We start from the raw sequence: 72,089 nt of genomic DNA, 5'->3' as shown, positions 1-72,089 counted from the left end.
TTGTATTCTCTCCCAAATCTGCAAGAAAAGCTAATTCAAAATAAGGCGGATATGGTTTTTATGCAACGGTGACCATAGTGTTGTAAATGGATAAGAGTTTATGCAACAACAGATATAATGGGGCATACCAATATTTGACCAAGTGCGCTGCTCCATCCAAAGTAGCAAGATGCGTGTTAAAATCATCATAGTTCTATATTGCTCTTTTCTCTACAACCAGAAAAATGGAAATGAAGCAAATACATGTTAGAGTGAGAGTTTTATATGTAAGATCTGAAAAAATTGACAATTCTACTGACCTTACGTTAAACAGTAGAGAAATAGCGGGCACATATTCATTGATTGAAAAAATGAAAAGGGGTGCCAGAAACACTTTTTATGATTCTTGACCTACTGAGGTACCACATTTATCGGTTACCATGGTTCTTCTACCATTCTTCTCTCTGCAATCGCAAAGGACATGCATATGCACACAAGCAGCATCCCCTCCCCCCTAATTTAGGACAACATCCTTTCACTTCTTTTTGTAGCAGCCTTGTGATTTACATATTTACTTGCACATCTTTGGAGTGAAGAGTGCCATTAACCCCTTCACCAAATACATGTACTTCATATATGCTTAGCCAGACATGTTATTTAATAATTAAGAGTTATTTATATGCATAAGCACCTGATAAACATTGCTGCCTTATCAAGCAGCGTTGTTAAGATTGGCACCTTACATCAAGAAAAATGGGTTTCTTAGCACATGGATTTGGCATTTAACTTTCTAAACTTGTGATTGATTTACTTGCTAGGATGAAGTGTAGGCTATTGAAGGAACAAATGCTCAAAATAGTCTTTTTTTTGGCAACTGAAAGCTGAAGATGTCAAAGCACTTGTATTGGACATGCAAGCAAGATTGCTTCTGGATATGCTAGGCAAGGGAATAGAGTCTGCCTGATAAATCCATCATCTCTGCTATCTACGATTGCTTGATGAGGAATTTATGATGGGTGGATAGTGCCCCGCTTACATATGAAAAATGGATTTATTTATTTGCTCAGAGTTCGTTTGTACATGCACATTTTTTATATTTGGTACTTTCCAAAGGACAATAAGAAAGGGCACCACCTGCTAGTCTTGTCGTTGCCGGAGCAATCGCCGAGAACGGCGTGTGCTTTCGGCTCGTCAAGGTGGAGGAGAGTGGTGCGGTGGAGAGCCGATGCGGTTGGTGCCGCTGGAGATAGCTCGATGCTGGCATGCGCCATGAACAAAGCTGGCTCCTCCTCCCCCGCCTGTGCGACGTGGACCTGGCCACGTCTTGGCTGTTGGCACTCGTTGGCCCAGTGACCAAGCTTGCCGCAGTTGTGGCAGGCGTCGTCCTTTGCCGGCGGCGCCTCTGCCGGCATCACCTTGCGCCTTGGCATGGCCATCCTTCCATGCTTTGCGTGGCCTGCCGCTCTTGCGGCCGCCTGTCGAGGAAGAAGGCTCCCCCTTCTTCCTGTCACCGTGGCCAGTGTCCCACTGCTCCCGAGTGAGGAGCATCTTCCCGCCGGTGGTTATGGGCCCTAACGAAGACTGTGGCTCGTCGGTGTCGACGACCTTGAGGTGACCTATCGCCTCCTCGATCGTTATGGTGGAGAGGTCCAGCAGGGACTCGAGCGAGCCATCTGCTTGTACTTCTCGGGGACGCAACGAAAGAGCTTCTCGACAGCTCTCTCCTCGTCGTAGGTGTCATCGCCCAACTGCACCATCTTCTGCAGCAGAGTGTTAAGACGGAGAGCAAAATCATCAACGTCCTCACCTGGCTTGAAGGCTAGGTTCTCCCACTCCTTGCGAAATGCCTGCAGTGTGGACTTGCGAGCACGGTCGATGCCGATGCGTGCCGCGGCGATGGCGTCCCAAGCCTCCTTGGCAGTCTGCTTGTGGGAGAGCGAGAACTGCATCTCGGTCGGGACTGCGGCGATGAGGGCGTCTACCGCCCGTCGATCCTCATGATGGTCGACGTCGCCGTCGTGGACTGGCACCTAGAGCCTGATCTTCATGATCGCGGCCCACTCGACGTAGTTGGTTTTGGTGAGGGTAGGCCACCCAACACCGGGACCAACATCCCTGACCACCGTCCGGACCCCGTAGAGGCCGTGGTCTTGGTCATCCCAGCCGCCACCGCCGTGCGCGCCTCCTCTGGGAGCGCCATCCCGAGGTGCGTGGGCATGCTCGGCTGCCCACTGCGCTGCCCGCTGCGCTGCCTGTGGCGTCGCTGCATCGACGCTGCCATCAGCAGAAACAGAGCTGTTGGCGCTGCCGCGCAGCACCTCGACCTCCGCCGCCGCCGCATGTGCTGCCTCCGCTGCTTCTGCTGCTTCTACCTCCGCTCTGGCTGCTGCCAGCCTCGACGCCCTTGCTGTGGCCGCCGCGGCTACCGCGGCCACTCGTTCACGCTCCTCTGCCGCGGCGCGGTCGGCCTCCTGCCGACGCCGCGTGCTGGAGGTAGCCGTGTGCTGAGAGTGGCCGTCGGACATGCCTCGCTGTTGCTGGGGTGCTGAGCGCTGCTTCCAACGAGCTGCTGCTCGACAACCCGGACGGAGGGAAGTAACCAGGGGCAGTTGAGGCTGCTACTAGTTGGGGCTGCTCCCTTCCCTGTGAAGGGGAGGAGCAGGAGATGTTCAGGCTGCAAGACAACCTGGCTCTCATACCACTTGTTAGTATCTCTAGCCTCACTTTCATGAAGAAGAGGATGACACTAGAAGAGTTGGGGCAATTTTCGTTGGTTTATTTCTCACACATCTCACACAATGCCAGGCCAAACTGAGGGCACGGGGCTACAGATTTATAGCTGCTAGCCAGCCAGAACATGCTAGTCTAAAGATGCTAACTGCCAGTCCTTATGCTAGTCTAAAGATGCTAACTGCCAGTCCTTGATGCCTCTAAAAAGCAGTCAAAGATCAGGGATGCTATCCTATCCTAACCACCTGTCCTTTACAAAGGACCATGTGTGTGCTGCAGCAGCTCCATAAAGACCAGAATACAATGACTTATTCATCATCTGTGACTTAATAATTTTGGTTCTCTGCTAAGTATATATGTGAATTTGAATTTCCTAGTAATTAGCAATGGATATGCTCTGCTGACCATCTTTGCAGTTTTCCATGTTGGTGAAGTAAATGCCCTAATGATGATATCTTAGCAAAGCTATGGATTTATCTCCAAATGAAGCTTCTTTGTCATAGTTACTCTGATAGGGCGGCATTTACGGTTCTGTTTTGTTGCATAGGTGTAGTTATACGGTATTACCAACCTGCACATTCAGATATTTGTGCACATCATGGCAGCTGCAATTTGCGTATTCTTTGGAGCTTGCTGCCATCTTCTATTTTTTTATGTTCTCCGTTGTTCTGTGACTTCATAATTTTGGTTCTCTGCTAAGCATATATGTGACTTTGAATCCTAGTAATTAGCAATGGATATGCTCTGCTGACCATCTTTGCAGTTTTCCATGTTGGTGAAGTAAATGCCCTAATGATGATATCTTAGCAAAGCTATGGATTTATCTCCAAATGAAGCTTCTTTGTCATAGTTACTCTGATAGGGCATTTACGGTTCTGTTTTGTTGCATAGGTGTAGTTGTACGGTATTACCAACCTACACATCAGATATTTGTGCACATCATGGCAGCTGCAATTTGCGTATTCTTTGGAGCTTGCTGTATCTTCTATTTTTTTATGTTCTCCATTGTTCTGTGACTTAATGATTTTGGTTCTCTGCTAATTATTTTACGAATTCTTCGATTTATTTCTTGGTTTCGTTCCTTACATAAATTGCTGAATTTCTTGAAAAGCTTGACATATATGATAGATAGCACATTTCTGGGTCACATGTCGTCCTTTTAATTAACTTATATATTTAGTCATCCCAAAGCAGACCGTGTTTGGTGTTTTGGATCTTGTTTACTTTTTGGTGACGTCTCTTCCCTGGTCAACTTATGTCCATGCAGAAAATCATTAAACAAAATTGTGCCTGCGAATTCTAGGAATTATCCTCCCAAATTGTCCCCTCAATTCTTTATTTCCTCGTTTAATTGTGTTATTGAGCCCCTCTCTACTTTGAACTTTTTATTTGAATGTTCACTTTAGCCGAACATGGTTGCTATTGGTACTACAACCTGTAATGGTGGTTGTGTGTAGATCGACTTTGGAAGTGTTATATGTGACAGATGCTTAGATGAATCTATTAATGGTGTTAGTAAGTAATAAATCATTTGAAAAAAAATAATTAGAATTTAGACTAATCTACTTAAATACCTTGTCATTCATAAATTAGTAAAGTTGAGTACATGTCAATCCAGGACCTGCATTCTTCCCATTTTTTTGTTTCAAGTTCTAAATGTTCAAGGAAAAAAGAACTGTGTACTTTGTATCAAATTTGTCAAGTTTCCTAATTGTCCATAATAGTAGTCCTGTAAAGTGATGTTGAAGTATGGATTTTTTTTTTGCATCTTCTGCTTTAATGTGCTATTTACTCAACTGATTCTCTTTTCAATTGTTGCCAGTCAAGCTGAATGCAAACCGTGTTGTCATTGGCACACTTCGAGGATTTGATCAGTTCATGAATTTGGTCGTGGATAACACTGTGGAGGTCAATGGAGATGAAAGGAACGACATATGGATGGTGGTGAGTAATTCTTCTTGTACTTGTTCTCTTATATGATCAGACGATAGTGCCTACTGTCAATCAGGCCATACCCAATTCAAATGTTCCCAGCTAAATTATTGGCAACTAAAATACTTTGTCAACTTCTTCTCATCTGTTCCAATTATATGACTTGATCTTATACTGTAAAAACTTCTGCAGGTTCTGAGAGGAAATAGTGTTGTGATATTTCCGCATACCTACTTCTGGTTTAGCATCTGAGCTTATGTGTTAAGTCAAAACTGATGTGTGTGCAATCGGGCATATTGTATCCTACTATGTTAATGTGTGAAATTTAGCACATTTGTATAGTTTTGGACCGTCTTCTGATACTTGATCAAAGTTAATATCGCTGAGGCTCCATGTTATTCTGGTACTATATATGAACTGTCACTAAAGCTTAACGTCAGTGTGCAGTTGTGCGATCAGATCTCTGTCTTATTGCAAGAATTTGCACGGACTACTCTTTTTGAAACTCTATTAGCATCACAAGGGTAACATTCGTGTAGGCTGAGCTCACAATGATGTCTAGATTTTTCAACTTTTAGCTTGTCACGCAATCTACTTCATGTGCATATTCAACTGGATCAGCGCCTCTGAATGCGTTCTGATCTTGGCCACCAAATTTCCATTAAGGGTATGTTTGGTTTATGCCGAGGTGCCCTAGCCAAATTTTTTTTTGGTGATGTCCTCCTTGCCCCATGAATTGTGGGGACAAGTGGCTACATGACTAGCAGGTCTAAGTGGGAGAAAGCTGAGAAGAAACTCATCGACAAAGGGATCATTCCAAAGACATCGGGGTGGACCGGACGGGCGTTCTATGAGGTTGGGGGACAGTTGAACCCATAAACAGGGCTCTGTATTTATACAAATGAACATATCGTAAAACCTTATAAAACCCTTAAAGGTGCACATCAAGAGGTATACTAGGGGAAGTTACATCTTGAAAGAGAGAACGATGACTAACACTCGGGACAAACACGAGGCACATCAGGCTCCCTTTAGTGGAAGTATGGGTTTATCAAGGAAAGGAAGAGATTCCTGACATAAGCCATCATAGGAGAAAGGCAAGGGATACAGACCGTATGCAGCAGAAAGAAGAAACATTAAGATGACAGCAGGATGGTACTTAGCCAGCAAGGTACCGGCCTATCTCAGCTGCAACATGAAGATCTTGCATTCGATGCTATCGATCCACAATCTCAACGGGAAAGCAGTGTGGCATTCCACCGAGCTCCCGACTGATGAGGCCAACACTGCCTAGAAAAGTGAACTAGAGTAGGTAGCGAGACATTTTCATGCTAAAAATTGTTAACCATCCAAACACATCAACTTTTTGGTAATAGTTGAAAGGACACGGATGTCGCCTAGAGGGGGGGGGGTGAATAGGCGATTTAAAACTTTTACGAGATGGGCTTAACAAATGCGGAATAAAACTAGCGTTTACTTTGTCAAGCCCAAAGCCTATATACTATGGTTCACCTATGTGCACCAACAACTTATTCTAAGCAAGAGTTCACCTATGTGCACCAACAACTTATGCTAAGCAATACAAGCAAGTATGTGATAGCAAGATATATATAACTTCAAGCACGATGGCTATCACAAGGTAAAGTGCATAAGTAAAGAGCTCGGGTATAGAGATAACCGAGGCACGCGGGAGACGATGATTTATCCCGGAGTTCACACTCTTGCGAGTGCTAATCTCCGGTGGAGAGGTGCGGTTGCTTAGTGCTCCCGAACGCCACAAGAGGCTCACCTTGAGGTGTGGTTGCTCGATGCACACCAACGCCACAAAGGCCTCACCCCAAGATGCGGTACTCACACCACACACCGAACGCCACGAAGGCGCCTCACCTAAATCTCCGGTGACCCTCGCCACAAAGGCCTAGGTCACGGTTCCACTAAGGGATTTCCTTCGAGGCGGAAACCGGGCCTTACACAAAGATTGGGGCACACATCCACAACTTAATTGGAGGCTCCCAACAAACCGCCACAAAGGCCTAGAGTCCGTCTAGGGTTCCAAGAACCCAAGAGTAACAACCTTCTTGCTTTCACCACCACGAATCACCGTGGAGAACTCAAACCGATGCACCAAATGCAATGGCAAGAACACCACAAAGATGCTCAAGTCCTTCTCTCTCAAATTCCAACAAAGCTACAAAAGCTATTGGGGGAATAAGAGAGGAAGAACAAAGGAATTCACAAAGAACACCAAGATCAAGATCTAGAGAGTTCCACTCACAAAGAGATGGATTTGATTGGTAGAAATGTAGATCTAGATCTCCTCTCTCTTTTCCCTCAAATGGGGGCAAGAATCATGGAGGGATTGAGAGATGGAGCAAGCTTCTCTAGTTCAACAATGGAGGGGAGAGAGAGTGAGAGAAGCACAGCCCAAGGAGGAAGAAGGGGGGTATTTATACCCCCCAAGAAAATCGAGCCGTTTGGGCAAAAACAGGGCCGGATATTCCGGCCCAAGTTGGGGCCGGATTATCCGGGGGCCGGATAATCCGGCCTCAGGGACAAAACCTGGACAAAATCCGGCCAAAAATCCGGCCCCTATCCAGAGCTGCTTTTCTTCCGGTCCTTAGACGATTTCGGGGGGGCCGGATATTTCCGAAATATCCGGCCCGGATAATCCGGCCCGGATATTTCCAAAATATCCGGCCTAAGAAAACTGCAGAAACACCAAAACTAAAACGGGCATAACTTTTGCATCCGGACTCCGATTTCGATGATCTTGGGCTCGTTGAAATCACAACAATGAGCTCTACAACAATATGCATAGAAACATCATAGTCCAGCAAAGGAGGATAGAAACAAATGAAGAAAGGTTTGACCTATCTCAAAAAGACATACCGGTAAAACCTCCAATCTTGAAAATGCAACAAGTTGCCCATGGAAAAACCATTCTCAATGAACTAGAGCTTGTCATGAGAATAAGCACAAGCTCTAAAACATCACATGGATAAGATCCAAATAAAACCAAGAAAGATGATGAACCAAACTCGAAAACGCAACAAGTGATCTATGCGAAATCCGTTTTCGATGAACTAGAAGCTTGTCATGAGAATAAGCACAAGCTCTAAAACATCACATGGATAAGGTCCAAATAACAACCAAGAAAGATGATGCAAGGATGCAAAGGTTTGAGCTCTCTCCGAACGATACGATCGAGTTACTCACTCGAGAGCCCTCTTGATAGTACGGCAACTAAACTATAAACCGGTCTCCAACTACACTATGAGACCGGTGAGAAACAAACCCTATCAAGAGCAAACCTTATACTTGCGCATTCCACTTGAGCTCGATGACGACGATCTTGACCTCAACAAGATGGAACGCCTTTCTTGCTTGTGCTTGCTTGACGAAGTCTTGTGGATTGCTCCCCCATAATCCACCATGGGAGAGCTTCTTCTTCGGCGCATCTTCACATAACCATGACCACCATGTGGATTGCTCCCCCATAATCCACCATGGGAGAACTTCTTCTTCGGCGCATCTTCACATATCCATGATCACCATATGGATGGCAAGACTCAAGCAAAGGATCTCTTCGAGATGGCTCATCTTGAACTTGCACTTCATTTCTTCATTCTTCATCATGTTGATGTCTTGAAGTAACTTGAGGGCTCACTTCATCTTCATCTTCAAGACATACTTGACACTTGATATCCTTCATCAATTTCTTCTTATTGCAACCTTGAAGCCAACATATGGTTCAAGAATTGCCTATGGACAACTCCTACAAATATAACTCAATGCAAACATTAGTCCATAGGGATTGTCATTAATTACCAAAACCACACATGGGGGCTCCATGCACTTTCAATCTCCCCCATTTTGGTAATTGATGACAATCTCTTTGAGAGGGTTTATATAAGGAATTGAAGTAACAAATAAGTTGAATATATAGAGCAAACTCCCCCATAATATATGCATGTGTGAATGATCTTGACTTTCATTGCATATATTGGCATTCAAAGCCTAGTGGAGTTTCCTCTAAATATTCAACTATGCAAAGCAACAAGATGCAATGCAATAAAAGCACATGCTTAAGCACAAAGCAAAGACATAACCAAATTCCCTTAAACCCTCCAAACTTCTCCCCCATTGGCACCAATTGCCGAAATGGGTGAAAAATTTAGAAGGCCAATATAGTGAGAGTTCCTCCATAGCGTGTGCATTTCTCATAATTTGAGTGGAATCAAATGCTCATATCCAATGACGAATATTCGGAAGGAATCACACTATAGATAGGATCAAAGATTGCAAAAAGATAACAAAGTCAAGAAGCTTCAACAAATGAAGCAAGCAACCAAATGAACCACAAGGAAGATACCCAAAAGAAAGATAGATATTATGATAAGATCAAGAAGATTGCTCTAAATAATATGAGGAAGCTCCCCAAGGTTTGTGCACAAAACTAGACAATTTCCATTAGAGTATAAAGTGCACAAACATGGAATCATCACTCCCATAATATCATTCAAAAATAAAAGATACCAAGTGAATCAAACTCTAATGATCGCCACAAGATAGTGCTCTAAATCAAATGAGGAAGCTCCCCAAGGTACATGCATAAATTAAAATGTTGTATTTGAATACAATATGCATAACATGGAATCCTCACTCCCTTATTACCATTTAAAACACAAACATTTGCAATAGATCATAGATAGAACAATAAGCTTAACACTTGCAACAAACAAATAGTTGAGCAACAAGTAAGAGGCACCATAATAAAAAAGGCTCAACCAAGAGGATATGTGAAAGGCATGATAAAGCATATTATAAGACTATTACAAGGATGAGCAAAAAGCATCATCATAGTCTTCAATGAATTATATTGCTTGGCATGACCAATCAACATGCAATAAATAAAAAAGATATCAAAAGGAGATGTATCATCTCTTATGTGTATAAGTTTCTCTAAGTGGGCAATATCACAAAGATATTTATCCACAAAGAAACATGCACACACAAAATAGATACGCAAGAAAAATAGTATGATATTCAAGACGAAGTCATGCAATATACCAATAAGAATTTTGCTTAATAGCATGGCCAAAGGCTCAATTTTATCTTATTGTACATTCATGAACTTCAACCACAAACAACTAAAATACATCACAAATATCAACAAGGGATAGAAGATAGTTGGGATGCATTTGAGAAAGGCAACAAGTATCACAAACGGGGATACCAAAAGAAGTAACTAAATTTGCACTTTCATCTATATTGCACATGTGAGAGCCTTGAGGAATTGATATGCAACAAAATTGCTAGATAGGCATAGTTGGGATGGATGAATCATGAGCATGATTTAAAATACTTCCCAACACATGCACTCATCTCAAATTACTCACATTCACAATAAAGAGGTTTCATTAAGACTTTTGCAAGAAGCACAACATTTGCAAATCAAGAGATTCATGCCAAGATGCAACCATAAGGTTGGATACAAGAAAAGTATGCATGAGAAGATACTTGTTACCAAGATAGCATTGGTGTGGATGTAGTAGATATGTGTTCGTTGATCATCCTAGCTTGCCTCACGTTACCATTGAGTCACCACTTCTTTCCAAGAGTGAGACAAGCATTCAATGCATATCCATTGTACCTAACACAAAGGTAAGTACAAAATGGTCCCCAAACTAATTGGGTCCGAAGTAGTTAGACACACTACAACATATAGGACAAACTCCACAATTCTATGTGCATATAGATATGAAATTGAATTTCATGCACATCTTAGCCAAATTAGGATTTGATGGAGTTTACCCTATATATTGGATCAAAGAAAGTGACACATGCCATAAGATATACATATATTAAATATGCATGCACAATACTTTCAAGAACCAAAGGAAGATACAATTTGGACAAAACACCAAATAAACCAAGAGACAATGGTTGTCCAAATTATATCAAAGAATCAAATCAACACAAGATTGACTCCAAAGACTTATCTCATTATAAGAAGCTAATTAAACCTAAGCACAAAGGAATGAGATAACCAACTCCCAAGAGAGCAAGGTTCCAACAAATAAACCAAACCCTCGACACTTTTTATGATGGCACACAAGTACCAAAAGAAAATTTATGACTCCCAAAACCAAATTTTTGATAAAGATCAAGAGAAGTTTATATAACAAATATAGGAGAGCTCCCCAAGATTAGTGCATTATCTAGGATTTAGAATATGGATACAAAATGCACACAACTAGGATCATCACACTACCTATATCTACAAAAAAAGCTAAGAAAGTTTGAATAGAAAAAAGAACACATGGGAGTCAAAGCACAACAAATTCATGGCAATAAATAAGGCAATTTAAACACAAGAGCCAATGTAGATATGATCAATAAATATCTACCTCATAATTGATTACCAATTGTCCTAGGACAAGAGGTATTAGGAAATATTTCCCGGTGGTAGTTTGTAAGTATACATAAGATCATATTTACAACGAACAAAGCATATGGTAAAAGATAAGAGTTAACCATCATGCAAAGAAAGTTTCTTGATAGCTTCATTTAGTCATACCAACATGCAAGGCAATTAATAGTATTCATACCAACATGCAAAGCAATTAATAGTATTCATACCAACATGCAAAGCAATTAATAGTATTCATACCAACATGCAAAGCAATTAATAGTATGACTTGAAGCACATGGTTTTCCAAAAATGTATTGAGGGACACGTTGTGAAAAACCATGCCAAGAAAAACTTACACAAATAAGATCCACAAAGATATTAGCAATGAAGCCATTTAAGCAAATTGGAGCTTGTTTGAGCAAACATGCCACATAGGAGAGATAATCTACAATATCAATTCTATGTGACACAACCTCAAATGTTCACATTTCCTAGGCTTGTAATATGCACAAAGCTTATTACTCCCCCATAATGTGATAAGGAATTTATTTTCACAAGAGGCAAATAAGATCCAACTAGAGATATTAATGAACATTAGAATTTGAATTTCTCATGAAGATGACATACCACATAGAGACTAGATAATCTTGCAATATCAATTCTAAGTGATATTCCTCATGTACACACATTGTTAGGATTGTGAAATTCCTAAAGGCATATCACTCCCCCAAAATGTTATAGTCCAATAATCTCTCATAAGAGCCATATAAGATACAACAAGATGCAAAGAGGCTCCAACACAAGCACAAATACATGGTGTGCAACCTAACATACATAGACTTGATTTCTCAAGAAAAACAAGTAGGATGCACAACATATACAAACACATGTTAGGAACAAAACTAACACATGCAAAGGGGCGAGTAACTTTCAATATAAATGAGTTGAGCACATGTTACCGCAAGGAGGAACATTGGGTGTATGATAGAAGTAAGATAACCAAAAGACTTGGCTTGAGATAGTATAAATGATGAAGATCCCTTAATTCTTCATGATGTAGCCAAGTCTCCAATGCCCTCCAACAAGCACATATTGATCAAGTTTTGGATTGTTGGTCCCCAACTAAGTTGGGTCCTAAGAGGTTAGTCACAATAGGCTTGGCAACCCAAATGGTTCTTTTCTTGACACCACTTTGAGCACCAACATATTTGGCAAACACATTGCCACCCTCATCCTTACGAAGAGAATAAACATCATCAATGGAGATAGAGTTGGATGAGGTACCAATAGTGCAAAAAGAGGAGATGTGGCCCTTCTCACGGCATATGTAGCAAGTTCTTTTCCTCTCCTTCTTCTCACTAGATTTCTCCACAATGGGAATATTGGCTTGATTCTTCTTGGGAAGTGGAATTTCTTCAACTTGAGGTTGAATATGAGTTTGAGCTTGAGGCCGATTCCCTTTTTGCTTCTTCTTCAAAGGGCAAGATCTAACATGGTGCCCTTCAATTTTGCACTTGAAGCAAACAATCTTGGCCGGGTCTTTGACTTGTACTTGGCCCTTCTTCTTCTTGTTGTTGTTGTTGTTGGACTTGTTCTTGTTGTTGGATTTGAATCCAAGTCCACTCTTGTCATTGGGGGATTGTTGCACACTTAACATCGTGTCAAGTTTGCATTTCCCTTCATGACTCTTTACCAAGTCATTCTTCAAAGAAGTGACTTGAGCCTTGAGCTCTTTGATTTCCTCTACATGGTTAGTAACAACACAAGTACTAGAGGAAGTAGAACCTTCATTGTTAGAGCAAGAAGGCAAGGAAGATAATTCATCACAAGATTTAGCAATATTATGAGTGGATGAATTACTAGGACTAGCACATGGCAATATAACATTTTGAGTAGTAGTGCTAGTACCCACATGAGGCTCACAAGGTGTTGCCTTAGATATGATAGCCTCATGAGCTAACTTTAGCCTATCATGAGAGGCTAGAAGATCCTCATGGGAGCTAGCAAGCTTTCCATGATTTTCTTCCAATTTCCCATAATTGCTAGTTAGCAAATCAAGTTGAGCCCTTAGCTCAACATTCTCCTTCAAGATAGATGCTTCACAAGAAGTAGAGTTAGTAGCACAAGCATCATCACAAGACATATCAAGAAGAGAGGGTAACATAGCATGCTCTTTTAAATATGAAGCTTGTAGTTGCTCATATGACTTGGTGAGGATAGAGTGTTCGCTCTCCAAGGCCTTGTGGGCCTTGTCTAGATCATCTAGATCCTTAACAAGTTTATCATGACCAACACCAACTTTGGACTTTTCATTTTTAAGCAATTTTAATTTAGCTTTAGCATGGTCTCTTTCTTTAGTGAGTTTAGCAAATATTTCATTTTGAGACACCTCAAGGGTTTCAAGTTGCTCCTCTAGAGAGGCTACGGTATCTTGTTCTTCTTCAAGATCATTCTTTAAGGATGCTAAATCATTGGCATACTCTCGTTCAAGAGCACCCTTTTTATCAATGGTGTTCTCATGCATCCAAATAAGTTTTTGGCTCTCAATAGCGGTAGTCAAGATTTCAAAGAAGTGAGTGCTAGCAATTTTATTTTTGCAAATAACCTTGAATACGCTCTCACCCTTATCACGTAGAGAGACAACCCAATCCTCTTCTTCATATTCATCCTCATCCTTATCACCACGAGACATATTAGGTTCCATGGTAGGAGGTACCGTGGAACCCTTGGCCATAAGGCATATATGAGGACCGTGAGATAAAGATGAGGAGTTACTTGAGGCTCCTTTCAAGATCTTGTCTTGACTAATAGAATCCTTGGTTTCCTCTACATTGTTAGACACACAACAACTAGAGGAAATAGAATCATTTTTATCATGGCCACAAGACAAATCAAGCATATCATTATGAGATTTATTCAAGCAACTTACACATGATATGCAAGGACTATCAACACAAGCATGTAAATCATTTCTAGTGCTAGATGTGTTTAAGTCCAAAGATGAAGCATTGCAATGAGATAGAGATGAAGAATCATCAATAGTAAGCTCAATATCAACATTGCAATTTTCATCACCACTCACCATATCATTACCTTGTGTCTTACCACACTTTGTTGAAGTGGATGAAGATGAGAACTCATCACGGCCGGAAGTGGAAGCAATACAATCATCCTCAATAATATTGGACACATCATATTTATCTTGAATCTTTGTCCATAACTCATGAGCGCTCCAAAAGGCAAGTATGGAAAAAGACCTACATCTCTCAAAGCATTCATAAGAACATAAGAAGCTTGAGAATTGAGATATAAATTTTTCTCATCCTCTAATGATAGATTTTGTGAATCCATAGGAGGAGAAAAACCTATATCTACAATTTTCTCCATATGAGGGTCAATGTCCCGAAAATGACTAAGCATGCAAATTTTCCAAACATCATAATTTGTACCATCTAATATAAGAGTGTTATCGTGCACTAATCCTCTAGCCGACATCTTTACTCTCAAGGCGGTGAAGCCTAAGAATGAGAGACCTTGCTCTGATACCAATTGAAAGGACACGGATGTCGCCTAGAGGGGGGGTGAATAGGCGATTTAAAACTTTTACGAGATGGGCTTAACAAATGCGGAATAAAACTAGCGTTTACTTTGTCAAGCCCAAAGCCTATATACTATGGTTCACCTATGTGCACCAACAACTTATTCTAAGCAAGAGTTCACCTATGTGCACCAACAACTTATGCTAAGCAATACAAGCAAGTATGTGATAGCAAGATATATATAACTTCAAGCACGATGGCTATCACAAGGTAAAGTGCATAAGTAAAGAGCTCGGGTATAGAGATAACCGAGGCACGCGGGAGACGATGATTTATCCCGGAGTTCACACTCTTGCGAGTGCTAATCTCCGGTGGAGAGGTGCGGTTGCTTAGTGCTCCCGAACGCCACAAGAGGCTCACCTTGAGGTGTGGTTGCTCGATGCACACCAACGCCACAAAGGCCTCACCCCAAGATGCGGTACTCACACCACACACCGAACGCCACGAAGGCGCCTCACCTAAATCTCCGGTGACCCTCGCCACAAAGGCCTAGGTCACGGTTCCACTAAGGGATTTCCTTCGAGGCGGAAACCGGGCCTTACACAAAGATTGGGGCACACATCCACAACTTAATTGGAGGCTCCCAACAAACCGCCACAAAGGCCTAGAGTCCGTCTAGGGTTCCAAGAACCCAAGAGTAACAACCTTCTTGCTTTCACCACCACGAATCACCGTGGAGAACTCAAACCGATGCACCAAATGCAATGGCAAGAACACCACAAAGATGCTCAAGTCCTTCTCTCTCAAATTCCAACAAAGCTACAAAAGCTATTGGGGGAATAAGAGAGGAAGAACAAAGGAATTCACAAAGAACACCAAGATCAAGATCTAGAGAGTTCCACTCACAAAGAGATGGATTTGATTGGTAGAAATGTAGATCTAGATCTCCTCTCTCTTTTCCCTCAAATGGGGGCAAGAATCATGGAGGGATTGAGAGATGGAGCAAGCTTCTCTAGTTCAACAATGGAGGGGAGAGAGAGTGAGAGAAGCACCGCCCAAGGAGGAAGAAGGGGGTATTTATACCCCCAAGAAAATCGAGCCGTTTGGGCAAAAACGGGGCCGGATATTCGGCCCAAGTTGGGCCGGATTATCCGGGGGCCGGATAATCCGGCCTCAGGGACAAAACCTGGACAAAATCCGGCCAAAAATCCGGCCCCTATCCAGAGCTGCTTTTCTTCCGGTCCTTAGACGATTTCGGGGGGGCCGGATATTTCCGAAATATCCGGCCCGGATAATCCGGCCCGGATATTTCCAAAATATCCGGCCTAAGAAAACTGCAGAAACACCAAAACTAAAACGGGCATAACTTTTGCATCCGGACTCCGATTTCGATGATCTTGGGCTCGTTGAAATCACAACAATGAGCTCTACAACAATATGCATAGAAACATCATAGTCCAGCAAAGGAGGATAGAAACAAATGAAGAAAGGTTTGACCTATCTCAAAAAGACATACCGGTAAAACCTCCAATCTTGAAAATGCAACAAGTTGCCCATGGAAAAACCATTCTCAATGAACTAGAGCTTGTCATGAGAATAAGCACAAGCTCTAAAACATCACATGGATAAGATCCAAATAAAACCAAGAAAGATGATGAACCAAACTCGAAAACGCAACAAGTGATCTATGCGAAATCCGTTTTCGATGAACTAGAGCTTGTCATGAGAATAAGCACAAGCTCTAAAACATCACATGGATAAGGTCCAAATAACAACCAAGAAAGATGATGCAAGGATGCAAAGGTTTGAGCTCTCTCCGAACGATACGATCGAGTTACTCACTCGAGAGCCCTCTTGATAGTACGGCAACTAAACTATAAACCGGTCTCCAACTACACTATGAGACCGGTGAGAAACAAACCCTATCAAGAGCAAACCTTATACTTGCGCATTCCACTTGAGCTCGATGACGACGATCTTGACCTCAACAAGATGGAACGCCTTTCTTGCTTGTGCTTGCTTGACGAAGTCTTGTGGATTGCTCCCCCATAATCCACCATGGGAGAGCTTCTTCTTCGGCGCATCTTCACATAACCATGACCACCATGTGGATTGCTCCCCCATAATCCACCATGGGAGAACTTCTTCTTCGGCGCATCTTCACATATCCATGATCACCATATGGATGGCAAGACTCAAGCAAAGGATCTCTTCGAGATGGCTCATCTTGAACTTGCACTTCATTTCTTCATTCTTCATCATGTTGATGTCTTGAAGTAACTTGAGGGCTCACTTCATCTTCATCTTCAAGACATACTTGACACTTGATATCCTTCATCAATTTCTTCTTATTGCAACCTTGAAGCCAACATATGGTTCAAGAATTGCCTATGGACAACTCCTACAAATATAACTCAATGCAAACATTAGTCCATAGGGATTGTCATTAATTACCAAAACCACACATGGGGGCTCCATGCACTTTCAATAGTACCCAATAAACTAGGTGACGCCCCGCGCGTTGCGGCGGGAAATCATGTTAATAACAGTTGTTTACTCCACAAATGGCCCTATAAAATAGCCAACAAAACAATAAACTTAATTGTTCTTATTAATGGGCACTGTGTAAGAAATATGTTTTATCGAGAAAGTCAAAAAGGAGACTCCGCGGTCATGTACCTTATCTTCCATCGGCCTGTAAACATGGACTGAATAAGGTCCATCTACGGTGTTGAAAAGTTAGTTGATTGAGCTTGAATTATCTAACGATGATCTTAGCCGAAGGACCATACACCACTATTATTTTTGTAGTACCACGATGTTCTCATAGACCCAGGTACATATAAATTACAAAGAAAATTATCTGCGAAAGTTAAACAAAATAGCCGGTAAAGCACATTAACTATTTGATCTTTCTTAGTGCAGATAAAGCAGAGAGAAGAGAAATTTTGTGGAAAACTATATAGTTGACCAACTCCAAGACCTTAATATATAGTTCTACATTAGTAACATTTAAGACGCCTGTGAAAATTTCTTACCCAAGAAATCCGAATGTTCAGTTTGTGCAGGCTGGCAGCCTCATAGCTTGGTTCAGTTATAGATAGATTTTTTCATCCATGCAAACCCAATAGATAGACTTTTGATACCTAAATTGGGGATACTTAACTTAAGTGTGTTCGATACAACCAAACATCCGGACAGCTCCACAAAAAAGCTTCAGACTGGTAGTATCTAATTTTTCATCCATGCTCAATAGATAGATTGATACCAAAATTGGAGAGACTTAACTGTGTTCGATACAACCAAACTTCCGGACATGCTCCACAAAAAGCTTCAGAACTTGGTAGTATAAAAGAGAATAAAAGAGAATGAACAAAAGCCTGGTGATCCTACCTTGGTAGTAGGAATAAAGTAAATAGACAACATGGCAACAAATGACTATCTTTTAATCCTTTATGTCGAATTGTTCTCGGTCTTCAACTGCGTATAATAGAGGATCTGCATCAGGAATAGGGCTTTTGGTTTCTTCAGATTCACAGTAACACATTTGATTAAATTTTACAGTAAAGAGCATCACATATAAAGTTCAAATCATAAGATGAGCATGTGATCAACTTCTTCTTCGCCTAGCAGCATACAATTGTAGGATTCAAGAGATAGCCTCCGCCAGGCTCCACAACTGAACCGATAGAACTCCCATCTGCAAGGAAAAAACGTAAAACAACAACATTATCCATCGGAAACAATCAAACATGTAGGCTCCATCCACCAAATCAAGATACTTGTTGGTCAGAACAAAAGAAGTATTACCACTTCCCACGCTAGTGGAGCCGGAGACGTCTAGAAAGGCTAGAGAAAATTAATCTGCAAGAGAAGAAAGTCCAGACAAAATCAATCTGCATTCTGCAAGAGAACAAAGTCCAGACAAAATAAATCTGAAAGAGAAGTAGCATCGACGGCATGTGAACTGAGGTGGAGAAGGTGCAGAAGAGGGAGGCGATGTCTCTCAAGGAGCACCACAGCAACGGGGTTGCAGCCTGATGAACGCTGGTCGCGTGGAAGCCCAATCGTGTAGGCCGGACGATGCATATGATGCGTACTTCAAACAGGCACATCAATGCAATCCAGCCATAGGTGTGTTGGTATATACATATGCAGATGGTATGCCTGTTCGCTGATGCCATTACTGTCTAGAATGTAGAGAGGATGGCTCATGGCTGGACATGCATCATGGTATGTCTTGGAGCAAGAAACGATGGCTGCACAATGGCTAATGAAGATTGAGCAGTCATATATATAGAGAGGGGTAGAAGAATTCGAGAGCAAAGAGATTAGCAGAGAATGGAACACCGGGTAGAGGAATGGACCTAGCAGAGAATGGAACACCAGGTAGAGGAATGAGCGAGGCTATTATTAATTGTTCAGTTTTTAAAATCAATGGTGGGAGTGTTTCAGTTTCCAATACATCAATGCTTAGCGTAAGTGGAGAAGATGAAGTGTGAAGAGAAGAAGTCGCTGGAGACCAGGGTCCATAGGCAAACACTTGAGGCAAAAAAAAAAAAACATCAATTGATAGGCCACTCGGGAAGAAAACGTGGATGGGTAAATGACATGGACCAATTAGAGGCTTGCTGACGTGTATAGCCTGCATGTAGAGAGAAATAGTGTAGTGGGGGTCTCCTATTTAGAGATAGAAGATTTGTAAGCCATAGTTTGCTCACAATCCAAACATACCTGAACTTGATAGTTCCCTGTACTTGGGTACATATAAGTCTTGTGCCAAACTTTGACCATGATCTTGAGCAACAAAATATCTGTTATAAGCCACAAATATGTACCATTGGAATCTTTCAAATACGAATGCTCCGGTATGTTTTTTGTGTCAAATAAATCATATTTTATTAGTTAACTCAAAGTTGGACTAAAAAATTGAGGGAGTGACATGATTCGGAAGATGGCACATGTGTTTGGGTAGTTTAAGTGTGACTTTTTTTTGGGTTTTGACATTTCGTTTGATTTTGATGTTGCATACGTTGTACAACTCTGTTTATCCCATAGTTTTGCGATTTTTGTTACCTACTTAGGTTGTACACAAGTAGTGCATCTTAATATGTTTTGTTGCAAATCTTGTAATTCAGAATTCTGAAATTTTTGACACACCTAAATGTTCATGCATGTGTGCTCATCGAAAATTTCAACAACAATAACATCAAAACTTTTTTCGCAAGCAAGTTGAGGTAGCTTCATGGAAAATTTGATTGAAAAGATTTTTTATGGACTGCACAAAAATAGGGCGTTTCAAACATTATTTTAGAGCACTATTTTTTGCTACTTTTACACGAGCACACCTTGTACTCTTTCATAAAACTTTGCAACCATGTGAACCTGTTTCGGTCTCGATACTCGCTATTTGGTGGCAGGGCACTCCACGGTCTGAAGCGAGAGGGCAGGTGGCCCTTTCGGCTGCAACTTGGTGGATCTAGGGTGACAATGTCCGGCAGTATGAGATAGAGTTGTAGTTTCGCCTTTTGTTTGTTTTCTTAGGTGCGTCGTGGAGGGTGTAGCTTCACTTGTTTTTTAAAAATCTTTGATCTGTTTTATAAGAGGATTTTCTCATCGATTATACTGTATCAGTTTGATAAAGCGAAATGAAAACATGTTTTGAGCAAAGAAATCTCACTGCAATCCTCGGATGGGACGGATCAGCCCACACGGCGGGGCGCGGGCCGGCCTAAACGTTTTGACCTAAAACCCTACAGCGGCGAGCCCGGGCCGGGCTAAACATTTCGAGCTAAACCCCGATGACCCGATCCACCTCCAATCTATATAGTAGTCCCATTCGCTCTCCGGCGTTTCCCATCGAATTCTAGGGTTTATCCTCTCCCGCCGCCTCCGACGCCGGCGTATACCTCGGTTCTCCGGCATGGCTCAGCAGATCAGCAAGAAGCGGAAGGTACGAGCCGGACCCCTCTCTTCTTTTGATCCCCAGTTCGATTTCCATGGCATGTTGAGTTGACGCGCCGTTGCTCGCTCGCAGTTCGTCGCGGATGGCGTTTTCCTGGCGGAGCTGAACGAGATGCTGACCCGCGAGCTCGGGGAGGACGGCTTCGCCGGCGTCGAGATCCGGGTCACCCCCATGCGCACCGAGATCATCATCCGCGCCACCCGCACGCAGAACGTCCTCGGTACGTGCATTTCTGGATGCCCATTCCGATAAGATCAGCAATTATCCCCTGTTTCTAGTTTTTGTTTGCCGAATGTCAGATTTTACTGATTTGTGGTTGTGGCGTTCAGGCGAGAAGGGTCGGAGGATCCGGGAGCTGACGTCGGTGGTGCAGAAGCGCTTCAACTTTCCCGACGGCAGCGTGGAGCTCTACGCCGAGAAGGTCATGAACCGCGGCCTCTGCGCCGTCGCGCAGGCCGAGTCCCTCCGCTACAAGCTCCTCGGTGGCCTCGCTGTCCGAAGGTTGTTCTCGAACCCACTGGCACCGAAACTAATGTTATTGCGTAGCATAGTACCATGTCATCTTCACAACAGGCTTGGCACATTGCCCGCCAGGCCTGTGTTCGATGGTGACATAAATCAATCCCCACCCTCTATTGCATTTTTGTAGGCAGTGGGATTAGCTATTGTTCCATTGCTTACTGCTTTGGAGGGAATATGACCCCATATTGCTTCAGATGCGGTTCTTGTGCTGTTGTTAGCTATACTGTTATGTCATCTATAAAGCAAATAGGTTCACCTTATGCCAACTTTGTGTCGGATGATGACTAGATTACCTGTGCCAACCAGACTTCATTTGTTGCAAGCTTTGTCTATAGGCTTCTAATGTGTTCATAACTGGTTGGCCTCATTATCTGCATTTGCTTTCACACTGTCTTTTTTCTTATGTTAACATTGGGCTTATCAAGCTGCTAATTAATTTTTGTTATTGCTGTTCAAATCTTATATCAATTGTTACTTGGTTGCTCTCTGACTAAATAAGTGATTGTATTTGCAGGGCATGCTATGGTGTACTCAGGTTTGTCATGGAAAGTGGTGCCAAGGGCTGTGAGGTACCTGCCCTGTTAACTGAAGTTTTATCTAGTTTTGATTGGGTCAATGTAGCTCATGTGCTGATAGGCCATTCTGTTTTTGCCAGGTCATTGTGAGTGGGAAGCTTAGGGCACAGCGTGCTAAATCCATGAAGTTCAAGGATGGGTATATGATCTCTTCCGGCCATCCAGTCAACCAGTATATCGATGGAGCTGTGAGGCATGTTCTTCTCAGACAGGTTTGGGGTTCTCATGAAATTAGTTGATATATAGAAGTTTGGTATTGTTTATTTGCATAACTAACTTGATGATTGATTTCTTACTTTCTTTCAGGGTGTTCTGGGTATCAAGGTTAAGATTATGCTTGACTGGGATCCTAAGGGTAAACAGGGGCCATCTACACCTTTACCTGACCTTGTTACCATCCATCCTCCCAAGGACGAGGATGATTTTTTGAAGCCCCTTGCAGCAGAAATAGCAGTTGCTTAAAAGTAAAAAAGTCGCAGCTGCTTAGGAAGATTAGGTGAACTGATGTTTGGAGTTGAGATTTTGTAGTTATTATATTTCTGCATCATTTAAGTGTCTGTTAACATTATTGCTAGAGAAGTCCTTTACCTTCTATAAAGTTGCAAATATCAGCAACTTAATATAAGCCTTTAAGATTTCGTCCTTACTAGTGTGTTGTGGAAATGCTTGCTGCTCTGATGTATAGTGCTGCTAGATCATGATAAAGTCAACTGAAGTGCTACAATGTGCTTTGTCTACCTTGTTTTTCCCTCTATTATTCATCTTCTGTTGGGAATAAATGGGTTTGTTTTGTTCAGCATCCTGCAGGATTGTGTGTATCAGCTTGATGCTTTATATGCATTATGTGCTGAAAGTTTTTCCTGCTATACCAAAATGGGGAAAGTGGGCAGTTGGGTTAAGCTTATATGCTTTCTCCAACAATCATTTTCCTCTCATCTATCATGAAACATTTTTGTATTTTTACACCATTGTTGTTGCCTTCCATGATTACAAAGCCATTTGCTTTGTTTCGCTGTTCTTTATTCTTGATGAACGCTCTGGTTAGTGCATTTTATCTGATACGATTATTAGCTTGTCTGCATTTTATAGGAATTTAGTTTACTTAATTTTGGCCCTTGTGCCTCTGCAGGATAAGTGTGTATCGGCTTAGTGCCTTATGCTATGCATTTTTGCCGAAAGTACTTTCTGCTATATCAATTTGAGGAAAGTGGGCAGTTGGATTTAGCTTGATAATTTGCTTTCTCCAACAATCATTTTCCTCTCATTAGGCTTCATATATATTATTTCTTTATGCCTTTGGATCTGCGTCCATAAGCTCATGACTCTTGATTTGTTTATGGAATTTGATGTGTGGTGAACTTGATTCTCTCCCTTCCAGATTTTTGCATTTTATCTTCTCTAAGTGCAGGACTATCATAATTGGTATTGCACTTCTAATTGTGTGTACTGGCCTGGATATGTTTACTGCTAGAGTAATTTGGGAGAAATGGGCAGTTGAGTCCTCTATGGTACATGGTTTTCTCAACAATCATTTTTCGCATATGTTGTATCGTGAGTTGAACCTCTTTTTTCGTCACTGCTTGTACTGCTTAGTTGTGTATGCTTAGGCAGCAGATTGCTGTTTTTTCTCTGTTTATAATCAGTTTTTTTCTCTTCAACCGAGGTATACTTTGCTTCTTTGAATTGAGGCACATAACCGTGTGTTCAGTTTATTCATCATACGTTGGGAGGTGCGTGTGGCTTGGTGTTGGCACCTGAGTTGAGATGAACTGTGAGAGGACAATGATTGGGTACACTGCCTTCACATCATCTCTCAAATCAAGATATGTATTACTGTGCATGTTGTTTGCCAAACAGCAGGATTTTGTGTCGGCAGCAATCTGTGTTGAGATGAAATGTGAGAAGAGAATGATTGGGTACACTGCCTTCACATCATCTCTTGAATCAAGATACAGAGTGATGTGTTTTCTGTGTGGGAAACAGCATTATTTTGTGTCGGCAGCAATCTGTGTACTTTTGCCGAGTGGTCCTGCAAAAGTGATCTCTCCTGGAGGATGTTAGGGCATCTCCAACCGGCTGACCCAAACGGACGCGCTGGGCCGTTTGGGTGGCCGAGCGGACGTGCGGACGGAGCCCCGCGTCTGCGCGTCCGTTTGGGTCGCGCCCTGCGCCCAACGCGGCACGTTTGGGTCGCGGCCCCGTACAGTACTTTTTATTGTAAATCCACTATAAAAACACAAAATAAATTGTAGAAAATTTATAAAATAGTTCAAATGCTCAAAATTTATTACACATTACATTGTCCACGTAATGAAGGATAAAGTATTATTCAAAAAAATAATGAAAAAACGATACAAATGATCTAGGCTTCCGGATTTCCTTCATCATCGTTGTTTGCGGCATTGTTGCCTACATGCTCGCCGGACGTGCTCGATCAAATCTGCCTGCGACTGGTTGTGTACAGCTAGATCTCGAATTTCATGGTGTGCATGAAGAACTTCCTGGAATGATGCCGGGCCACGTTGAGGAGTAACCAACTCTCCTTGGCCCTCCCAGTCACTATCATAGAGTGAATCATCCCGCTCTACCTCAACAATCATGTTATGCATGATTACACATGCGGTCATCACCTCCCACAGAGTTTGCACATCCCAGTGCTCGGCAGGTGTCTGACGATAGCCCAACGAGCTTGGAGGATGCCAAACGCCCGCTCGACATCTTTCCGGGCTGCCTCCTGCTCTTTGGCAAACCTTGCCTCTTGCTCTGAGTTGGGTTTTCGGATTGTCTTCACAAGTGTAGCCCAAGGTGGATAGATACCATCAGCAAGGTAGTACCCCTTGGTGTAGTGGTGGCCATTGATCTCAAAATCCACATCAGGGGACTGACCGTACGCTAGCCTATCAAACACCGGAGAGCGCTAAAGCACATTGATGTCATTGTGCGAGCCAGCCATTCCGAAGAATGAGTGCCAAATCCATGTATCCTGTGAAGCAACAGCTTCAAGAATGACTGTGCACCCCTCAGAATGGCCACTGTATGCCCCTGCCAACCAAAGGGGCAGTTCTTCCACTCCCAGTGCATGCAGTCTATGCTGCCAAGCATCCCAAGAAACCCCCTGGAAGCGTTGATTGACAACAGACGAGCTGTGTCCGCTGCATTAGGTTGCCGGAGGTACTCTTCTCCGAACGTACCGATCACAGCTCTGCAAAACCTGTACATCGCTTCCAAGCCGGTAGACTCACTCATGCGCGTGTACTCATCTACGAAATCACCGGCAACACCATATGCAAGCATCCTAATCGCTGCCGTGCATTTCTGGTACGAAGAGAGGCCTACCTTGCCAACTGCATCCACTTTCGCGTGGAAGTAGTCGTCGTAGAGCTTGACGCCATCCATTATCCGGCGGAACAACGGTCTGGACATCCGAAAACGACGGCGAAACAAGGCCGGCGTGTACAATGCCTTGGGTTGGAAGTAATCGGTGAAGAGCTGGTCGTGGCCGCGTTCTCTTTTGCGGTCCAAGGCGGCGGCGCGCCCGGCAAGGACCCCGGTGCACGGGGATCTGCGAGACAATGTGATCGTGGATGATCAGCGCAGCATCCGTGAAAAATTCGTCGTCCGAGTCCTCGTCGGACGACGTGTCGATGAAGTTCTTGAAGAAGTAGTCGTCGTCGCTGTCCATGATCTACAGATGAAGAGGGACAAATTTTAGTATGCCCATTTCATCGAACACCTCGCACGCGGAGGCCATCCAATGCGTCCGTAGGGACCTGCAGGCCATGGTCGTCTCGGCCGACTTGCGGTCTAAGAGCTCACCTCCGGCGGCAACGGCGCAGCTGCGACGGCGGGAGGTCTCGCGACAGTGGGAGGACAGCGGCGACGGCGACGGCGTCCTCCGACTCTGCTACGACGCGGCGAAAGCAGCGCGGGGCCGCGTCCTATGCTTCCGCCCCGCTTGCCGGCGTGTCGGCGACGGTGGCCGGCGTCGACGCCTCTCCCAAATCGCCGGTCCTTGGCTGGCGGCGGAGCGGCGGGAGATGTGTGCGAGGGGTTTGTGTTTTGGGAGACAGACGAGCGGGCCGGGGGCGGACAAGGGGAGGACGCGAGCGACCAGCATCCGGCGTCCGCGGCCACGCAAACTCGTCCCAGATTTGGGCCGGGTTTGGGTCGTCCCGGACGCCGCGGCCATCCGTTTTAGGGATAGGTCCGCGCGCTGGGCCGCGTTTTTGTCCGGCTCGACCCAAACGGACGCGCGGGCGCGGTTTGGGTCGCGCGGTTGGAGATGCCTTACTTGTCTTGCTAAGATTTCCTGGTGGAATGCAAATCGTGCCCTCCATTCTACCTTTTTCTACTACATACAATGCTCACATGGGAATCTGTATTGTGTTCTGTCCATTTTTTTTTGTTGCAATTTCATATGTTACCACACGAAATTTGTTTGTCATTGCGCTTATGATGCTTATGATATTTTCCAGATTGGACACCTGTAAAATCATGAAGGTACTGTTAAATGCCAGTGATGCCATGGGAAGAAAAATCATGAAAAAAGTAATTTACTTTCTTGCCATGCACGACAACCTATGCTAATAGGTTGCAAATACGTTCTTATGCATTGGCATTTTCGCCCCCTCTTAGGGCATCTCCAATGGGAGAGTAAATGACAAAAAACTACCACAATTGTGCCATAGATGTCACGGAACTACCAAATGGAAAGCGATTGTCACATGACTATCAATATTGGTCATGATGAAAAGCATTGATTTCATTATTTAGCCGTGTTAAACCGTTTTTTTGACTATTTGGGCCCACTTGCCAGGACTACGTGGCAAATGAAGACCTAAGTGGTAGTTTCAATTTAGAAATTAGAAATATAACCTCAGAACATATTTTGTGTCACACATAGATCCAATTCCCCACATAAAAAATAAAAAATAGATAAATGAAGAAAATAAACTTCCTCAAATGCGCATGCCGCGCTGCCAGCCACGTCGTCGCCCAGGCCCAACGCCTTGGGCTTGGGGGCGGACGCGGTGAACCCTCCCGCGCCATGGCCGGGCCGGTGATAGGGGGAGCTTCGGCGACGACGCGCTGGCCATCGGGTGCTGCTGCCGCCGCTTGGCCGGGTGCGCATCGAAAGAGGGGAAGGCGCCATGGAACGCGCGTGGGCGTGTTGCTGGTGCAGGTGGGAACAGAAAGGCGTGGCGGCGTCCTCGTCGGCCAGCGTGAATAGGATGCCGTGGCCTGGACCCATCAGCATCGGCGGCGGGGGAGCATGACACGGTCGAGGTCAAGATCCGGGTGGCCTTCGTCGTCCCCTGGCGCAGCATCGTCGTCCACGGCGCCAATGATCCAGCAGAGGAAGGAGCTATCCTGCTGTGAGGGCGGCGGCGGGGGCTGGCAGTGGTCCTGCATCGTGGCGGTGTGCGGTTCCCCCCCAGCCGGCCATGTCGAGGGGCGGGAGTTGGTGGACCCAGTCGTCCCTGCAGAGGAGGGAGGCCATGCGGGCGCCGCCAGGGCGAGGACGAAGACAATGTGGCTGGCGGCATGCTGGCGCGGCGGGCTAGCGGTGGGGCTAGCCAGATGGGGAAGGTGAGATCGAATCGATGGAAGACGTTGACTTGGGACCTGATAGCTTTTGGGAAAGGGGATAGGGGGTCTTCTGTAAAATTAACAGAAACAATTCATTTGTTTTTTTGTCATGTGGGACCTGACAGTGGGTTCCAGCTACCAGAAACTGAATTAAGACGGTTGATTCGTAGAATCAGTGCTCCGCATCGCGAGCGTGCTCCAATCCTGGTAGTCATGTGACAATCGTGTTCCATTTGGTAGTTCCGTGACATCTATGGGACAATAGTGGTAGTTTTTTTTATCATTTACTCCCAATGGGAAGATCCAAATTGGACATGTCTGGCCGTTTGGTGGCTGCGCGGAAATGGGGCGGTGGGCGAAAGTCTATTTAGGTAGTCCAGTGCGTCCAATGTGCCCATGCATCAAAATACCAACAAAAAATGTAACTAAACATACTTCATTGAAACATATACCCTATTGTGGGCAAATTTATAATTTATACAAAAGAAAGCCATATATAGGCTTTTAAATACCTAAAAATAAACCTAGTTAGGGTTTGGGGTGGATGCGGTTCCTAGTCCTAGTAGTAGAACTTGTTACCATCCTCCTGGTCGTCAGCGTTGAAGACGAAGACTCCCCCGGACGGTGAGGCGCGGTTGCCTGTTGCGGCTCAAGAAGCTGGAGCGCGTCGGGGATTACGGCCACGATGACCACTGGACCCGTTTCCAGGGCGAGCGTGGGTCTGGAGGGCTAGTCGGCCTGTGCAGGTGTGCCAGCTGTGGCTCCTCCTCCTGTTGCGTCGCCGCAGCCGCCTGCATCTCTACCTCGTGCTTGAGGCGGACATGGCGCTCCTCCTCCTAGAGTGCGGCATGGCGCGTGGCCTCCTCATGCCGGCGCTCCATGTCGAGGAAGGCCCAGGCGTCGGCGTCCTCGCACGCCCTCCTGGCCTCCTCCTCCAGCGCGGAGGTGCGACCACTTGGCCAGCTCCTCAAGGTTGTTCATCTCGACAGACGCGCCAGCACGGTGCGCAACTCCAGGTCGTCCTCCTCCGCCTCCACGGACAGCGGAAGTGGCGCGGCCACTTGGGTCGTGTCTTTGATGTAGAGGCCGCCTTGGCGGCGGGGAGGCCTCCTGGCTGATGCTGGTGGCATGCGCGGCGTCGCGCAAGGCCTCGTCGTGGCCGCGCGGGACGCGAAGAAGGTTCGGCGGCGTTGGTCGTGCTCCGCCTCAAACCACATGTCCCAGTAGGGGCTCTTCTTCGCGTGTGCCTGGTCTGCCGGAGGTCCGGCGGGAGCTGGATGCGGCACAGATGGATCTCGGTGAGGCGAGCGTGGTCGGTTGCGGGGATCGGTGGCACCGGCCCGATCTGGGCTCATGTGCCATCTGTGGGGGAGGTGGACCAGAACATCTGTGCCGCCACCACGGCGACGTAGATGCGGTCGCTCTCGACCGTCGGCGGCGCCATCGAGAATGCGGCCGACGCGATCTGTCGGCTGCTGCCGGCCTCATGGTTGTTCGCGTTGGGACCGAACTCTTTTTTCTTCGGTGCTAGAGCTCGTGCATGCAGAGAACCGATGGAGTGTGGACTAGAGTGGATAGGGACAGTCCCCTCCCGATCCATATTAAATAGGACCTTTGCGCGACAGGTGGGCCCTACGATGCGAGAAGGCGAACGTCGGAGGATGTCGTGTGCCATCCGCGACCACACAAATCTGACCCAGATTTGGTCTGCCTTTGGGTCATCCCGTACCCTGCAGCCATCCGTTTTTGAAATACGTCGCCGCGTTGGGCTACAAATTTGTCCAGCGCGACCCATTCAGAAGCGCGGGCGGTCGCCGTGTTGGAGATGGCCTTACTTGGACAGACAATGTTTCACCATGCATCTTTCCATAAATTAGTGGCACTTTCTCTCTTTAAGGGAGTTAATAACTAAAACAACGTTGTTGATCCTAAATTCGTTATGGAAAATGTAACAGAACAAAAAATGCGAAGCAGCAGGAAAAATATATATAGTGTCTCTCTGATACACTGACAACAATTTTCAACAAGAAAATATTATAAAAGTTTAAGGGATGTGATACGATTCTGATCAGTTCAGCAGCTAGTTTGGTCTCCGATGGGAGCTAACACACTGATGTAGCTTACTCGTAGGAGGACCCGTCTTGTCTGCAAAGACATGGAAATATAAAAGCTGCCAGTAAACGAACTGTGCATCTCTGACGGGATTTTTGGTGAGGTAAAAAATAATCCTCCGTCCTAAAATATAAAGTGTAAGTTTTGTCCAAAGTTAAACTCTACCAAATATTTATGAAAAAAATATCAACATCCACAATATTTAATAGACGTATTGAGGAAATATACTCTATGATGAGTCTATTGATATTGATTTAATATTTTACTCCCTCAGTTCGAAATAATTATCTAAAAATAAATGTATAAATATACATAAACACATGTCTAGATATATCCATTTTTGACAATTATTTTAAATAAACTTGGTCAAACTTAGAGGATGTTTACTTTTAACTAAACTAGTACTCCCTCCGTCCCAATTCATAGGGCTTGCGCATGTTCCTAGGTTGTAAATTTGACAATGATAATACAAGATATATATTAAAAATATATACAGTATATCATTAGAAAGTTCACTTGTTCTACTTTCTAATGATGTAAGTTTTGTGTTGTACAATTGATATTATGTTGGTCAAATTGAGAACCTAGAAATACGCGTAAACCCTATGGACTGGGACGGAGGTAGTACTCCCTCCATTCTAATGAATAAGGTGCCCTCGTTTTGCGTGTTTTTTTAACTAAAAAAATACTCAAAATGTATAAACAATATTGTATGATCATCAGAAAGTGCTTTTTCAATACGAATACAACGATACTAATTACGTATAATATAGTCAAGATTTAATTACTTAATTTTTTTGGTTAAAGTTTGTCTTAAAATGCACGGTGCACCTTATTCATGGAAACGATATTTTAAGGCAGATGTAGTAGTAAAGAACGTGAGGGCATGCGCAGGTTATCTATGGTATTTGTAAGAGACTTAATCTACGTTTTTAATGGGCACATCGTTTTGCTGAACGTTGAGCCAGTTTCACTACCAGCTGAAGAGCCCAAAAAAGGATGGGATTTCTATTTTCGTGCCCCTGGTTCGTTAGTTGTATTTAGTTTTCTCCAGTTCCTTAGTTTTTCCTCAGTTTTCTCCTCCTCTAGTTTGAAACACGCACAAGTGCTGGAACGGCTGGTAGCCGTCAGGTCAGAGGCCTTGACCGTTAGTCTGACCGGGTGGGGCCGCACAGGGGCAGCTCCTCCCTGACCGTCTCGTGCTGACGGGTAGGGTCAGGAGACACGTCGGAGCATCCATCCATCTATCGCTGACGTGTGGATCGTTTTATTTCATGATTTTATACGCGGTGCTGCCAATGACAAATGGGGCCGCTCTATAGGACTGCCGCAGCCAATGACCAATGGGGTCGTATATTTTTCAGGAAAAGACATATATTGCCGCTATGTGGGGCTGCCGCAGCCAGTGACCAGTGGGGTCGTCTATTTATTTAGAGAAAATCATATATTGCCGCTCTGTGGAGCCTCCGCAGCCAATGACCAGTGGAGTCGTATATTTTTCAGGAAAAGACATATATTGCCGCTCTGTGGGCTGCCGCAGCCAATGACCAGTGGGGTCGTCTATTTATTTAGAGAAAATCATATATTGCCGCTCTGTGGGGCCGCCGCAGCCAATGACCAGTGGGGTCGTATATTTTTCAGGAAAAGACATATTGCCGCTCTGTGGGGCTGCCGCAGCCAATGACCAGTGGGGTCGTCTATTTATTTAGAGAAAATCATATATTGCCCCCTGTGGGGCCTCCGCGGCCAATGACCAGTGGGGTCGTCTATTTTTCAGGAAAAGACACATATTGCCGCTCTGATATATGTCTTTAGAGAATATCATAGAGAGAAGCAACAAGTTCGCTAATTAATTATTTTTAAGCTAGACCGGAGAACCGCTGGCAGCTTGTTCCGCACCGTCGGACGGAGCAGCAATCGCCGGCGCCTCATCGCGCCGCCGGCTCTGTCCCCCGGCGGCGTCGGACGGACTGCGGCGCTGCGCGTAAACCACGGCTCCAGCACTTGTTTCGTCCGCACGCATTGTACCCACCGCAGGAAAGTCCGCCGCAAGCAGATCCGCCGCCCACGACGACCGGGATTTGTTCCGCGCACCAATTGGTAGTATAGCTTGGTAAGACCTCCGCTTCTGCCTCCCCGCCCCTAATCGATTCGGTTCCCGTAATTTATTGGAGTTTGCGGGTACGAAATAGTCCTCAATGTCCGGTCGTAGCGGGTACACCGACGAGGGTGGGGATTCGATCATGTCGTGGCCACGTTCTACTTCTCCTACCTCGTCGGAAGTGCGGGTATCTAGCTTCAGCTCTCGTACTACCGTTGAATTTGAAGTGCCGCCATGGCCTGTTGGAGTGATTTCAGTTGTTCTTTTTTTCCATTATTGTTACAGTTAGCCAGGCAAGCCGCTGATCCATGGTACATCGCATACCAAGATGAATCAACCCGGTGGTGTAGCCAGAGGATGGATTTGGAGGAGAAGGTGGCCAATTTAGGTGATGAATTGGCCCGTAAAAACCTGATGATATTCGAGCTGAAGCGTATTGTGGAGGAAGAAAAGAAGAATTCAGAGCTTATTCGCAAGGAGAAGTTGAGAGTTGAGACAGATCTTGCCGTATTTGATCAAGTGGTAGAAAATCTAGAACATGAACTTAAAGTGATGGGAGAGGAGAAAAGTAGATTCATCTGGGCAGTTTTATTAGGTGTCATCCCTGTCCTAGCGATTATGTGGTTCTGGTAGACGATTTAGTATAGAATTGTTATTCAGTAGATGGCTCTAACCACTGTATTTTGTTGTGGCTCTAACCACTGTATTTTGGCGTACAATTTCCTAGTTGTGCTAAGTAATGCGCACGATAATTTTAGCATGCATGACCATTTTATAAAAGTGAAGGGATCCCAAAAGTGAAAGCATGTACCAGCCTCCGGATCAAATACATATCAATATCTTCCCAATCAAGTTGGGATAAAATTCAAATCATACATACAGATGTACATGGACACGTCAAGAACATGGAGAAGCTTTTTTTGAGACGGAGGTAGTAGTTCGAACAATTTTATCCCAATTGGAAATTGAAAAATACAAATTTATCATAATTTATCCTAAATTGCAGCGTCGAACACGGCCGCGCAGTGATGGGCAAGAAAGGCCGGGACGACGGGCGGCTGAGGGGTGGTCATCTGCGCCATCTGCCGTTGAAGCGATGTTATCGGCGATGGCTTCAATGTTCGTGGCATCGATGACCACTGTCGGAACCGCCGCCGTCTTGGTGTACTTCATCGGCGACGGATCCGCAGAGGGCTGGATCGGCGGCTTTGCGGCGCGGTTGTAGACGATGGCTTCAATCGTCTTGGCATCGATTCGCACTCTCGGCACCGGAAGTGAGACATCAACCAGGCTCCGACATTGAAGGCTGGGTCTGCGCCGTCGAAGCGATGTTGTAGGCGATGGCTTCAATGTTCGTGGCATCGATGACCACTGTCGGCACGGTCGCCGTCTTGTTGTCCTTCATCAGCAACGGATCTGAGGAGGGCAACGGAAGTGAGACATCAATAGCCTCCGACATTGAATGCTGGATCTGCGCCGTCGAAGCGATGTTGTAGGCGATGGCTTCAATGTTCGTGGCATCGATGACCACTGTCGGCACGGCCGCCGTCTTGGGGTTCTTCATCATTCAACAGATTTGAGAAGAGAAACGAAAGTGAGACAGAGAGACATTTCAACTATCTCTGACGGTTAGATCCTCACCGGCACTCTTAGATCCGCGCCGCCGCATGCCACCGCACGCACGGTTAGATCCGCGCCGTCGCACGACGCCGCACGCACGGTTAGATCCGCGCCGCCACGACCGCCGGAGTAAGAGAGGAAAGAGGAGAGAGGAAGATGCGACTAGAATATGCGACTGCCAGGGTTGGTAGGTATGTGCTCTGCTCTTGTCTCCGTATGCGTCCATCGTGGTAGAGAGAGATATACTGAGCCGTCCGATCATAAATGATCGAACGGTGCAAGCGTTCGTTGAGCTTTCAACCAACCAAGATCCGTGTGACATACATCTCGACCAATCAGAGATCAGCCAGTGAGTACAAGTTAGGGAAACTGAGTAGAACTAAGAGTGGGAAAAAAGAGGAAATGTTTATCGGAAGGGCAAAACTGAGTAGGACTGAGTAAAACAAGTGGGCCCGGAGGGGGAAAACTGAGTAACACTAAGTAAAACAGGGGCACCCAAATAATAAAGGGACTAAGGGAAATTGAAGCTTTTGGCATAAAAATAGTAAAATTGTGTTATTTGAACAATATATTACATTTTGGCCAACTAGATATTGTTTGCAATTCAAAGATACACAAGTGTGACGAATTTGGACACATTTGGACAAAGTTTGTAAGCATAGTGGGTTTTTGGGAGGTGTATTGAGCAGAAAGCCCTGCATCTTCATAGCTAGTAGCTCATGGACTAGGAAGTGGTTTTGAAGCTTTTGGCATAAAAACTTCATATCTCTATATTTCCTTTTTCATTATTATTTCTCTAGGTTGTAGGTAACATAACAAGACTCCATGGGAAGGTTCCACCATGTTTTGAATTATTTTGAATTAAACCCTAAACCCTAAAACCCTAAAACCCTAAACCCTAGAGAAAATGATAAATGTGGCTTAAATGTGGCATACAAATTGTTCATACAAATTCAAATTGTTGAACACAAAGGGATCCCCAATACAAAGGGAACCCCAATACAAATTGTTCATACAAATTCAAATTGTTCATACAAATTAAAATTGTTCAACACAAAGGCATCCCCAATACAAAGGGAACCCCAATACAAATTTTTCAACACTAAGGGATCCCCAATACAAAGGGAACCCCAATACAAATTGTTCATACAAATTCAAATTGTTCATACTAATTCAAATTGTTCAACACAAAGGCATCCCCAATACAAAGGGAACCCCAATACAAATTGTTCATACAAATTCAAATTAGTTGTCCAGAATAAAATCTTTCTCTTGCTCCTGGTGTGACTCGCTGGGGCCACCACCTTACTCCGGGTAACCCTACCAGGGATATTACCGGTGTCTACCTTCTTTTTGCCCTCTTTCTTGTTCTTCTTCTTCTGCGAAGCTTGTGCTTTTTCTTCTGCCATATGGTCTTCAAAGTTAGCAACAATCTGGGCCATACCACTTTCGGTGCACTCTCGATCATACTGTTCCTTCTCCTCTGGACTCATCGGTTGAAGCCATTCTACATCCATATGTTCCCTCTGCTCACGATCCATCGGTTCAAGCAGCTCTACATCCATTTGTTCCCTCTTCTCTCGATCCATCGGTTCAAGCAGCTCTACATCCATCTGTTCCCTCTGCTCACGATCCATCGGTTCAATCTCCTCATGTTCAATTGTTGCTTCAATCTCCTCTGCATTTGCTACTACAATCTCCTCATGTTGAACTGCTGCTTCAATCTCAAGTTGAATTGCAACTTCATTCTCCTCTGCATTTGCTGCTCCCGCCTGATCTTTGATGTCTACTTCCCCCTCCTTTTCCTGTAGACAGTGTTGGGCCTCCAAGAGCAGAGGTTTGTAGGACAGCAGCAAGTTTTCCCTTAAGTGGATCACCCAAGGTTTATCGAACTCAGGGAGGAAGAGGTCAAAGATATCCCTCTCAAGCAACCCTTGCAACCACAAAGCAAGAAGTCTCTTGTGTCCCCAACACACCAAATAGGTGCACTAGTTCGGCGAAGAGATAGTGAAATACAGGTGGTATGAATATATAGTAGCAGTAGCAACGGTGCCAGAAAATAGCTTGCTGGCGCGTAGATGATGGTGGTAGTATTGCAGCAGTAGTAACGCAGTAAAACAGTAAACAAGCAGCGATAGCAGTATTTAGGAACAAGGCCTAGGGATTACACTTTCACTAGTGGACACTCTTAACATTGATCACATAATAGAATAGATAAATGCATACTCTACACTCTTGTTGGATGATGAACACATTGCGTAGGATTACACGAACCCTCAATGCCGGAGTTAACAAGCTCCACAATAATGCTCATGTTTAAGTAACCTTATAGTGTAAGATAGATCAAAAGACTAAACCAAGTACTAACATAGCATGCACACTCGTCACCTTCATGCATATGTAGGAGGAATAGATCACATCAATACTATCATAGCAATAATTAACTTCGCAATCTACAAGAGATCATGATCATAGCATAAACCAAGTACTAACACGGTGCACACACTGTCACCTTTACACACGTGCAGGAGGAATAAAACTACTTTAATAACATTGCTAGAGTAGCACATAGATAAATTGTGATACAAACTCATATGAATCTCAATCATGTAAAGCAGCTCATGAGATTATTGTATTGAGGTACATGGGAGAGATGAACCACATAGCTACCGGTACAGCCCCGAGCCTCAATGGAGAACTACTCCCTCCTCATGGGAGCAGCAGCGGTGATGAAGATGGCGGTGGAGATGGCAGCGGTGTCGATGGAGAAGCCTTCCGGGGGCACTTCCCCGTTCCGGCAGCGTGCCGGAACAGAGACTCCTGTCCCCCAGATCTTGGTCTCGCGATGGCGGCGGCTCTGGAAGGTTTCTGTGGGTTTCGTCGAACGTATCAGGGTTTTCGATCCAGGGGTTTTAAATAGGCGAAGAGGCGGCGCAGGAGGGTCGAAGGGGCGACGACACCATAGGGCGGCGCGGCCGGTGCCCGGGCCGCGCCGGCCTATGGTCCGGGGGCCCGATGCCCCCCTCCGGTCCTTCCCGGGTGTTCCGGATGCTTCCGGTGAAAATAGGAACTTGGGCGTTGATTTCGTCCGATTCCGAGAATATTTCATTACTAGGATTTCCGAAACCAAAAACAGCGGAAAACGAGAACCGGCACTTCGGCATCTTGTTGATAGGTTAGTTCTAGAAAATGCACGAATATGACATAAAGTGTGCATAAAACATGTAGATAACATCAATAATGTGGCATGGAACATAAGAAATTATCGATACGTCGGAGACGTATCAGCATCCCCAAGCTTAGTTCCGCTCGTCCCGAGCGAGTAAAACGATAACACGAGATAATTTCCGGAGTGACATGCCATCATAACCTTGATCATACTATTTGTAAAGCATATGTAGTGAATGCAGCGATCAAAACAATGTATATGACATGAGTAAACAAGTGAATCATAAAGCAAAGACTTTTCATGAATAGCACTTCAAGACAAGCATCAATAAGTCTTGCATAAGAGTTAACTCATAATGCAATAATTCATAGTAAAAGCATTGAAGCAACACAAAAGAAGATTAAGTTTCAGCGGTTGCTTTCAACTTATAACATGTATATCTCATTGATATTGTCAACATAGAGTAATATAACAAGTGCAATAAGCAAATATGTAGGAATCAATGCACAGTTCACACAAGTGTTTGCTTCTTGAGGTGGAGAGAAATAGGTGAACTGACTCAACAATAAAAGTAAAAGAATGGTCCTTCAAAGAGGAAAGCATCGATTGCTATATTTGTGCTAGAGCTTTTATTTTGAAAACATAAAGAGAGCATAAAAATAAAGTTTTGAGAGGTGTATGTTGTTGTCAACGAATGGTAGCGGGTACTCTAACCCCCTTGCCGGACAAACCTTCAAAGAGCGGCTCCCATTTTATTTTATTTTTGGGTGGCACTCCTTCCAACCTTTCTTTCACAAACCATGGCTAACCGAATCCTCGGGTGCCTCGCCAACAATCTCATACCATGAAGGAGTGCCTTTTTATTTTAGTTTTATTATGATGACACTCCTCCCAACCTTTGCTTACACAAGCCATGGCTAACCGAATCCTTCGGGTACCGTCCAACAATCACATACCATGGAGGAGTGTCTATTTTTGTTAATTAATTTGGGACTCGGGAATCCCATTGCCAGCTCTTTTTGCAAAATTATTGGATAAGCGGATGAAGCCACTAGTCCATAGGTGAAAGTTGCCCAACAAGATTGAAAGATAAACAGCACATACTTCCTCATGAGCTATAAAACATTGACACAAATCAGAGGTGATAAATTTTGAATTGTTTAAAGGTAGCACTCAAGCAATTTACTTTGGAATGGCAGGAAATACCATGTAGTAGGTAGGTATGGTGGACACAAATGGCATAGTGTTGTTTGGCTCAAGGATTTGGATGCATGAGAAGTATTCCCTCTCGATACAAGGTTTAGGCTAGCAAGGTTATTTGAAACAAACACAAGGATGAACCGGTGCAGCAAAACTCACATAAAAGACATATTGTAAACATTATAAGACTCTACACCGTCTTCCTTGTTGTTCAAACTCAATACTAGAAATTATCTAGACCTTAGAGAGACCAATTATGCAAACCAAATTTTAGCAAGCTCTATGTATTTCTTCATTAATGGGTGCAAAGCATATGATGCAAGAGCTTAAACATGAGCACAACAATTGCCAAGTATCACATTACCCAAGACATTATAGCAAATTACTACATGTATCATTTTCCAATTCCAACCATATAACAATTTAACGAAGAAGAAACTTCGCCATGAATACTAAAAGCTAAGAACACATGTGTTCATATGCAACAACGGAGCGTGTCTCTCTCCCACACAAGCATGATGTAATCCAATTTATTCAAACACAAACAAAAATAAAAGCATACAGACGCTCCAAGTAAAGCACATAAGATGTGACCGAATAAAAATATAGTTTCAAGAGAAGGAACCTGATAATTTGTCGATGAAGAAGGGGATGCCTTGGGCATCCCCAAGCTTAGACGCTTGAGTCTTCTTGATATATGCAGGGGTGAACCACTGGGGCATCCTCAAGCTTAGACTTTTCACTCTTCTTGATCACATTGTATCATCCTCCTCTCTTGACCCTTGAAAACTTCCTTCACACCAAACTTCTCATAAACTTCATTAGAGGGGTTAGTACATAATCAAAAACTCACATGTTCGAGAGGTGACACAATCATTCTTAACACTTCTGGACATTGCCCAAAGCTACTGGAGTTTAATGGAACAAAGAAATCCATCCCACATAGCAAAAGAGGCAATGCGAAATAAAAGGCAGAATCTGTCAAAACAGAACAGTCCGTAAAGACGAATTTTTAATAAATACTTCCGTTGCTCAGATCAGAAAACTCAAAACTATGAAAGTTGCGTACATATCTGAGGAACACGCACGTAAATTGGCATATTTTTCTGATTTTTCTACAGAGAAAACAGCCCAGATTCGTGACAGATAGAAATCTGCTTCTGCGCAGAAATCCAAATCTAGTATCAACCTTCGATTAGAGGCTTCACTTGGCACAACAAAACACCAAACTAAGATAAGGAGGGGTTGCTACAGTAGTAAACAACTTCCAAGACACAAAATAAAAACAAAGTACTGTAGCAAAATAAACACATGGGTTATCTCCCAAGAAGTTCTTTCTTTATAGCCATTAAGATGGGCTCAGCAGTTTTAATGATGCACTCGCAAGAAATAATATTGGAAGCAAAAGAGAGCATCAAGAGGCAAATTCGAAACACATTTAAGCCTAACATGCTTCCTATGAAAAGGAATCTTGTAAATAAACAAGTTCAAGAAGCATAATGTAACAAACATAGAAAGATAAAACAAGTGTAGCTTCAAAAATTTCAGCACATAGAGAGGTGTTTTAGTAACATGAAAATTTCTACAACCATATTTTCCTCTCTCATAATAATGTCCAGTAGCATCATGAGCTAACTCAACAATATAACTATCAAATGAAACATTCTTATCATGAGTCTCATGCATAAAATTATTACTCTCCACATAAGCATAATCAATTTTATTAGTTGTAGTGGGAGCAAATTCAACAAAGTAGCTATCATATATAGGAGGTATATTGTAATCATAATCAAATTCACTCTCCATAGTAGGTGGAACCAAAAGACTACTATCATTATAATCATCATAAATAGGAGGCAAAGTATCATCAAAGAAAATTTTCTCCTCAATGCTTGGTGGACTAAAAAGATCATGCTCATCAAAACCAGCTTCCCCAAGCTTAGAATTTTCCATATCATTAGCAACAATGGTATTCAAAGTGTTCATACTAATATTACTACCAGCATGCAAATAAGATTCCATAGGTTTTTTAATTTTCGCATCAAACAATCCATGTTTTAAATCAGGAAATAGCATAAGAAGATCATTCTTGTCCATTATGCCAAACTAGTGTAAACAAGAAACAAAAAGTTGCAATTGCAGGATCTAAAGGAAATAGCTTCGAGTACTTACAATGCGCCGGAAAATAGCTTGGTAGCCGAGGTCCGGAGTGTGAGTACCTTTTACCTTTCCTCCCCGGCAACGGCACCAGAAAAATAGCTTGATGTCTACTTCCCCCTCCTTTTCCTGTAGACAGTGTTGGGCCTCCAAGAGCAGAGGTTTGTAGGACAGCAGCAAGTTTTCCCTTAAGTGGATCACCCAAGGTTTATCGAACTCAGGGAGGAAGAGGTCAAAGATATCCCTCTCAAGCAACCCTGCAACCACAAAGCAAGAAGTCTCTTGTGTCCCCAACACACCAAATAGGTGCACTAGTTCGGCGAAGAGATAGTGAAATACAGGTGGTATGAATATATAGTAGCAGTAGCAACGGTGCCAGAAAATAGCTTGCTGGCGCGTAGATGATGGTGGTAGTATTGCAGCAGTAGTAACGCAGTAAAACAGTAAACAAGCAGCGATAGCGATATTTAGGAACAAGGCCTAGGGATTACACTTTCACTAGTGGACACTCTTAACATTGATCACATAATAGAATAGATAAATGCATACTCTACACTCTTGTTGGATGATGAACACATTGCGTAGGATTACACGAACCCTCAATGCCGGAGTTAACAAGCTCCACAATAATGCTCATGTTTAAGTAACCTTATAGTGTAAGATAGATCAAAAGACTAAACCAAGTACTAACATAGCATGCACACTGTCACCTTCATGCATATGTAGGAGGAATAGATCACATCAATACTATCATAGCAATAATTAACTTCGCAATCTACAAGAGATCATGATCATAGCATAAACCAAGTACTAACACGGTGCACACACTGTCACCTTTACACACGTGCAGGAGGAATAAAACTACTTTAATAACATTGCTAGAGTAGCACATAGATAAATTGTGATACAAACTCATATGAATCTCAATCATGTAAAGCAGCTCATGAGATTATTGTATTGAGGTACATGGGAGAGATGAACCACATAGCTACCGGTACAGCCCCGAGCCTCAATGGAGAACTACTCCCTCCTCATGGGAGCAGCAGCGGTGATGAAGATGGCGGTGGAGATGGCAGCGGTGTCGATGGAGAAGCCTTCCGGGGGCACTTCCCCGTTCCGGCAGCGTGCCGGAACAGAGACTCCGTCCCCGGATCTTGGTCTCGCGATGGCGGCGGCTCGCGGAAGGTTTACGTGGGTTTCGTCGAACGTATCGGGGTTTTCGATCCGGGGGTTTTAAATAGGCGAAGAGGCGGCGCAGGAGGGTCGAAGGGGCGACGACACCATAGGGCGGCGCGGCCGGGGCCTGGGCCGCGCCGGCCTATGGTCCGGGGGCCCGGTGCCCCCTCCGGTCCTTCCCGGGTGTTCTGGATGCTTCCGGTGAAAATAGGAACTTGGGCGTTGATTTCGTCCGATTCGAGAATATTTCGTTACTAGGATTTCGAAACCAAAAACAGCAGAAAACGAGAACCGGCACTTCGGCATCTTGTTAATAGGTTAGTTCCAGAAAATGCACGAATATGACATAAAGTGTGCATAAAACATGTAGATAACATCAATAATGTGGCATGGAACATAAGAAATTATCGATACGTCGGAGACGTATCAATCTTCCATTCCAAAAGCTGGGTCAACTGGATTTTTACAAAGCCTAGCAAGGTGTCCAGGGATTCCACAACGTTTGCACTTACGTTTTCGAATCGGTGCACCACCCTCTGCACTAGCTCTGATCCTATTCTTCCTCGGCCTACCTGCCGGTCTAGTCAATACTGGAGAGTACAGTTTGAAGCCTGGATCGACTTTCATCCATTCGTCTTTTCCCAACAAGGTAGGAACATTCATAGCATATGCAGCCCTAAATTTGGCAACAGAGAAATACTCTGACACATACTGACTGATGACGCGTCAAGCACACGCCTGTTGGGAACCCCAAGAGGAAGGTGTGATGCGTACATCAGCAAGTTTTCCCTCAGTAAGAAACCAAGGTTATCGAAACAGTAGGAGTCAAGGAACACGTGAAGGTTGTTGGTGATGGAGTGTAGTGCGGCGCAACACCAGGGATTCCGGCGCCAACATGGAACCTGCACAACACAATCAAAATACTTTGCCCCAACTTAACAGTGAGATTTTCAATCTCACCGGCTTGCTGTAAACAAAGGATTAAACGTATGGTGTGGAAAATGATGTTTGTTTGCGAAGAACAGTAGAGAACAATGTTTGCAGTAGATTGTATTCAGATGTAAAAGAATGGACCGGGGTCCACAGTTCACTAGTGGTGTCTCTCAAATAAGATAAATAGCATGTTGGGTGAACAAATTACAGTTGGGCAATTGACAAATAGAGAGGGCATAACAATGCACATACATATCATGATGACTACTATGAGATTTAATTGGGCATTATGACAAAGTACATAGAACGCTATCTAGCATGCATCTATGCCTAAAAAGTCCACCTTCGGGTTAGCATCCGCACCCCTTCCAGTATTAAGTTGCAAACAACAGACAATTGCTTTAAGTATGGTGCGTAATGTAATCAACACAAATATCCTTAGACAAAGCATCGATGTTTTATCCCTAGTGGCAACAACACATCCACAACCTTAGAACTTTCTGTCACTCGTCCCGCATTCAATGGAGGCATGAACCCACTATCGATCATAAATACTCCCTCTTGGAGTTACAAGTATCAACTTGGCCGAGCCTCTACTAGCAACGAGAGAGCATGCAAGATCATAAACAACACATATATGATAGATTGATAATCAACTTGACATAGTATTCCATATTCATCGGATCCCAACAAACACAACATGTAGCATTACAAATAGATGATCTTGATCATGATAGGCAGCTCACAAGATCTAACATGTTAGCACAATGAGGAGAAGACAACCATCTAGCTACTGCTATGGACCCATAGTCCAAGGATGAACTACTCACACATCAATCCGGAGGCGATCATGGTGATGAAGAGTCCTCCGGGAGATGATTCCCCTCTCCGGCAGGGTGTCGGAGGCGATCTCCTGAATCCCCCGAGATGGGATTGGTGGCGGCAGCGTCTCTGGAAGGTTTTCCGTATCGTGGCTCTCGGTAATAGGGTTTTCGCGACGGAGGGAATAAATAGGCGGAAGGGCAGAGTTGGAGGCGGCGCAGGGGCCCCACACCATAGGCTAGCGCGGGCCCCATGGTGGCCGCGCCGCCCTATGGTTACGGGCCCTCGTGGCCCCACTTCGTATGCTCTTCAGTCTTCTGGAAGCTCCGTGGAAAAATAAGACCCCGGGCGTTGATTTCGTCCAATTCCGAGAATATTTCCTTTGTAGGATTTCTGAAACCAAAAACATCAGAAAATAGCAACTGGCTCTTCGGCATCTTGTCAATAGGTTAGTGCCGGAAAATGCATAATAATGACATAAAGTGTGTATAAAACATGTGAGTATCATCATAAAAGTAGCATGGAACATAAGAAATTATAGATACGTTTGAGACGTATCAAGCATCCCCAAGCTTAGTTCCTACTCGCCCTCGAGTAGGTAAACGATAACAAGGATAATTTCTGAAGTGGCATGCTATCATAATCTTGATCAATACTATTGTAAAGCATATGAGATGAATGAAGTGATTTGAAGCAATTGAAAGTGCATGGAGCCCCCATGTGTGGTTTTGGTAATTAATGACAATCCCTATGGACTAATGTTTGCATTGAGTTATATTTGTAGGAGTTGTCCATAGGCAATTCTTGAACCATTTGTTGGCTTCAAGGTTGCAATAAGAAGAAATTGATGAAGGATATCAAGTGTCAAGTATGTCTTGAAGATGAAGATGAAGTGATCCCTCAAGTTACTTCAAGACATCAATATGATGAAGAATGAAGAATGAAGTGCAAGTTCAAGATGAGCCAACTCGAAGAGTTCATAAGCTTGAAGCTTGCCATGGAGAAATGAAGTGCAAGTTCAAGATGAGCCATCTCGAAGAGATCCGTTGCTTGAGTCTTGCCATCCATATGGTGATCATGGATATGTGAAGATGCACCGAAGAAGAAGCTCTCCCATGGTGGATTATGGGGGAGCAATCCACATGGTGTTCATGGTTATGTGAAGATGCGCCGAAGAAGAAGCTCTTCCATGGTGGATTATGGGGGAGCAATCCACAAGACTTCGTCAAGCAAGCACAAGCAAGAAAGGCGTTCCATCTTGTTGAGGTCAAGATCGTCGTCATCGAGCTCAAGTGGAATGCGCAAGTATAAGGTTTGCTCTTGATAGGGTCTCTTTCTCACCGGTCTCATAGTGTAGTTGGAGACCGGTTTATAGTTTAGTTGCCGTACTATCAAGAGGGCTCTCGAGTGAGTAACTCGATCGTATCGTTCGGAGAGAGCTCAAACCTTTGCATCCTTGCATCATCTTTCTTGGTTGTTATTTGGACCTTATCCATGTGATGTTTTAGAGCTTGTGCTTATTCTCATGACAAGCTCTAGTTCATCGAAAACGGATTTCACATAGATCACTTGTTGCGTTTTCGAGTTTGATTCATCATCTTTCTTGGTTGTTATTTGGATCTTATCCATGTGATGATTTAGAGCTTGTGCTTATTCTCATGACAAGCTCTAGTTCATCAAGAATGGTTTTTGCACGGGCAACTTGTTGCATTTTCGAGATTGGAGGTTTTACCGGTATGTCTTTTTTAGATAGGTCAAACCTTTCATCATTTTTTTCTATCCTCCCTTGTTGGACTATGATGGTTTCCTGCATGATCTTGTAGAGCTTGTTCCTAGCTTCAAAACAAGCCCAAGATCATCAAAATCGGAGTCCGGATGCTAAAGTTATGCCCGTTTTAGTTTTGGTGTTTCTGCAGTTTTGCCAGGCCGGATTTTTCAGAAATCGGCTAAGGACCGGAAGAAAAGCAGCTCTGGATAGGGGCCGGATTTTTGGCCGGATTTTGACCAGGTTTTGTCCCTGAGGCCGGATAATCCGCCCCCCGGATAATCCGGCCCTTACTTAGGCCGGATTATCCGGCCCTGGTTTTGCCCAACGGCTCGATTTTCTTGGGGGGTATAAATACCCCCTTCTTCCTCCTTGGGCTGTAGCTTCTCTCACTCTCTCTCTCTCCTCCATTGTTGAACTAGAGAAGCTTGCTCTATCTCTCAATCCCTCCATGATTCTTGCCCCCATTTGAGGGAAAAGAGAGAGGAGATCTAGATCAACATTTCTACCAATCAAATCCATCTCTTTGTGAGTGGAACTCTCTAGATCTTGATCTTGGTGTTCTTTGTGAATTCCTTTGTTCTTCCTCTCTTATTCCCCCAATAGCTTTTGTAGCTTTGTTGGAATTTGAGAGAGAAGGACTTGAGCATCTTTGTGGTGTTCTTGCCATTGCATTTGGTGCATCGGTTTGAGTTCTCCACGGTGATTCGTGGTGGTGAAAGCAAGAAGGTTGTTACTCTTGGGTTCTTGGAACCCTAGACGGATTCTAGGCCTTTGTGGCAGTTTGTTGGGAGCCTCCAATTAAGTTGTGGATGTGTGCCCCAATCTTTGTGTAAGGCCCGGTTTCCGCCTCGAAGGAAATCCCTTAGTGGAACCGTGACCTAGGCCTTTGTGGCGAGGGTCACCGGAGATTTAGGTGAGGCGCCTTCGTGGCGTTCGGTGTGTGGTGTGAGTACCGCATCTTGGGGTGAGGCCTTTGTGGCGTTGGTGTGCATCGAGCAACCACACCTCAAGGTGAGCCTCTTGTGGCGTTCGGGAGCACTAAGCCACCGCACCTCTCCAACGGAGATTAGCACTCGCAAGAGTGTGAACTTCGGGATAAATCTTCGTCTCCCGCGTGCCTCGGTTATCTCTATACCCGAGCTCTTTACTTATGCACTTTACCTTGTGATAGCCATCGTGCTTGAAGTTATTTATATCTTGCTATCACATGCTTGCTTGTATTGCTTAGCATAAGTTGTTGGTGCACTTAGGTGAACCTTTGCTTAGAATAAGTTGTTGGTGCACATAGGTGAACCATAGTATATAGGCTTTGGGCTTGACAAAGTAAACGCTAGTTTTATTCCGCATTTGTTAAGCCCATCTCGTAAAAGTTTTAAACCACCTATTCACCCCCCCTCTAGGCGACATCCGTATCCTTTCAGCAATGGTAAAGACAATGAATAAACAACTGAATCATATAACAAGGACTTTTCATGAATAGTACTTTCAAGACAAGCATCAATAAGACTTGCATAGGAGTTAACTCATGAAGCAATAGATTCTTAGTAGAAAGTTTTGAAGCAACACAAAGGAAGATATAAGTTTCAGCGGTTGCTTTCAACTTCAACATGTTTATCTCATGGATAATTGTCAACACAAAGTAATATGATGAATGCAAATAAGAAAGTATGTAGGAATCAATGCACACAGTTGACACAATTGTTTGCTTCTAAGATAGAAAGAAGTAGGTAAACTGACTCAACATAAAGTAAAAGAATGACCCTTCGCAGAGGGAAGCATGGATTACTATTTTTGTGCTAGAGCTTTTCATTGTGAAAACATAGAAACAATTTTGTCAACGGTAGTAATAATTCATATGTGTTATGCATAATACATCCTATAAGTTGCAAGCCTCATGCATAAAATACCAATAGTGCTCGCACCTTGTCCTAATTAGCTTGGATTTACATGGATTATCATTGCATAACATATGTTTCAACCAAGTGTCACAAAGGGGTACCTCTATGCCGCCTGTACAAAGGTCTAAGGAGAAAGTTCGCATTGGATTTCTCGCTTTTGATTATTCTCAACTTAGACATCCATACTGGGACAACATAGAAAACAGATAATGGACTCCTCTTTAATGCATAAGCATTCAGCAACAAATAATATTCTCATAAGAGATTGAGGATTAACGTCCAAACTGAAACTTCCACCATGATTCATGGCTTTAGTTAGCGGCCCAATGTTCTTCTCTAACAATATGCATACTCAAACCATTTGATCATGATAAATCACCCTTAATTCAGACAAGACGAACATACATAGCAACTCACATGATATTCAACAAAGGTGTAATAGTTGATGGCGTCCCCGGAAACATGGTTACCGCTCAACAAGCAACTTATAAGAAATAAGATACATAAGCTACATATTCTTTACCACAATAGTTTTTAAGCTATTTTCCCATGAGCTATATATTGCAAAGACAAGGAATGAAGTTTTAAAGGTAGCACTCAAGTAATTTACTTTGGAATGGCAGAGAAATACCATGTAGTAGGTAGGTATGGTGGACACAAATGGCATAGTTTTTGGCTCAAGGATTTGGATGCACGAGAAGTATTCCCTCTCAATACAAGGCTTTGGCTAGCAAGGTTGTTTGAAGCAAACACAAGTATGAACTGGTACAGCAAAACTTACATAAGAACATATTGCAAGCATTATAAGACTCTACACTATCTTCCTTGTTATTCAAACACCTCACCAGAAAATATCTAGACTTTAGAGAGACCAATCATGCAAACCAAATGTCAACAAGCTCTACGGTAGTTCTCCACTAATAGGTGCAAAGTACATGATGCAAGAGCTTAAACATGATCTATTTGAGCACAACAATTGCCAAGTATCAAATTATTCAAGACATTATACCAATTACCACATGAAGCATTTTCTCGTTTCCAACCAAATAACAATGAACGAAGCGAGTTTCAACCTTCGCCATGAACATTAAAAGTAAAGCTAAGAACACCAGTGTTCATATGCAACAGCGGAGCGTGTCTCTCTCCCACACAAAGAATGCTAGGATCCGATTTTATTCAAACAAAAACAAAAATAAAAACATACAGACGCTCCAAGTAAAGCGCATAAGATGTGACAGAATAAAAATATAGTTTCACTAGAGGTGACCTGATAAGTTGTCGATGAAGAAGGGATATCTTGGGCATCCCCAAGCTTAGATGCTTGAGTCTTCTTGAAATATGCAGGGATGAACCACGGGGGCATCCCCAAGCTTAGACTTTTCACTCTTCTTTCATGTTGTATCATCCTCCTCTCTTGACCCTTGAAAACTTCCTCCACACCAAACTCAAAACAAACTCATTAGAGGGTTAGTGCATAATCAAAAATTCACATATTCAGAGGTGACATAATCATTCTTAACACTTCTGGACATTGCACAAAGCTACTGAAAGTTAATGGAACAAAGAAATCCATCAAACATAGCAAAAGAGGCAATGCGAAATAAAAGGCAGAATCTGTCAAAACAGAACAGTCCGTAAAGACGAATTTTTCTGGGTTACCTACAGACGGGGCTACTCAATTTCGTGACAGCAAGAAATCTGTTTCTGCGCAGTAATCCAAATCTAGTATCAACCCTACTATCAGAGACTTTACTTGGCACAACAATGCAATAAAATAAAGATAACGAGAGGTTGCTACATTAGTAACAACTTCCAAGACTCAAATATAAAACAAAATTGCTGTAGTAAAATAATGGGTTGTCTCCCATAAGCGATTTTCTTTAACGCCTTTCAGCTAGGCGCAGAAAGTGTGAATCAAGTAACATCAAGAGATGAAGCATTAGCATTCTTACCAAGGGCTTTGCGCCTACCCTTATTACTCTTATTCTTACTCTTTGGTTTAGGGAATATATGACCGCATCCGGGCGTAGAGGTAAAATTTAGAGTGTCTTTCCCCACATCTATGATTGCTCCCACGAGTTTCAGCAGGGACCTTCCAAGTGTGATTTGTCCTGTCCCTACACATTCAACAACGAGATAATCAGTGGATACCATTCTTCCAAGAAAGGTTGTGAACACACCTTCAGCTATACCCTTAGGAATTATAACGCAGTTATCGGTGAGAGTTATTCCTTCTCCTCCTTCAGTAAGTTCCCAAAGTGTCAAAGATTCATAAATTCTTTTAGGCATAAGGCAAAACTCAGACATAATATCACAACGGGCATGAAAAGTTTCACCACAAATAGCAACTTTAATAGTAGGCACCCACATTGAAGGTTCAAAACTTACTGGAACATAATCATAATATTCGTGAATCTGGTTGTACCCTTCTTTTAAACAAGATATATTTGTCTCGAGGGTGTTTAATCTATTATGAATGCTAGCAAGAGATGAATTAAAATTATTGGCGGAGCTAGATGATGTAACCACTTTTCTTATGGCATTAAAAGCTTGATCCCCATCCAAGTGAAGGAAATCTCCTCCCCCCTACAACATCTAAGGCATATCTATAGCGAAGAATAAGCCCAAAATAAAAGTTACTAAGAAGCAAACTTATAGTCATTTTAGGTTCAGTTTTACTATAAGAATCAAAAATTCTAGACCAAGCTTCTTTAAAACTCTCCTCACTCCCTTGTTTAAAAGTAAAGATCGATTCCTCCGGTGATAGAGTAACAGCTACGGGACTAGTCATGATAACAAAATAAAATAAATGCAAGTAACTAATTTTTTTGTGTTTTTAATATGAAGAACGCAAACAAGACAGTAAATAAAGTAATGCAAGTAGCTAATTTTTTTGTATTTTTGATATAAAGAACAAACAAAGCAGTAAATAAAATAAAGTAAAGCAAGACAAAAACAAAGTAAAGAGATTGGATGTGGGAGACTCTCCTTGCAGCGTGTCTTGATCTCCCCGGCAACGGCGCCAGAAAACAGTCTTGATGACGCGTCAAGCACACGCCCGTTGGGAACCCCAAGAGGAAGGTGTGATGCGTACAGCAGCAAGTTTTCCCTCGGTAAGAAACCAAGGTTATCGAACCAGTAGGAGTCAAGGAACACGTGAAGGTTGTTGGTGACAGAGTGTAGTGCGGCGCAACACCAGGGATTCCGGCGCCAACGTGGAACCCGCACAACACAATCAAAATACTTTGCCCCAACTTAACAGATGAGGTTGTCAATCTCACTGGCTTGCTGTAAACAAAGGATTAAACGTATGGTGTGGAAAATAATGTTTGTTTGCGAAGAACAGTAGAGAACAATGTTTGCAGTAGATTGTATTCAGATGTAAAAGAATGGACCGGGGTCCACAGTTCACTAGTGGGGTCTCTCCAATAAGATAAATAGCATGTTGGGTGAACAAATTACAGTTGGGAAATTGACAAATAGAGAGGGCATAACAATGCACATACATATCATGATGACTACTATGATATTTAATTGGGCATTACGACAAAGTACATAGACCGCTATCCAGCATGCATCTATGCCTAAAAAGTCCACCTTCGGGTTAGCATCTACACCCCTTCCAGTATTAAGTTGCAAACAATAGATAATTGCATTAAGTATGGTGCGTAATGTAATCAACACAAATATCCTTAGACAAAGCATCAATATTTTATCCCTAGTGGCAACAGCACATCCACAACCTTAGAACTTTCTGTCACTGTCCCAGATTCAATGGAGGCATGAACCCACTATCGAGCATAAATACTCCCTCTTGGAGTTACAAGTATCAACTTGGCCAGAACCTCTACTAGCAACGGAGAGCATGCAAGATCATAAACAACACATATATGATAGATTGATAATCAACTTGACATAGTATTCCATATTCATCGGATCCCAACAAACACAACATGTAGAATTACAAATAGATGATCTTGATCATGATAGGCAGCTCACAAGATCTAACATGTTAGCACAATGAGGAGAAGACAACCATCTAGCTACTGTTATGGACCCATAGTCCAAGGATGAACTACTCACACATCAATCCGGAGGCGATCATGGTGATGAAGAGTCCTCCGGGAGATGATTCCCCTCTCCAGTAGGGTGTCGAAGGCGATCTCCTGAATCCCCCGAGATGGGATTGGCGGCGGCGGCGTCTCTGGAAGGTTTTCCGTATCGTGGCTCTCGGTAATAGGGTTTTCGCGACGGAGGGAATAAATAGGCGGAAGGGCAGAGTTGGAGGCGGCGCAGGGGCCCCACACCATAGGTCGGCGCGGGCCCCATGCTGGCCGCGCCGCCCTATGGTTACGGGCCCTCGTGGCCCCACTTCGTATGCTCTTCGGTCTTCTGGAAGCTCCATGGAAAAATAAGACCCTGGGCGTTGATTTCGTCCAATTCCGAGAATATTTCCTTTGTAGAATTTCTGAAACCAAAAACAACGTAGAACAAGCAATCGGCTCTTCGGTATCTTGTCAATAGGTTAGTGCCGGAAAATACATAATAATGACATAAAGTGTGTATAAAACATGTGAGTATCATCATAAAAGTAGCATGGAACATAAGTAATTATAGATACGTTTGAGACGTATCACTGATCAACTTCACCATCTTCACCCCCTATAACACTCATGAAAAACAATGCGTGTATGCAGGGTATCCCACGGATCTGCCATCCCCTACAATGGCATGTCCTATCAACCAAACTCACTGGATACCTTCACTGCGTGTTTTTACTGTCAGTGTAGGTTACCTCAGCCTCCATTCCTTTTCTGACGTATTGCATCCTCAATTGTTTTGCCCTGTCATGCAAAGACTTAATCAAAGATGGGAGCATGAGATGGCCAGCATATTTTGTGGATGCAATTCTTTGACGCGGATCGATCTTTATCATGATCATCTGCCTAATCTTATCAAATATTTGCCACATCATAAGCCCTTTCAATGACTTGACCTTTGAATTGAAACTCTCCGCAAGGTTACTTGTTACATAGTCTACCTTGCAAATTTCATTGAATTGGCTTCTTGACAACATCCTACCATGATGTTCATCCAAGTACTCCTTCACCCCAGGTTTTTGTTTATACAACACATCCAAATGAAACAGATGCTTCCTAGAGCTGCATGTGTATGAAGCTGGCCATAGGTTGTTAGTAAAAACTTTACCCTTGAATTTCTTTGTAAAATTCTGTACCAAGTATCGCATATATTCCCTATGCTCCACTCCAGGGAATACTGCTTCTACCGCACTCTCCAAACCTTTGCAAGCGTCTGTGTGGATAACAAGTCCTGGTGGATGACCTATAAGGTCGCGCAAATTCTGCAGAAACCAAGTCCAACTTTCCTCTGACTCAACCTCCAAAACTCCATAAGCAACAGGGAACATCCAATTATGTCCATCAACTGCAGTAGCAGCAACTAGCTGTCCTTTAAACCTGCCATGAAGAGCTGTTGCATCCATGGCCAAATAAGGCCTGCAACCGTCCAAAAAGCCTTTCCAGCAAGCTTTGAAACAAACAAAAGCCCTTCTAAAACATTCCTTGTGCATTACCTTCCCGCTTTTCAATTTGTAGGGAACTGTATGCTTATCTATCGCTACAACACTGCCTGGACTAGCCATCTCCACTTCAGCTTTGAAAGTGTAAAGCAACTGAAAGCTTTCATTCCTTGAACCATTGATCTTGTCAAGAGCCATTTCCTTTGCATAGAACATCCTCATGTAAGGTACTTTCATTTTAAACTTCTCAACCATCTTTTTCTGGAGTGCTGTTGGACCAAGTGAAGGAGTTTCTCTCAGCCAATCTAGGATTATATCTGTCAACCACCTAGTCTTCGCTAGCTTTGTTTTCAGCTCTGGCTCTCCCCCTAGAGGTGGACAAGAATGGACGCGCTCATTCTTCTTTATCTGAAACATAATGATAAGGGATGTCAGTAATAGATAACAAATTTTACACCGTGATCTAAAATACACAACCGGTTGGCGTAGTACCCGAACCAAGCCGCTCACGCATTGTGGATGCGTGCAGCCTCCACCTACACCTCTTGTATGGGCATTTAACTGTGAACCTACTGGCTCACTTTTAATAACCTCATAATTATTCTTAGAGAGAATGCAATATGTAGTAATTGCATTACGGCAGTCCATCATCGTTTGAAACACGGTGCCTTCTGCAAGCTGAGGATCCTCCCCTGTTCCACTCAATTGTTGGCAAGTCATCACCTTCGTAATCGGCTAAAACGAGGTCTGTCATTGTTCTCATTCTTCTCTTCATCATCGGTGTCATCAAATCCGGCGCCAAAAGCAATATCTTACATGTATTGATCCTCCATTGCCTGCTCATCGCATCGATCTACCAATTCGAGAAACATCAACTCATCCTCATCATCTTGAGGAGACCGATCCTCAATGTCCGCATCGTCCTCCACATCGACCGTACGAACGATCAGGCTACCACTAGCACTCGGGGACGAGATGGTGCTCGCTGTGGACCTACAAGGAGCGCCGCGGCGCACACTATTAGCGAGATGCAGCGAAGCAGAGAGAGACATGATGCCCGACCACCCGATGATGCCCTAGCACCGGATGATGCCCGGCCCCCGTCCACATGGATGCGAATTTTACCGAACCGGCAAGAAGCATTCAAAGCAAAAAAGAATTCCCGGATCGTCTTCGGAAATTAGTGGAACAAATCTTCGCTCCGGGCTGTTGAAATATTCGAAATGAACTGCATCGAAAGAGCTCCAGGTGTACTTATCGTAGATGTTAGCTTTGAAATCCCTCAACGAGATGGTGGTTGCGACCACCGCAGGGAAGTTAAACCCATTCTTATAGCATTTAGAATCACGCGTAAAGCTAGAATCCAGCCTAACCACCAGCCGAAAAGCCAGCGCTGGATCCATCCTATTCGAAAAGCAACGCAGTTAGTTGAGCAACAACGATTGACGCTCAAAAACTGCCTACTGTTAATTCACATAGGCAGACGATGCTTACCCAGATGGAATCCATGCGTTAGATCCCTCCGATTCCCAATCTTCTCCACGGCTGACGGGATTAGGCGGCACACCAGACGGAAATACAAAGAGGACAGGGGTAGATCCAGATCTGGTGGAGGCGGAGCCCTCTCCGCCTCTCGGGGGTGGTGGTGGGGGTGGGGCCGGCTCGGCGGCGGACGACGCCATAAGGTAGGTGGGTAGGACGGTGTGGCGGTGGACGGGCGGTGTGTGAGCTACTCCAGTCTCGGGCGGGGGGGGAAGCTTTGGGTCAGCTCTTCCAATCAACAGTCAACACATTTCGAAAGCAAAGGTCAAGTCAAAACCACCGCGGCTCCCTAGCCGTCACCGGTAACGGAAGGCCACTGACCAGACGGCAACCCGCCCGTCCGAGCGTCTGCGAGGGGTTTCAAACTAGAGGGAGGAGAAAACTGAGGAAAAATTAAGAGGCTGGGGAAAACTGAGTACAACTAACGAACCAGGAGCAAAAAAACCCAAAAAGGATTCATGATCGTGCATAATCTATAACGTTATTATTTCGGGTCTGAGACAAAAGTTCCTAGATTCATGGAAGATTTAAAACTGGATGCAAACTATTATTTCGACAATTCTATATTTGATTTGCCATATGGATGAATATGAAGCTTATGTTTCAAAATAATCTTGATGTGATATTACCATGATGTACTGAAGTACTCTCGTTTAAGTACCTCAAATAAGCGGATATAAACACTACATGTCGCAATACTAGTGAAATGCTATGCACTACGTTGGTGATCACCTACGAAAAAGCAAACGGTAAGACAAGTCGACAACCAAACGAGAAAAATAAATTGGCACACCAGCAAGGCAATCATCGAACTATTAATTTAATAATACAACAAATATCAAATCCACGTTTATCCCAGCTAAAATAAGAGCCATCTACTCTCCAAGAGAAATTAAGTTACATTGTACAAGCTAGCCCTCCTAAGGGCAACGCCTGCAAGTTTGTTACAACGACTGGAGTACTGCTCAGTCCTACTATGGCGAGGCCAGTCGCCTCGCCGCCACCTCACAAATGGAGGCCAGCCGGGCTTAGGAAGCCGGGCTTAGGAAGACGGGCGAGCCCGCTTGTTGCTGCCGCTGCTGCCGTTGGTGCCCATGCACGACGGGCACTTGTACTGCTTGATGTGCTCCGCCTTAGCAGGCGTGATCTTGACACACTTGCCGTGGAACCACTTCTCGCAGATGTCACAGCCAATCCAGAACTCATCCTGCCCATAGTTGTCACCGCACGCGCCACAACGTGTCTCCCCATGCTCTTCCACGCCACCGCCAGCGACAGCACCACCATCCTCGCCGGCATCCAGGGCTTCCTCCTCGCGGTCTTCGTCCTTCATCTGGGGCTTGGGCTGCTTGGCCCGAGGTTCGGAGGTTTTCTGCTTTAAGAGTGGAGGGAGAAAGTGAACCAATAATAAGTGAAGTAACATTCAGATACTCCAAAATTCAAGGTATGAGCAAATCTAAGGGAAAATGAGTCATACCATTTTATGGTTGGACTTGGATTTGCTATTGCTGTGGTTAATGTTGCTTGTGGTCTTGGTTTTACTCTTCCCACTAACAACATCAAAAATCGTGGGAAGCTCATTTATCATACCAAACAGGCGCTTCCTGAAAATAGCATCAGGCAAGTATCAGTAACAACACGTCAGGTCAACAGTGCAAAAAAAGAGCAAGATCTCAGAACAGGTGGTTCTCATAAGATAAACCATAAAAATTGAACTCAGAATTCTTACAGAAGTTTTCCAACTATAGAAGTGTTTTGAAACTACGCCTGTCTCATTTGATAATTATGTCTTTCGAAAAATGGCCTAAAGTGGCAAAATGACAGGAAGCTATGCACATCTACACAAGAACCCAGAGTACCATGTTGAAAGGTTCCCGAGCGTTTCATGGAAAATTGTACTGCAAGTTTGTGCAATTTTGGATGTATGCATTATTACTATAGCTTGTTACAAGTAAACCAACTGACTCCCACCGGATAGAGCCATTCTGGGATTTATTTAAACAATCATGTTTAAGTAGTAGATATCTTGTAAACTTTGTTTTCTAATTAGATGTGGTTGTTAAAACAACAAAGTCAAGAAGGAACTACACGGATGCAAGGGAAACCAAACACGCTACAGGTAAAAATAATAGTAATACGAGTAGAACAATTACCTGTCATTTTTATCAAATCCAAATCGAGCACCAAAGTAAAATGCAACAGAAAGTAACCATGCGTCACTGTGCACTGCCACCATGGACAGCCAATCTTTTTCCTGCATTCCATCTCGTGCAAAGTTAATGCCCAATGCTGGCTCTGGAAGCTCAGGTGGCACTTCTTCAGCAGGTAAATTTACTTCCCAATGCTCATTGGGAAATCCATAAAGGCACAGATTTTCTTTTTCTGTAGAAGAGAAGACTAGGTTATGTATGAATGGACAACTATACTGATCAAATCATGATAACTCAGAAGTTTCTCGCAGCATTTAAGCTGCACTGTAACTACTCGCATAATCATTGATATGTGATTAAAGAAACCAAAAAAGAGGATGCTCAGAGCTTGGGTTTGAATTCATTCCTAAGATGAAATCATCATATTATATTGGAAATACCAGAAGGATACCTACAAACGTGTTCAATTAAACCTCACATGAGGCAAATCATGTTCCTAACAAAAGAAGCAGCATATCACACAAATAATCAAGATGAAAAAGAGCTACAGAAAGTGCCTAACACTCCAATTATCACCTCTTCCCAAAATATATGGTTAGAGTATGAAAGCTCAAGTCTTTTATAACTATTCACCACATGAAAAAGAAATCATTCGATCAAGCAATTGCATAAACAAGTTTAGGGTTTTTCCGTTGTGCAACAAGATTTCGCTCTGACTAATGTGCAGCAAAGACTCAAAAGAATCAGCATGCATGTATATCAGCCATTAGGAAGAATACTGGTTTTTTGATCAAACAAAAATTGAGGATGCTCTCTTGGTCTCCTACTCATTTAAGTTACTCAAGCATTAGAATGGTTGCAGGCTCGATGGAGCAATTATAGCCAGCACGCTATATTGTGCAGAGAGCATCAGCAGCGTCATTGAAGAAAAAAGAGGGGGAAGAGGCTGAGGACAGGACCACGTCAGGGTTCTAAATTTACCAGATCTCAGAAGGATTGAAAGCTAGGTTGTACCCCATGACCAAACTATCTGATAAAATTGAACCATCATCTAGTGGATCCCAACATCACTGCTCTTCGCTCTATGCAACAGTAGAACTGCACACGACGGTACACACCAAGCAGCAGACAACAGCAAGTTCCTATCATTGTAATCTGCCAGTCCTTGCAAGTCAAGAACTGCATCAACAATTATTAGGGCAGAAGAATCACACCCCACCTACCAAACAGGACCCAGTAATGCTGCTGAACCCAACAACCCAAACTCACATAGGCACCACCCCATTGTCTATTTGCCTAAAACAAATATGCACCACCCGAGTAGCAGCCTACCACATATGTGGCTTCTTCCAGGCCAGTGCCACCTTTCTATAATACCAAGAAAGCTACCAAGGGCAGGCATATGTAGGACAAGATTTCAACAGGAAGCGACATTGGTTAATTCAGTGACCACTCGATCTCTCGGGCAGTAGGGCCCAAGCATGTGGAGTGATCTGAGCCGTCGGTTTCTGGTCACCCGACTGCTTTGGACGTACCTCACACTCTCCCCACCATCTCCCTCCATAGGAGGCTCGTTATTAAGTCCAACAATTAAGGCCCGCTGCTTGAAATTCGAAGGTTTCAGGCACGCACGTCGCATATTCTACGGTCTGCTACTGCTTACGATTCATGGATTCGAAATAATAAATAAAATAGAGATTAGTTTACTAATTCTTCAGTATATACAGTAACACTCAGCTAAGCATGTTTAGCTGAAAAGGAACATCAATTAGTTCCTGCAGAAATTCTACTAGTGCCTATTTACACTAAATATGGTATGGTGCGTGAAATTATGGAAGGATGGCACAGCGGAATCTGCACGGAAAGAGAAAGGAAGAAAAGCAGGGAAGTCAGAGGCTGAGAATTCACTGACCCGGGTCGCATTGCCGGAAGAAATCCTCCACATCTGCAGCGCGAAATAAGAAATAAACAGTCATGAGACCATCCAGACAAGGCAGAAACCCCATGAACCGCATCAAAATTTCGTAAGCTCAAATCTTTGGCATCAAAATTCTCAGCGGGGAAAAAAGCCAATCTGGCGAGCGGGCGAATCTGCGGCACCTACCGGTGGTGAGCGCGCGCGTGAGGCCCGCGCGGCGGCCCTTGTAGTCCCGGAACACCTCCTCCACCGTCCTGGGGTTGTACCCCGCGTCCATTACCGCAACGGATTCGAGGCGGGGGAGGTGGAGGTGGAGGGGATGAGTAGTAGTAGTAGTAGTGAGGAGCTTGTATTTTATTTTGACATTTTCGGGGTATCTTTTCGAACGGAGGTTTTAAAAGACAAGAGCAGAGCAGCGGACGCCAAGGGAGGGAATACGACTTAAGTGGATTGGAGAGCACGGTGGACGTGTCCGTGCGGCTCGGGCCCACCACCCGTGGGACATCTTCAGGCCACAGGGCAAGTTGCGTCAGCGTACGTGTTTCTTTTTTTTTCTTGACTTGTTTCTTTCTGAGTTTTTTAGTAAAAAATATTTTTGTTCTGACGGTTTTTAATTTCTCCACGACTGATAGGATTTTTTTTTACGGAAAAGCAGTAGGGCAAAAACTCCATAGTGCATCGTTTTTCATTGTAAAAAATATTTACATGGGCAAAACATGAAGTTCCAAAGTTGACAAGAAAATTATTAGACTTTTTGAACATTTCAATTTTTTTGAATGATTCATTTTTTTAAACATTTTTAAGGTGCTGGAATATTAAGCAATATGCGTAGATAATATACGACGTAGTGCCACAATATTTGAAAAAAAAGTCAAGTACCTAGAGATGAACCTCATTGAAGTCAACCAATAAGACCAAGTAAATGTGCAAGACATGGACATAGGACAATGTATTATTGGCTGCCTCTTTTGGTAGAGCATAATCATCGGTAAGTGCATTTGAATAAAAGTCTTTAAGTATTCAGAGATGAGCCTCATATAAAAAGACACACCACAAAAGAGGTTCACCAACAAGATCAAGTAAAATGCGCAAATAATGTGCAAGAACACTAATAACACCAATTAAGTTCATGACTTTAATTAATCTTCCAAAAAGTAGACCTAGGCGGTTTTAGGAATAGTATTTATAACACACGACTTATAGATCATTCAACATCGTCACTTTCGGCTAGACCTTGGCGGGAACGGGTGGAGGCCATCAAACATCATGAAGTCCTGGTGGTCGCCCTATAGATGACATCACCCTTCTATCTACCTCTAACTTGGTTTTACAGGACCATAGTAGAACAACCCCTTCAAACTGCAGACATCCTTCCTAATAAGTTGCCTAAGCTTTCAACCGATTCAAAATACTTGAAGGGAAACGGCTTGAAGGCTTAAAGAGAAACGGCTTGAAGGCTTAAAGGGAAATGGTTTGAAAAGAGAAGTAGTCATTCGGTTTCGCACTTCCCGAGTCAAAATACACGACGGTCGAGTGCTTGAGGTGCAAAACAATGAGGGCGCAATATTGGTATGTGTGCAACACAATTCAAACAGACCATTAATATATCCTCAATTCAAACTGAATGATAGAAATATATACGAAAGCATCTTATGGCGCTAATGAGTGACTTACTCGGGAAAATAGGAAAAGACAAACATTTCTGTCTTTATTCGCCAAGAAGAGATAGTCGATATAATGCATCATAGTGAGCGTGTTCTCATGGGTGACCAAGTAGCTCTCGTACAGGTAGTAGCGGTCCGCTATCGCCATGGTTGAGGATAACTCTTGCTCTTTTCTAACCTGGTAGGCCTCGATGAGCGCAAATAGGTGGACAAAGTTTTGGTGAAGTCTATTCATTTGAAACATGAAGAATATGTCTTCAAATCTCGGAAAGAACACGTCCACGGGATGTTTATTGACAAAGCCCGGGCACATATGAACCCTGACGACAAAGGCAGGTATGTTGGAGATGCCATATAAGAAGACGCCTTTCTTCTGCTAGAATGATGCCATGCAGCCTCTTCATGTCACCGGGAAGTGTTAGGTACTTTCCCCACGATACCATAGGCCACATGATATTGCCGCTCTTGCATCGGGATCTTGTCCAGAACCCTGGTCGTCTGACAAGAGGCATAATCCTTTTAGGTCTTTTCCGTCCATTTTTCTTCAAACCAGCTGGATTGGTTGTTTGATCCTCGGTGAAGAATGTTTGGTGTGTTGCGGGCTCGACAGGATTTGACACCACATTGCTTTGGCTTGGCGCCAACTCAACTGGTGTTGACTGGTACTTGGGATGTGGCCGTTGTTGACCTCCGGCAATCTAATTTTCGAACGACTGGATCAAGGTAGGAAGGTGGCATTTGACCCTATTTTGTACTTGGTTTTTTACAATGGTGGCTATATTTGCTTTTAGGACCGTCAATTCTTTGTTAACTTCATAAAGTTTTTCTCGAAGGGTGCGGACTGTGTCTGCATTTTCTTCTTAATTTGCCTCTGCGCCAACCGTTTGAAAATTTTCCGCAAAACGACATGACTAGCTAACACCAATCAAAGTTGAAAATTGTTAGTAATCAAAAAAAATCATGGAAACATTCGGCATGAATTTTGCTAAAAAAAGACATACAGGGTACCAGAAATTCTCCTAAATGGAAATTAAACAACATTCTGACAAAACATCAGCAACTCATATCCTCTATAAAATAAGACATTTTGCCATACACTATATATATCCATGTAACTAATCAAGCATATATTGTAATCAACAACTAATATCGCTAGCAATTAATCATCAATAACTCATATCCTTGTAATCAGCACAACTAATCAAGCATATAACGTAATCGGCATTTCGTTGAGCAAGTGCATGGCGTGGGCTTCATACTGGGGTGGGGTGGGCGGAGTAGCGGGCGAGCTCAACGGCAAGGACGAAGCAGAAAGGAGAAGATGTTGACGTGATGGCCCTTTTGATGGCCATGATGAGGCGTGGCGTGGTTAGAGAGGCGTCAGATCAATGCCTCGGCGCGGTCGGCGGCGTCGAGGTTGAGCGCTCGGCCATCAAGAGATTTGAGAAACCGGTGGAGAAAACTATCTCGGCACGTCGATTAAACTTTGGTTAAGTCCAAAGAATAGTAGCGGGCACTGCTAATCTCCGCTACCAGTATTGGGCGCCCCCTTGGCCCAAAGTTATTGGCAGCGGGTGACATCGTGGACACGCTGAACCAAAATTATTACTAGTTGGAATAGGTTACGATTCACCTTTCGTCTTACCTAGCCCGATCGATCGTTGGAGCGTTTTCTTTTGCTACACATATGTGTTTCAGATCATCCATGTGTAATTCACACATAGCGATATATTCGACGTACTAGGTCTTGATCCAAACACGTGCGTGTCTTCGTGGAGTCGGATGGCCACCGGCGGCGGAGCGGCTGCGGCGCTGTCCATAGCATCAAACCGAGCACGACTCCAACCACAATGTTGTGGCCCGACCTCCCGGGCGATCTCCTATGCACCGTCTACTCTAGGCTACACCCCCTCCGTTTCGCCGCTGCATGCAGGTCATGGCGAGCCACGGCTATCCCCGCCTTCCCTCATGTGGTTTATCTAAGAGCGTCTTTAGCCACGTCCCCTAAAGTGCCGGATCAAAAAAGTTCTCAGACCCGTGCCCAAAATCTTTTAGTCCTGGCCCTGTTACCACCCGGGATATATGGCCCTCCACGTGGCCACGGTATATGGTTTGAGCTGGAGAAACTTTAGTCCCGACCCGTAATCTCAACCGCGATTAAATATTATTTTCCATAATTATGTTTTTCATTTTTCTAATTTTTTCCTAATTTTTTCTTTTTCCTAATTGTTTGACTTGTTACTCTCTCACTTGGACCATTTTTAATACTAATTACACTTAATTTGTAGTCAAATTATAGCTTTGATTATCACTTCTTAGTTGGCCACCCATCCGCACACTACTCCACCCTCAACACGCTTAACTCTTCGATTCTTTCTTGTTGTGCTGCCACAAATGTGATTGTACATTATTGTAAATACTACCATATCAATCATATTAACTCTTATACCATTGTGTCACATTTCTGTATTTTTTAAAACAAAAAACAATATGTAAACCGCAATTGGACAAATAATATATGTTGTACTATTAGAAAAATATGGGGAATTGAATATGAAATAATTATGTTTTTATTCATTTATTATTATTATTATCAAATAATATATGCATTATTCATATAATATGGCCAAATAATTAATATCTTGAAATCTATAAACCGCAATTGACAAATAATATATGCTTTATTATTAGAAAAAAGGTGGGGAATTTGAATATGAAATAATTATGTTTTTATTCATTTTATTATTATTATTATCAAATAATATATGCATTATTCATATAATATGGCCAAATAATATCTTGAAATCTATAAACCGCAATTGGACAAATAATATATGCTTTATTGTTAGAAAAATGTGAGAAATTTGAATATGAAATAATTATATTTTTATTCTTTTATTATTATTATCAAATAATATATGCATTATTTATATAATATGACCAAATAATTAATATCTTGAAATCTATATGAACTATATGGGGAATTTGAATAGAGGGATTTTATTTGTAGTGTTGGATTTAACAGAGTTATAATTATTGTGGAGGTGGATTTAACAGTGTTGGATTTAACATAGTTCATATAGATACATAGTTCATAATTACACTTAAGTTAATCTATTGGATTTAACAGGTGTTGGATTTAACATAGTTCATATAGATACATAGTTCACAATTACACTTAATCTGTAGTCAAATTGTGGAGGTGGCGACATGCAGAGATACAAAAAACGCGATGGTGATGGATGTGGATGTGGAGGAGGCGGCATGGAGTGAATATATTGAAAGACACATAGTTCATATATATTGAAAGACACATAGTTCATATATATTGAAAGACATATAGTTCATGCATATTGAAAGACACATAGTTCATATATATTGAAAGACACATAGTTCTTTAAATATTGAGACGACCAACATGACTATTGTAGCCAGCTAGCCGCCAATAACTCCTAGCCATCTTGAAGCCCAGACGAGTGTCCAGCGCGGCATAGCGCACTTGCTCGAAGCTCGGTGGAACATTGGCCCACCCAAATATGAGTTCATCGTCTTCTTTTTCTTGCGTGGCGTCCTTCTTCTTGTACTTCTTCCTCTTCTTCTTCTCAAGATTTGTCCCAATCAGAGAATTCGCCAGATCATATAGACTCGGAATGTGATTAATTGTGGGATTCAGAGTATCTGCTAGAGGTCGTACACAGAAGTAATGTGAATACCGTACGGACTTAGCATCTCCACATCCTTGCCGATAGCCGCGCCGCGGAATCTGATGAAGCCGTCCTGCAAGAACTCCTTGAGAGCCGGTGACACTTCATCGGCGCGACAAATCTGGAATACCAGATTCTCGGATGCCACCGAGAGTTGCAGGACGGAGACGCGCTAATCACCCTCGCGAGGGTTGGTGAACTTGCAATCCAAACCTACGCACTTGATTGTCATGTTGTCGAGATAGTCCCTCTTCACGTACTTGATCCACTTCTCTACCCTTCTTGCACGGAGCGTGACCGTGACCTTGAAGGACATCCCTTTGGCCATGAGGTGGTACACCCGAGTCAGAGGAGCCAGGTCGCGCGCGAGGTGCTCCATCGACGAAGAGGGAGAGAGAGCTTTTTGCAATGGTGTAGGAGAGGAGGGATGTAGAAGAGAATGTGTGTGTGGCAATGGTGAATATTGGTGGAGCATATAAAGCAGTGGAAGATGAAGATGAACAGGGCCAGCCACCGGTGATCAATTCCCGCGGCTGGCCACGCCGGCGCCGGTGGCTCAGATTCCCGCGCGACGATCGATTTCCATGTCGGCCAGTAATGGCGACACGCGATCTTCTTCCGCGGGAACAAAGAGTTTGACTTTAAGTCCCGGTTTGGGATACGAGCCGGGACTAAAGGGGGTACCGCAGGCGCCGCGTGCCGCAAAACCCTTTAGTCCCGGTTCGGGATACGAGCCGGGATGATTGGGCACTAACGAACTGGGACCTATAGGTGTCGTACGCTTGGGCGTTTACAGGGCGACGTGGCCAGGCCTTGTGTCCCGGTCCAGGTGTCGTCGTGGTGAACGAGCAGATGCCATGGGGTGGCTTAAGTTGGGGCCGGATGGACGCTAGAGGATTCGGGTGAGGGTTTTGGATTAGATTGGATGAACTTCCGGGTGCTTTCCTCAAGAACTAGAGGTAGAAGAAGAAAGACACAAGGAAGAACTCTACTCTAGATCCTTCTATTCATTGATCTCATGAGGATACAAGTTTCTGTCTAACATTCATACATGGTCAGTCGTGCCCGCAAAGGGCAGTGCCCCCTCTCCTTATATAGGGGAGAGGGTGGCTTACAGGGGAAGGAAACCCTAGCAAACCCTAATGGCATCTTTGACTAGACAAACTACTTTACAAAGTAACTTTAATCATAGGTGACGCCGGTATCTTCTTTAATCAGGGAGGCTGACGTCCTCCGGTTGCTTTTGGCGTCACCTTCCTCTTTGGTGTCAGGGCTTCGTTTAAAGTTACTTTGCTTAGCTCATCTTTGTCTTCTAGCTCTGGAGAGAATCTTTGACCAGTCTTGCCGACATGCTGTTCTTACCGGTAGCCCGGTGTCTTCTTTACCTGGTTCCGGTATACCCCTCTTGGGGATACCGGCTTAGCTTTACTTAGCCAAACACTTAACTTTGTGCTCCGGTATAAACATTAAACCGGTATCTTGATGGCTCAAACCATCCGGTTTGGCATGCCTTTGGCATACCGGGGGTCATCCCCCCAACATTAGTCCCCGAAGCTGGTATAGTCCGGTGGATTTTATCCAACAGACCATGCCAGGTTCCCATATCTTAAGGTACCGGTTTAATCTTTCCGGTGGTCAGTTTAGATCCCGGCATCTTTGCCGGACTCACGTCTTTTCTCTCTTTGCAAGGTATTTTCCGGTATCTTATTCTCCGATATCTTAGACATTAAATCTCTCCTCGGCGAAGTCGAGAATTTTTCGGGTACAGTGCATGTCAGTGACATGCGCACTGTACCTGACGCGCCAGTGTCAGGGGTCACTTCCCTTTGGCTTCTGCGCCAGCACTTATGGCGCCACACTGGATCCCTTCTACCGTTCCGGATCCGTGCGGCTTCCCTGTGGCATTCTATTTTCCGCGCGTGTATCCTCGCGCCACGTGGCGGCCCACGAAGCGAACCGCCGCGGCCCAGCGATTTCCAGCCCACTATCTCTTCTTCCTATATAAGGGGAAACTGCTCCTTCTTCCTCCTTTCTTCGCATTCTCAACTCTCTCACGTGCATAGAGCTCCTAGCCCTCTTGCACCCTCGCCGCTTCCGTTCGTCGCCAGAGCTCCGCCGCCCGGCGAACTTCCGTCGCTGCTCCGCCGAGCCTCGCCAAGCTTCGCAGTGCGGAGATTCATTGCAGTGCACCTGTTGCGGCCGCACCGCTCGTGCTCCGACGACCTCTTCTCCGCTTTCTCGTCGCCGGCCTTCCTCAGCAACTACGAGCTTGCCGCCCCACCGGCGACCTTCTCCCTCAGCATCTCCGCTGCCACAGGTTAGGCTTGATTCGCGTTTACCTCTCTCTTCTTTGCTTTTCAGATCTTGGGCCGGTAGGATATTTACTTCCTATTTTCTTTTTTCTTTTTCTCTTACTCGTAGATCTTTGCGCAAGGGTAGATCTTGGGAAGTCTGTTTTTCCAGGTAGATTCGTATGTCTAGCGAAGAGTCTCTTTCCGTGTCATCCTCCAGAAGCCAACAGAGCGAAGCTTCCGACGGGCTATCCGCTGATCTTGCCCGGATGGAAACCGACACCGACAAAGATCAAGAGGCCGGCAGCTCTAGCCAAGCCCCCGGAGTAGATCTATCCGGTATCACACGCGGAGCCTGGAAAGGCTCCGACGTCACGCAGCACGAGATCGACTGGCTCTACCGGTCTAGAAGGATACCGGAAGGAGTATCCTGCCGGCTTCCCCACGACGAAATCGAACCGGTACTCGAACCTGGTGAGTTCGTTGTGTTTCTTGCTCACTTCGAGCGCGGCTTCGACCTTCCTGCTTCTAATTTCTTCCGCCAAATTCTGGATTTTTACCAACTCCAGCCTCACCACCTTCCCGGCAATGCCGTTTTTTACCTTTCTTGTTATGCCACCTTCATGGAGGGCTACATCGGCATCCGTCCCACTCGCGAGACTTTTGCTCGCTTCTTCTCTCTTCGGATTAACTCCGTTCAAGGCAAGGACATTCCTAAGCCCGAACCCCCCGTACAATGCGGGTCTTGTATCATCGGCTCCCGCCAAGGGAGCCCCTTCTTTAAATTTTCTGGTCTCGAGTCATGCCGGTTATGGCAAGGGACCTTCTTCTACGTGAAGAACAACGGCGCCCCAGATCTCATCAATCTGCCGGCCTTTAATCCGGCGCCGCCCACAAAGGTCAACTGGGGCTACTTTCCTGGGACGAATCACATTGAAACAAACTGGGTAGTACGCTTCATTGAGAAGCTAAGTAAAGAAACAAACATCTGCTCTGACGACATCATCCGCACCTTCATCTCTCGCCGGGTGCTTCCTCTTAAGCGCCGGGCTCATAAGATAAGCGAGATGTATGGTCCTGGCGATCCTACCAAGATCACCGGCCTCCCTCTCAGCAAGGAGGACATAGTCCTCAAGGCTAGCAGCATCCGCCGACCGCCATGCCGGATGACTGGGAGTGGGGCTTCCTGCCTCTTAGATCCACCAACCCTCCAACCAAAGAAGTAAGAGATTGTGCAACCCGGGTTGTTGTACCGGTAACTTTTACGTTGTGGCTAACTGACTTTTCATTTGCTTTCAGGCCAAAGACTGCTTCCCTCGCATCGAAGCGGAGCGGCGAGGCTCTTGCCGGAAGCACCCTCTGGACACGGTGGACCCAGATCCTTACATCCACTGGACTGACCTCAAGATGGGCCGGACCCACACTTCGCGCCCCGGTAACTTCTCGTCTGAAGCTCCCGGTTCCAGCGACGATCTCACTGTGCTTGAGGTAGCTTTCTTTTCTGGTCTCTCATGCTTTACTGTTATTCCTCCTCTGTAGATGCTCCCTCAGCTAGCACCCAACCGCAGGTTCATGAGCACGTGGCTCCTCTGCAGGCCGAAGTTGCCGCGAGTACATGGAGAAGCTCACCTCCCAGGGCAAAAAGCACAAGGCCCCGGCAACTGATGCCGGTTCAAGCCAAGGCGCTCCCGCCAAGCGCTCCCGGACCGAAGTTATCGGAGGGAAAGCGGTAGGCAAGAAGCGCTACCAAGGCAAACAGATGCCGGTCGCTTCCGGGTAAGTCTTCGTTTCTCTTCGTGCTTTTGTTTTACAAACTTTTTCTTCCGGTTGCTTTTTCCAACCCTTTCTTTTTCTCTTGTTCAGCCCTGCGCTCAAGCTCTCCAAGAGCGCGAGTGGCCCGAAGCCGGAGAGCTCTGAAGGACCCGCAAGGGCCTCAACTCCTCCTCCTCAGTCTAGCCCGATACCATCTGGTACCGGCAACCCTTCTGCCTCCCCTCTGGGAGGCACCTCAAGTGCGGGGCGCGCGGCCCCTACACCTCCTGAACACCGCGCAGAGGAGGACCTCATCTCCCCTCCAGAAAAACAAGATACCGGCGCCAGCAACATCGGCGCCGATGCAGAAGCTGCCGGGCGGGCGGAACCTCTGGTTCCTCCCGTCCCGAAAAGAAAGAAGAAGAGGAGTTCGCACTCTTCCCCCTCCAAGGCCACGCCGGACTCTTCCACGCCGGCAAGCTCTACCTTGGGGCAGGGCATACCATCGCCTCCGAAGACCTCGCCCGTGCCTCCGCCAGAAGCCCCGAACGTCGAGCTAAGCGGGGCCACTCCAACGCCGCCGCCAGAAACCCTCAAGATCACCAAGTCCCTCGAGCCAGAGGCTTCCAAGGGGAAGGCCACAGCTTCCGGCACTTCACCTGCCTGCCCGCAGTCGTTGGTGCTGCACGTCGGCCCTGCCGCTGCTACGGCCGGAGAAAAACCTTCCGGCGTCTTGGGCCGGATCACCGAGCTGAAGTGCGAAGGCCGCGATCTGGGGCACTTGCTTCCATACGCTGAGAAGTGGAATGCTGCGGATGTGTCCGCAGCCACACGCGGCCTGGGGAAGGATCGGCTTCCGGCGCTGGACCCCTCTGGCCCTCGGTGCACGGAGGAGCACTTCATGCGGCTGCGGCGCGCGGTGAAGGAGCTGGACAGCGCATGGTATGATGCCACCAACAACATGGTGGTAAGTTTCACCAAACTCTTTTCAATTTTTCAATTTATGTCGGTCTCATTCTTTCCGGATCTTGTGTATCTTCCCAGTCCCCGAGTTTCGTGTTGAGAGCATAGGTCTTAGCGCGAAACTTAGGTAAGAGCACAGAGAAATCGGCTTCTTTTTTCTAACATTTTTTCTTGAACAGAGCACTGCCGACGCCCGGAGGCACCTCTTTGAGGAGCTTCTCTAGGAGCACCGGGACCTTGCTGAAGCGCACAACAAGTGCCAAGGTGAGCTTCTGTGCCTCCGGCATCTTCTTACCGGAAGGTTTTCTTTCTTAGTACTTATAACTTTCTGCTTAACAGATATCCCGGAAGCTTCCATCGAAGCCCTCAAGACTCAGCTCGCCGCACTCCAAGGTACCGCTCCTTCTTTTCCTGTTAACTTGTTTCTTCTTCATTTTACCAGCTGCAATTTTGTTAACGCTTTCTTTTCGGGCTCTAGGTGAAAAAGAGCAGCTCATCCGGGAGCACCGCAAGGCTCTGGACGCCTAGGAGGTTTACTCCAAGGGGCTAAAGGACCAGCTTATCCAGCTCGGGCTCAAGCACAATGAGGCGATGAAGGCCGCCCAAGCCGCCGCTGAGGCTAAGCTGAACGAAGCTCTGGAGGATGCCAACAACTCCACTGTGGTGCTGCGGGCGGAGCTAGAGGAGGGAGCCAAGGCGCGGAAAGCAGCCGAGGATTGGGCCGCGCGCTTGGAGGGAGAGCAGAAGGAGTATGACCAACTGGTCATGCAGACCGACGCGCTTGCCCTCAGTAAGTTGTCTTCTTTCTTTTCCGGTTTTGCTTATAAGCTTGTATTTTCCGGTTTGATGTCCTTATCCTTTTCTCTTTGTCTTGCAGGGCTCTTCCCGGACTCGCAACTCTATGCGCAGAAGAAGGTGACCGAGCGCCGGGTTCAGCAGGAGTTCAAGAATTTGGATGCGCCCTGGGACCCTTATGACCACCTGGTTGCGTTGTCTGCCCGGGTCTCCCACATGCGCGCGGTGGACCGAAACCTTGCCGACATCCCCGAGGTGGCGATCCAGCTCTTCAAGGTGCTTTGGCCTGAGGAGGAGGTGCCGGCTAACTTGTCGCTCACCTCCGATCGCATGAAAGGTGCCGGCCGGATGATACGGGAGTGGCAATGCTCAGCGGCTCGTGCCGGAGCAGATGCGGCGCTACGCGTCGCCTGCTCCTGGTACGAGGACTTGGACCTGGACGCCCTCCTTGGCGTGCGCGAAAATGCTCCAACCGATATGGATCCGGTCCTCACCGCGAAGCGGCAGGATCGAGCCTACCGGATCGCAGAGTACGCCCGGTCCGCACCTTCATCCCCCTCCTCCCGACGTCAAAGACTACCTCTGCAACGAAGAAGAAGGAGAGGATGAGGAAGACGAAGATGCTGGAGCTGGTGATGCGCCTCCGGAAGCTCCAGAGGCCGGTGCCGTTCCTCCCGAAGCTCCTTCTGCTTAAGTATCTCCTGTAATATGTTTGCCCGTCCTGCTTACTTCAAAACAATGCTCATCAAATTCTACCCCGGTATACCGGGGTTTATGGTGTAACATAAAACTTAACCGTTCTTTTGGTTGTGCTACAACAGTCTATGCCGGTATGTTATACTGGTAGCCTATTAACTTATGTTTGTCTATTGTCTTAGCATTTTGCTCGTTGTGTTGCTTTTATCTTGCACTGCAAAGATTCCGGAATTGTTTCTGCATCCAATCCAACACACACTTGGCTCTTTTGCTTTGGCTCTGCCTACCTTCTCTGGGCGTTTTGGCGTATGAGCACAAAGTTCTTTTACCAAGCAAGCACTTTCTTGAACTTAGAAATAACTCGAAATTTTCACAAAAAACCGGTACAACCGGGGTTAGTTAAATTTCTTCGGATTATTCGTTCCCACTCTCTCTTTTCGTAGTTCACGTGCTTAATTCCTACTGGTTTATCTTGCTTGCCATGAAGCCGGGGTGCGGACAGCAGCAGAGTCGAAGACTCCGGTAGGTTTAGCACGTTACTAAACCGGAAAGAAAAAATGTTCAACAAGCAACCGGTAAACTGAAAAAATAAACATATTGCATGCAATTTCAGTAGGGGTTGTCCCCGAGATTCATTCGAGGTCCCGACATCTTTTATTCATAGCAAATAAGGTACAAAAAGGAACTTCTTACACCACAACTTCAAGAGTAGAAAGGACGCAACAGAGCTACGTTCCACGGACGCTTGGTCTCCTCTCCGGACCTGTCTGTCTTTCCTTTTTTCCATTCCTGTGCATCGATCAGGTAATAGGCATCATTGTGGAGAGCTTTGCTCACAATGAAGGGTCCCTCCCATGGGGGTGAAAGTTTATGCAGGCCTTCAGTGCGCTGCACTAGGCGCAACACCAGATCTCCTTCCCGGAATACTCTCGGGTTAACCTTCCGGCTATGATAGCGTCTGAGGTTTCTGTGGTAAATGGCTGTTCTTGCCGGTGCCAACTCTCTTGCTTCTTCTAGCAAGTCCACATCGTTTTCTCCGGCCTCTTTTACCTCTTGCTCGGTATAGAGCTGCACTCTTGGTGAGTCATGGAGAATGTCGGTTGGTATGACCGCTTCTGCTCCGTAAACCATAAAGAATGGAGTGTATCCGGTGGACCGGTTTGAAGTCGTTCTTATGCTCCACAACACTGATGGTAGCTCATCGAGCCAACACCCCGGTGACTTTTCCACCGCTTCGATGAGTCTTGGTTTGATACCGGAAAGTACCAAAGCATTTGTTCTTTCCACCTGGCCATTGCCTTGTGGGTGTGCCACTGAGCACAAATCCAACCGGATATTGTTGTCCTCACAAAATCTTTTGAACTCACCTTGAGCAAAGTTGGTTCCATTGTCAGTGATAATGCTATGCGGGTAGCCATACCGCAAGATAACATCTTTTAAGAACTTCACCGTTGTGCGCCCATCACATTTTGCAATAGGTTTCACATCTAGCCACTTGGTGAATTTGTCCACCATAACCAAGATGTGGGTCATATTTCCCCTTGCAGTTTTGAATGGGCCAACAATGTCAAGGCACCAAACAGCAAACAGCCAAGTTAGCGGTATGGTTTTTAAACCGGATGCTGGGGTATGATTTTGCTTGGCGTACCTCTGGCACCCGTTGCACTTTCTTACCAAATCCTCAGCATTTTCCAAAGCAGTGGGCCAATAGAAACCATGGCGAAAAACTTTTGCCACTAGCGCCCTTGACGAAGCGTGATGCCCACATTCTCCTTGGTGAATCTCCTCAAGCATTTCCTTTCCCTCTTCCGGTTCCACACACCTTTGAAGGACACCGGTGACACTTCTCTTATACACCTCACCATTGATGATGGTGTATGCTTTGGACCTTCTCTGTATTCTTCTGGACTCATTTTCATCAACCGGCAAGGTGCCGTTGATCAGGAATTCCTTAATAGGTTTAACCCAAGATGGTGCCTCTCGAACCAGAAACACCGGTACGTCTATCTCCATGTTATCCACCAGCATTGTTTCTTCCGGTATGGATGAAGCGGTCCTCGAGCTTACCGGAACAGTCCCCGAGTTTGCCGGAGCAGTCCCCGGGTTCCCTTCATCGATATCCATGGGTACCACATGTGATTCCGGTACGAAAATTGATTCCGATTCCGGGCTTGGTTTGATCGATGGTATTCTTAAGTGTGCCAAGGCTATTCCGGGAGGAATTTCTTGCCTAGATGAGCCCAGCTTGGACAAAGCATCTGCAGCCTCATTTTCCGCTCGTGGCACATGGTGAAACTCACAGCCTTCAAAGAAGCCGGCAATCTTTTGCACGTGAAACCGGTATGAAGCCATGTTGGCATCTTTTGCGTCCCAATCTCCGGAACATTGTTGCACCACAAGATATGAATCTCCGTAGCAAATGATCCGGTGCGCACCGATTTCTTTTGCGACCTTAAGTCCATGAATCAGAGCTTCGTACTCAGCGACATTGTTTGATGCCCTGAAATGTACTTGCAAAACATACCAGAGATGATCTCCCTTAGGTGAGGTAAGTACCACACCGGCACCTAAACCTTCTTTGAGTTTGGATCCGTCAAAGTGCATCTTCCAGTATTCTATTTTTTGGTCTAGCGGCCTGTACTGCATTTCCGCCCAGTCCACAAGGAAATCAGCTAAAGCTTGTGATTTTATGGCATCCCTTCTTTCGTATACCGGTACGTATGGTGATATCTGGATTGCCCATTTTGCAATCCTACCGCTAGCATCTTTGTTGCACATGATATCGGAAATGGGTGCCTCACTCACCACTTTCATGGGGTGCTCCTCAAAGTAATGCTTAAGCTTTTTGCGGCCATGAACACGCCATAAGTCAT

The 72,089-nt window shown here is 44.7% G+C and overlaps 3 protein-coding genes and 2 non-coding genes across 6 annotated transcripts in view; 4 read left to right on the top strand and 1 right to left on the bottom strand.

The window, feature by feature from the left end:
• The window catches only part of LOC124670261 (40S ribosomal protein S3-3-like), a 12,535-nt gene extending 7,460 nt beyond the window's left edge, over positions 1-5,075 (top strand). Inside the window, exons 8-9 of the mRNA XM_047206762.1 lie at positions 4,532-4,653; positions 4,834-5,075. The gene's annotated coding sequence lies outside the window, so the exon portion shown is untranslated. The remainder of the gene's footprint in view (positions 1-4,531; positions 4,654-4,833) is intronic.
• Positions 5,076-20,447: 15,372 nt separating this feature from the next.
• LOC124670262 (40S ribosomal protein S3-3-like) lies at positions 20,448-22,303 on the top strand. The gene is made up of 6 exons (XM_047206764.1): positions 20,448-20,548; positions 20,633-20,780; positions 20,890-21,061; positions 21,597-21,651; positions 21,738-21,869; positions 21,964-22,303. The coding sequence occupies exons 1-6, from the start codon at positions 20,519-20,521 to the stop codon at positions 22,117-22,119; spliced, it is 693 nt and encodes a 230-aa protein (XP_047062720.1). The 5' UTR covers positions 20,448-20,518; the 3' UTR covers positions 22,120-22,303.
• A 154-nt stretch (positions 22,304-22,457) lies between these two features.
• On the top strand, positions 22,458-22,595 carry LOC124680008. The gene has a single exon (XR_006995414.1). It is a non-coding gene; the product is annotated as a small nucleolar RNA snoR135 (small nucleolar RNA).
• Positions 22,596-22,779: 184 nt separating this feature from the next.
• LOC124680005 lies at positions 22,780-22,924 on the top strand. Its single transcript, XR_006995412.1, has one exon. It is a non-coding gene; the product is annotated as a small nucleolar RNA snoR135 (small nucleolar RNA).
• A 31,128-nt stretch (positions 22,925-54,052) lies between these two features.
• LOC124675390 (PHD finger protein ALFIN-LIKE 9-like) lies at positions 54,053-57,728 on the bottom strand. Of its 2 annotated transcripts, none has more exons than XM_047211465.1 (5): positions 57,538-57,728; positions 57,346-57,378; positions 55,437-55,665; positions 54,761-54,887; positions 54,053-54,658 (listed from the first exon to the last, which is right to left on the bottom strand). In XM_047211465.1, the coding sequence occupies exons 1-5, from the start codon at positions 57,626-57,628 to the stop codon at positions 54,326-54,328; spliced, it is 813 nt and encodes a 270-aa protein (XP_047067421.1). In that variant the 5' UTR covers positions 57,629-57,728; the 3' UTR covers positions 54,053-54,325. The 2 variants fall into 2 exon arrangements, with proteins under 2 accessions (XP_047067421.1, XP_047067422.1); XM_047211466.1 differs by having other exon boundaries at positions 54,053-54,655; positions 57,538-57,725.
• Between the last annotated feature and the right edge of the window lie 14,361 nt (positions 57,729-72,089).

Source organism: Lolium rigidum, chromosome 7 (assembly GCF_022539505.1).
Source record: "Lolium rigidum isolate FL_2022 chromosome 7, APGP_CSIRO_Lrig_0.1, whole genome shotgun sequence".
Taxonomy (NCBI): domain Eukaryota; kingdom Viridiplantae; phylum Streptophyta; class Magnoliopsida; order Poales; family Poaceae; genus Lolium; species Lolium rigidum.
Note: the sequence above shows the minus strand (reverse complement) of the source record. Positions and strands in the feature narration are given on the sequence as shown.

Coding starts and splice junctions, on each gene's coding strand:
- LOC124670262 (XM_047206764.1), top strand. CDS start 20,519: ATGGCTCAGCAGATCAGCAAGAAGCGGAAG. Junction 20,549..20,632: donor AGATCAGCAAGAAGCGGAAG/GTACGAGCCGGA, acceptor GCTCGCTCGCAG/TTCGTCGCGGATGGCGTTTT. Junction 21,062..21,596: donor GGTGGCCTCGCTGTCCGAAG/GTTGTTCTCGAA, acceptor TTGTATTTGCAG/GGCATGCTATGGTGTACTCA.
- LOC124675390 (XM_047211465.1), bottom strand. CDS start 57,628: ATGGACGCGGGGTACAACCCCAGGACGGTGGAGGAGGTGTTCCGGGAC. Junction 57,379..57,537: donor CACGCGCGCGCTCACCACCG/GTAGGTGCCGCA, acceptor TTCGCGCTGCAG/ATGTGGAGGATTTCTTCCGG. Junction 54,659..54,760: donor CCAAGTCCAACCATAAAATG/GTATGACTCATT, acceptor CCACTCTTAAAG/CAGAAAACCTCCGAACCTCG.